Source organism: Vigna unguiculata, chromosome 2 (genome assembly GCF_004118075.2).
Source record: "Vigna unguiculata cultivar IT97K-499-35 chromosome 2, ASM411807v1, whole genome shotgun sequence".
Classification (NCBI taxonomy): Eukaryota; Viridiplantae; Streptophyta; class Magnoliopsida; order Fabales; family Fabaceae; genus Vigna; species Vigna unguiculata.
The window spans coordinates 15,018,649-15,090,737 of record NC_040280.1 but is presented as its reverse complement, the minus strand read 5'-3'; the positions used below and the strand labels follow the sequence as shown (position 1 = coordinate 15,090,737).

The window sequence follows — 72,089 nt, the reverse complement described above, 5'->3', positions numbered from 1 at the left end:
GACCTCGCTCAGGCGAATGTCTCTCGCCTGAGCGAGACAAAGTCGCTCAAAACACCAATACTTCTCACTTGGGAGAGATATCGCGCTCAAAAGCGTCCAAGTTTCCTCGCGACCTCGCTTAGGCGAGCTGTCCCTCGCCTGAGCGAGACTAAGTCGCTCAACACCAAACCAAGGTCGCCTGGGCGAGCAGCGCGACCCAAACCAGACGTGAGGTTCTGCAACTCTCGCCTAGACGAGGTAGACTCGCTTGGGCGAGACTTGCAGAGTCCCCTCATTGTCACACACACATTTTACCCAAAACAAAGTTACATCATGCCCAAAATTGTACCACACACCAGTCAATCGATACCAACGTGATTATAATGGTAATTGCCATTCAGAATCATCCATTCCAACCCACTATACCACCAATTGCGAATATAAGACTAAAAGTATCCAAACCCTCATCCCACAACCTATTCCGCATACATAAACAAACGTCCAAATTCCATATACCTCCATTTTACAATCACAACACATATAATGCGAAAATTGACACCATTCAGAATTCAATCAAGAAGCAATAATCCAGAATCATAACACAAATATCAACTAATACACAACACATAGAGACAGCTCCCCTAACCTGGAGTGTGTGATCAAAATTGTGCAGATAGGATCCCTTGATTCAACAATCTCCTCTTGCTTCAGCTCTTGCCCTCAAACTCAGTTCACTCTCTCAAACTCGTGCTCCTCTCAAAAGCAAATTCCCAGCACTGCCAAAACCCTTCCATTTACCTAATATTTGGCTTTTATAAGTGCCTTTAAGGTGGGTATTAAAAATAAAACGAATTTGGCCTTTTAATTCCTCTTCAATGTTACTTAATTGGTAAATTCCCAACCCCCTTGGCTACCCCGTTCTGCTAGGCTTTTCTTTACCTCTTCACACTCATACCACAACTATTAGTTAACAAAAATAAAGCTTATTCTTTGCCCACAAAGGTTTAAACCCGTGACCTTCCACTCATAAGGCCAAAGCATAACCACCATGCCAAATCACATTTGATGATACTCACAAATCAACAATATCTTACAATACTAATCACATACTCATTCAGATCCTTAAAAATCAATAACAAAACAATCACACATAATTGACATACATCGGACTCGAACCCAACTCCTCTCACACAATCAAAGTACTCTCAACTACTTGAGCTAGCACTTTTCCACGTCACATTAAACAACAATTAATGCCATAAAGGCGGCTTCTACCCACATTTATTAATTAATTAATTTTCCCGGGTCTTACATTACCCCCACCTTTTAAAGTTTTCGTCCACGAAAATAAGACTTACCAGTAAAGAGATGAGGATAAGACTTCCTCATGAGGTCCTCCATCTCCCATGTCATCTCTTGAGTTGTCTCGTCCCAGAGAACCTTCACAGTCTGAATCTCCTTCCCTCTGAGCTGTTTGACTTGAGAATCTAGAATCCTCACTGGTCCAACTCCAAGAGTTAGGTTCTCACGTACCTGAACATCATCTTGCTCTAGCACATGAGTAGGATTTGCCACGTACTTCCTCAATTGTGATACGTGGAAAACATTGTGCAGGTTTCCCAAGTGAGGTGGCAATGCAATCTCATACGCCACCGGTCCAATTTGCCTCGTAATTTGATATGGACCGATGATTCAAGGGGTCAACTTCCTCGACTTCAATGCTCTCCCAATACCTGTTGTAGGTGTAACTCTGAGAAATACGTGGTCACCAGCCTCAAACTCGAGTGGCCTCCTTCTCTTATCTACGTAGGATTTCTGCCGACTTTAAGTTGCACGCATATGTTCCTGTATTACCCTTACCTTCTCAGTGCTTTGTTGTAAGAACTCTGGACCAAGTACCACAGCTTCCCCATCATGCTGCCAACACAAAGGTGTTCGACACCTCCTGCCATACAAGGCCTCGTACGGTGCCATCCCGATGCTGGAATGGTAGCTATTATTATAAGTGAACTCCACTAGTGGTAGCACATCACTCCAAGTCCCGAGGTGATCCAGAACACACGTTCTCAATAAGTCCTCCAAAGACTGTATGGTTCTCTCAGACTGGCCATCCGTCTGAGGATGATATGCCAAGCTCATCTTCAACTGAGTACCCAAAGTGTTCTGCAACGACTGCCAGAACCTCGAAGTAAACCTCAGATCTCTATCCGATATGATACTCTCAGGCACACCATGTAATCGGACTATCTCCCTGACGTACAACTCTGCCAGCTTATCTAGGGACATCTTCTGATTAATAGGTAGAAAGTGAGCGCACTTCGTCAGTTGATCCACTATTACCCATATAGAATCATGCCCCCTCACTGACCTCGGTAGATGAGTAACAAAATCCATGGAAATGCTGTCCCATTTCCACTGGGGAATCTCAAGAGGCTCCAACGTACCACCTGGTCTCTGATGCTCTATTTTCACTTTCTGACACACTAGACAATATGCCACATAGTCTGCCACATCAGTTTTCATACCAGTCCACCAAAAAGTCGCCTTCAAGTCCTTGTACATCTTAGTCATACCTGGGTGTATGCTAAGACGACTCTTATGCCCTTCATCCAAGAACATTTTCCTCAGTACCCGACTGCTGGGTATACACACCCTCTCTTTGAATCGCAGGATGCCATCTCTACCCATCCTGAAGTCTTTCCTCTTTTCTGTGCCCAACTCACTAATGATATGCTGCAATTCATGGTCCTTGCCCTGTTCCACCCGAACCTCATCCAAGAATTCATTAGTGATCCTCAACATGCTGCACCGTATGTGATCTGTCTCCATATCCAATCCCAGATTCATATGATGAAGGATTATGTTGTTCCTTTTTAAGATTATTGAATATGGTGTGAGTTGATTAAGAAAGCTAAGTGAAATCCCCACTGGACATTAAGATAGCAAGCTATCTAGATGTGAAGGTTCCTTTCACAAAGCTCAAGAGAAGAAGATGATGGGTTGATTCAAAACAAAAAGGAAATGGAAAGCACATAAACCATATAAAACCAAGAACAATTAAAGGAAGAAAAAAACATAAAATGGAAAGGAAAGAAATGGTAAAAATGTGAGAAGCACGCCACTACAAGGCTAGGCTAGAATCCATGGCATCCTTGAAGATGAGTGGATGTGTGCCGTCACTTGCTCTGCAAGATAAGGCTTAAAAGTATTCACTCCCAAGGGAGGAAACTCTCACAAATGGTTGAGACACAAGAGTGTTTTAACTTCAAAATGTTCAACCCTTTTACATGTCTAGGAGCACCCTTCATATAGAAGAGTTTAGGGGCCTTTAAGCAAATAAAAGATACCTAAGGATGTCTCTACAAAAACCTAACCCTAGCTTCTAGAAACTAGGTCAAATAAGGTTACAAAAAATGAGAGACAAAAGAGCTAATTATGGTGGTGCAAGGCTAATTTCGTTCTAGCACAAACGGAGACAAAGAATGTGTCTCATATGTCTCCAAAAAGTGGCCAAAGTGTGCTAAAAACAAAGGAGACCAAAGGTACATAGGTACACTTGCTTCATGCCTTTTACTTTATGCTTTATGCCTTTGCTTTACTCTCTCCTCCACATCATTTATGCTCCCCAATCACCATGCACCACCTAGCATTGCTTTCTTACTCCTAATTAACCTACAAAGCAAATAAACATAGATTAACATGTTGGCTTAAGTCAAGTCAACTATAGTCAACAAGTCAAACCTAGTCAAAGATCAACAAGTCAACTAAAGTTGATTCAACTAAGTCAACTTAGGGAATCAAAAATAACAAACACAAATGAAAGGGATGAAGGATTAGTGAACTTCCTTTCTAAACATGCTTAGTCTTCTTAAGCATGTGCCTCCATCCTTGGTTGGGGTCAATCCTTCATCATCCTCCTCTCCTTGGAGAGAATTTGACCACAAATTCTTTAAGCCTTTGTAGATGGAGCTTGACTTGATTTGGGGGAGGATTTGCGCCTCCCTTTTATGAGCTCTTATTCCATCCTTTCTAAGGGTATTACCCCTAGCCTTGGTTAGGCCATTTTTGTTTTCTAGACTACTCTTCCTCTCTTACTTGTGCTTTGGGCCTTCCTTTTTGGCTTGGGAAGAGAAGGAAGGGTGATGCACATCTTGCTTTGGAAGAATTTTTTTGTAGGCAAGTAACACCTTAGTGAAAGCTTACCCCTTTTGTTTTTCTTCTTTATCTTTTCTTATTATATTTCTATCCTTATTAACTTCTTGAGGTGATAGAGGTAGTAAAGTTGCTTTTTTTCCATTTTTGAAGAAAATGTATTGGTTGGTATGGCCATCATGTAAAGTTTGTTTATCAAATTGCCATGGCCTACCTAGTAAGATATGTGTGACTTCCATGGGAACAACATCACATAGCACCTCATCTTTGTAGCTTCCTATAGAGAAGTTAATTAGGACTTGTTTATTGACATCTATTTCTCCCTTTTTACTTATCCAAGCAAGCTTGTAGGGCTTAGCATGAGGAATGGTCTCTAAGCTAAGCTTTTCCACCAACCTTGTGCTAGCTACATTGGTACTACTTCCTCCATCAATAATTAGAGAGCAAACACATTTGTTAATTTTGCATCTAGATTGAAAAAATGTTTTCTCTTTGAGTTGGCTCAAGCTCACTTTGATCTTTACCTATCATGCGCCTTAATAACATAGGGTCTTTCTTAAAAATTTTAGTTTTACTAGAGGAAGAAGATTCTTTTGAAAGAGAATGGGGAGATGAATGTTCACTTTCAACATCATTACTCTTCTTTAAGATCATGGTCCTCTTGGTTGGGCAATTTAAAACAATGTGATTATAACCCAAACATTTAAAACATTTAATGGAACTTGATCTTGAAGAAGTGGAATGGTGAATGTGATCACTTGGAGACTTAGTTTTACTTGGTAGTTCTTGATGAGAGTTAGAAGGAAACTTATCATGTTTCTTTTTATCCTTTCCCTTCCATGAGTGACTAAAGTAGTGGTTGGGTGAGTAACACTTCTTTGTCCTTCTTTTTCTTTTCAATTGAATTTCAATCCCAAGGGCAAGTGTTAAAACATTTTCAAGAGTGGAGTACTCATACAACTCTACTTGGTCTTTTATGTCTCTCCTAAGACCACTCACAAATCTTTTTATTTTCTCTTTGTTAGTTTCTTTTATTTCAACCCTACGCATTTGACACTGTAATTCTTTAAAGTATTCACTCACACTCATAGGACCTTGGTGAAGCCTTTGGAGCTTCATAATAAGTTCCTTCCTATAGGAGGGAGGAACAAATCTAGCGCGCATAAGAGTTTTAATGTCCATCCAAGAAGCCGCGGGTGGCCCTTGGTCATAATTCTTACAAACTTTATGCCACCAAGAATTGGCATACTCCAAAGTCCTAAAACTACTAGATCAACTTGTGCTTGATCCTTTACATGATTTTTAATGAAAATTTGATCAACTTTAGCTTCCCAATCAAGGAAGATTTTGGGATCACTTCCACCATAGAACTTAGGAATCTTTGGATTTTGCTTATCTTGTGATGGGTTGCACCTAGAATGCCCTCTTTTCCTAGGATCTCTTTCTTTCTCCCTAGCTTCAAGCCTTTGAATGTGCTCTTGGATTCTTAGGTCACTTTGCTCCTTGTCTTTTCTCAATTGTTTAAAGGCCTCCTTCCTAGACAACTCCAAATCCCGAAGCAATCTCATCAATGTATTGTTTTTGTTTGGTGTAGGTGCATTTGATGAACTTGCCATGATTCCTACAACAAAAACACTCAAATCTGAGATAGAATAAATGGATTAGAGGTTAGACAACATGAAAACCGAGACCAAATCCAACCAAAATTGTAACCCAAGTGTTTAGATCACTCTCCCAAAGTAACAAGGCAAGGCAAGCACTCAAAATCCACCAAAGGAGTGAAGCAAACACTTTTAAAAACTTGTTCAAAACCTTTCAAATGCAAGACAAGTGATTCGGCCACAACATCCCAAGAGTTTCAAGAAAAAAAAACTACTAAGACATAACAAAGAACACCTAGTGACAAGCAAGAAAAACACAAAAACAAGAAAGTTTAACTTCTAAGGAAATTTTGTTTTAAAGACAAAACTTGAACAATACTAAAGCAATGAAAAACACTTTTAAAGACTCTATGGAAAGCATTTGAACAAGCCAAGATTATACCTCAAATTATGCATACACCAAGAAAGATCATAACCAAGTTAAAGCATGGAACTAATTTGCCAATATCACCCAAAATCCAAGTATAAAATTTGGTAGCATAACACCTAGTAAAAATGGCCAAATGGATTCACTAAGCAACACATTAGCTCTCGACCAAACTGTTTTTGGTCATGAAAATAATTTTTCTTTTCAAAACTAGGTACTTAAGATGATGAGAAGGATATTTTAGGGTGTCTTGAACACTTAGTTCCTTAAAAATTAGGTCAAAATCAATTTCAAGGAGCATGCTACAACAAAAGGCATAGATCTCATGCAATAGCTCAAATACTTAGAAACAAGAATAAGAAAACTCAAAGAAGCATATGACATATGACTCAAGCAAAAGTTAGACACATTTAAAGACTCAACATGACATACACAAAGACACAAACATGTAGCTATCATGCATTTAAACTCATGGATTTAAGGCTCAAAGACTAAGCATCCAAAGACATGTTATCCAACCACATTTAGGAGTAAGAAGAGTAACAAAAATAGTAGCCAAAATTGCCCAACATAACCTGAAAAACGTTGATTCGCGGTGATCTCGGCAGCTCTGACATTTGCAAGAAATAAAAAAATGAAGTATGAATATAACAAGAGAGCGGGGAGTTTTGTAAATCTATATACAAATAATCTACACCCCCTTTTTGATTTCATTAATTGAATTTCGTTTGTTGATTCGAGCTAAGTTCTATAAAAACACCTGCCTTTTTTGAAATATGCTGAACAGTTCCTGTAGGTTAAGCGCCCCTTGTCAAGGAAATGAAAGAATAACAGGAATATTGAAATAGGTTTAATTCTTTATAGGATCCACTTTCTGAAGATATCTTCCCTCTCTTTGGGGTCGAACATCCCTTAAATGCATTGGTTCTTTTTTTTGTTAGAAACTAGACTAACAAAGATTTCTTTTGACATCAAGAACGTAATTTTTGGATCACTGAGCAGGTGCAGTTTAATCTTTTAAAATCGTGAACAGTTTCTGCCAGCATTGTTTTTGTATGCAATGGAAGTGGATTTGAACCATACAAAGATAGTTACAACAAGACAAGGTTAGCACATGAAAAACACCATATTCAAGATAACCTAGGCTCTAGATACCAAATGATGAAGGATTATGTTGTTCCTTTTTAAGATTATTGAATATGGTGTGAGTTGATTAAGAAAGCTAAGTGAAATCCCCACTGGACATTAAGATAGCAAGCTATCTAGATGTGAAGGTTCCTTTCGCAAAGCTCAAGAGAAGAAGATGATGGGTTAATTCAAAACAAAAAGGAAATGGAAAGCACATAAACCATATAAAACCAAGAACAATTAAAGGAAGAAGAAAACATAAAATGGAAAGGAAAGAAATGGTAAAAATGTGAGAAGCACGCCACTACAAGGCTAGGCTAGAAGCCATGGCATCCTTGAAGATGAATGGATGTGTGCCGCCACTTGCTATGCAAGATAAGGCTTAAAAGTATTCACTCCCAAGGGAGGAAACTCTCACAAATGGTTAAGACACAAGAGTGTTTTAACTTCAAAATGTTCAACCCTTTACATGTCTAGGAACACCCTTTATATAGAAGAGTTTAGGGGCCTTTAAGCAAATAAAAGATACCTAAGGATGTCTCTACAAAAACCTAACCCTAGCTTCTAGAAACTAGGTCAAATAAGGTTACAAAAAATGAGAGACAAAAGAGCTAATTATGGTGGTGCAAGGCTACTTTCGTTCTAGCACAAAAAGAGACAAAAAATGTGTTTCATATGTCTCCAAAAAGTGGCCAAAGTGTGCTAAAAACAAAGGAGACCAAAGGTACATAGGTACACTTGCTTCATGCCTTTTACTTTATGTTTTATGCCTTTGCTTTACTCTCTCCTCCACATCATTTATGCTCCCCAATCACCATGCGCCACCTAGCATTGCTTTCTTACTCCTAATTAACCTACAAAGCAAATAAACATAGATTAGCATGTTGGCTTAAGTCAAGTCAACTATAGTCAACAAGTCAAACCTAATCAAAGGTCAACAAGTCAACTAAAGTTGATTCAACTAAGTCAACTTAGAGAATCAAAAATAACAAACACAAATGAAAGGGATGAAGGATTAGTGAACTTCCTTTCTAAACATGCTTAGTCTTCTTAAGCATGTGCCTCCATCCTTGGTTGGGGTCAATCCTTCATCATCATATCTCGCAGCTTCTCGATTAACTCCAACTCCTTAATCATCATGGCCGACACATGAGATTTCTTCCTGCTCAAAGCGTCTCCTACAACATTAGCCTTACCAGGGTGGTATAATAACTCAAAGTCGTAGTCCTTCAGGTATTCCATCCACCACCTCTACCTCATATTCAATTCCTTCTGATCAAACAAGTATTTCAAGCTCTTGTGATCACTGAATACATGAAATTGTGCCCCATACAAGTAGTGTCTCCATGTTTTGAGGGCAAAAACTCATCGCCGCCAATTCTAAATCATGTGCAGGATAGTTTTTCTCATGCACCTTCAGCTGACGAGATGCATAAGCAATGGGTCGTTTCTCCTGCATCAACACACAACCCAGACCCTGGTTTGAAGCATCACAGTATACCTCAAACGTCTTGGCAGGGTCAGGAATAGCTAATATGGGTGCAGTGGTCAATCTCCTCTTCATATCCTCGAAACAGACCTCACACTCGTTTGTCCAAGAGAAAGGCTGGTCCTTCTTAGTGAGTTGAGTTAAGGAACTCACCAGCTTGGAGAACCCCTCCACAAACCGTCTATAATAACCTGCCAAGCCCAAGAAACTCCTCACCTCAGTCACAATCTGTGGCCTTTCCCACTTCACCACTGTTTCAATCTTTGCTAGATCCACTGCTATACCTTGGGCTGAGATGACATGACCCAAAAACTGTACCTCATCCAGCCAAAACTCACACTTTGACAGCTTCCCACAAAGTTTATACTCTCTAAGAATTCCCAGCACCACTCTCAGATGATCTGCATGTACATCCCAACTTTCAGAGTATATCAGTATGTCATCAATGAACATGACAACAAACTGATCCAGGTACGGCCAGAATATCCTGTTCATGTAGTCCATAAAGATAGCAGGAGCATTTGTCACCCTGAATGACATCACTACATACTCGTAATGCCCGTAGCGTGATCTGAACGCCGTCTTCTGCACATCCTCCGGTTTGACTAAGATCTGATGGTATCCAGACCTTAAGTCAATCTTAGAGAACACTGCGGCTCCCCTCAGTTGATCCAACAGATCATCTATCCTCAGCAGCGGATACTTATTCTTTATGGTCAGCTTATTCAGCTGACGGTAGTCAACACACAACCTCGAACTGCCATCCTTTTTCTTTACTAGCAGTACCGGTGCTCCCCAAGGTGATGCGCTCGGCCGAATGAACTTCTTCTCAAGCAAATCTTCTATTTGCTTCTTCAACTCTGCCAACTCTGCGGGTGCCATTCTATAAGGCGCCATGGATACTGGGCCAGCCCCAGGGATGAGGTCAATGGAGAAATCCACATCCCTACTCGGTGGCAACTCAGGTATTTCATCTGGCAATACGTCGGCATACTCCTCCACGACTGGAATCACACTGATCTTCTCGGTGGTACTATTCTTTTCTGCATGAGCCACTATCATAAAGCAGGTGGCTCCGGCTTCTGCTTCATTTATCGCCCTCTGAGCCGAGATTAACTTCAGTCCTTCATGTTCTGGGAATACCAAACTGCACCGTCCACAATCAATTATGACGTTATTGTTAGATAGTCAGTCCATCCCCAAGATTACGTCCAGTTCCTCCAAAGGCAAGCACACCAAGTTCACCTTGAATCTGCGACCTGCCACCTTCATAGAACACCCAACGCAGACTGAACTGGTAGCCACTTGACCTGAGGAGGAAGTTGAAACAAGCAACTCACATCCCAAATCACGTGTCACCAATTGCAATCTCCCCACGCACACATTAGAAATAAAAGAATGGGTTGCCCCGGAATCAAACAACACCAACACTAAGTTACCAAACAATACACAAGGTTCAAGTATAAGATTACCCGACTGTGTAGCCTCTGTGGTGGTCAGGGCAAAGACTCTGTCCGCTGCTCTCGCTCGCTCTGCTGGCAATGCGGCTGGTTTCTTCGTGCTAAGGCTTTTCTTCTCTGGACAATTGTTGGCAAAATGTCCAGGTTTGTCGCATATAAAACACTTGCGACGGTCTCCTGACCCTCCTACTCCACCTGCCAGTTGTGGACAATTTCTCTTCAGGTGGGGTCCGCAACACTGATAGCAGCTGGGACCCTAAGATGTTTGTGGCCGGTTGTACGGCTTTTTCATCTGCCTAGCCTCCGCGACATTCTTCTGATGTCGGCTCACAATAGGACCAGAGCCCTTCTCAAGACTCTCAGCACTCTTGGCCTGCTCCACCAAGATGGGAAATCTCCTCTCTCTCAGAGGGGTTACCACCCTCTTCAGCTCCAGTCTGAGACCTCGCTCAAATTTTAGACACTTCCACTCTTCCGTAATGTTCTGGGAAGAATACCTCGCCAAGTGTTCGAACCTATTCACATATTCCTGCACTGTCATGTCTCCCTGCTGCAGTGCTAGGAATTCAGCCTCTTTGTCCTGTCTCGCCGTATCTGGAAAGTACTTCTCCAGGAAACGAGCTCTAAAGTTGGCCCAAGTCACTGGCTCCTCACTATTCTTCATCTGTTGTTGCATGCCAGCCCATCAGTATTCTGCATCCCCATTCAGCAGGTACGTAGCAAACAACAATTTCTGTTCATCTTCGCAGTTCATCACTTTGAAGATTTTCTCACACTTGCGGAGCCATGCATCCGCTTCATCGGGGGAAGCCTTGCCAGTGAACTCAGCTGGCTTGTGGTGCAAGAAATCTTCCACTGTCGGCACCCTGACTGGTGCAATCGTCGTCCTAGGCTGCGCTGCTACGGGTGGCTGCATCGCATCCACTATGCGGTGAATCGCCTCCGCAATGTCATCAATGCCACTACTCCTCCTCCTCCTGTTAGCAGCCATAGCCTGGATACGCCACATTACAACTGTTAAAAATCAGTCGTTTAGTCAAACAAAACCACACACTTTTCACATTGAACACACAACATGCCACAAACAACACATCGATAAGCTCACTCCCCACCAGCCCCAAAATATTTTAAAATATTTTCAAAACTTTTGCTCTGATACCAATTGTAACATCCCGAAGGAATATTACTGATATTTAATAATTTAAAAATCCAATTTAAAATAAAGAACGCAATTAATAAAAACCATTTCCCAAAAACACGGGAAATTTAAAACTTTCATACATAAGCCATAAGACCAGGAGTCCATGATTCATATAATTGGAATAAAGGTCAACACCACACGCATATACAATCTATCCTTATGGTAAACAACCAAAACACACTCACAAACACATAGAAATACAATAGTTCACATAAACTCGCTTAGACTAGGAACCCCTCGCCCAAGCTAAGCCCTCTGCTTCGCTTAGGCTAGTTCGCCTCGCTTGGGCGAGCTTTAAACAACCACAATTACACGTTATCTCGCTTAGGCGAGATTCCCTCGCTTGGGCGAGTTACGCCATCGCTCAAAGCAACACCCTCCCCTCGCCTAGACGAGGAACCACTTAACCATGTCATTTCACACCGCGACCTCGCTCAAGCGAATGTCTCTCGCCTAAGCGAGACAGAGTCGCTCAAAACACCAATACTTCTCGCCTGGGCGAGATATCGCGCTCAAAAGCGCCCAAGTTTCCTCGTGACCTCGCTTGGGCGAGCTGTCCCTCACCTGAGCGAGACTAAGTCGCTCAACACCAAACCAAGGTCGCTTGGGCGAGCAACGCGACCCAAACCAGACGTGAGGTTCTGCAACTCTCGCCTAGACGAGGTAGACTCGCTTGGGCGAGACTTGCAGAGTCCCCTCATTGTTACACACGCATTTTACCCAAAACAAAGTTACATCATGCCCAAAATTGTACCACACACAGTCAATCGATACCAACGTGATTATAATGGTAATTGCCATTCAGAATCATCCATTCCAACCCACTATACCACCAATTGCGAATATAAGACTAAAAGTATCCAAACCTTCATCCCACAACCTATTCCGCATACATAAACAAACGTCCAAATTCCATGTACCTCCATTTTACAATCACAGCACATATAAAACCCTTCGCTTTACCTAATTTTTTCTTTACCTCTTCACATTCATACCACAACTATTAGTTAACAAAAATAAAGCTTATTCTTTGCCCACCAAGGTTTGAACCCGTGACCTTCCACTCATAAGGTCAAAGCACAACCACCATGCCAAATCACATTTGGTGATACTCACAAATCAACAATATCTTACAATACTAATCACATACTCATTCATATCCTTAAAAATCAATAACAAAACAATCACACATAATTGGCATACATCGGACTCGAACCCAACTCCTCTCACACAATCAAAGTACTCTCAACCACTTGAGCTAGCACTTTTCCAAATCACATTAAACAACAATTAATGCCATAAAGGCGACTTCTACCCACATTTATTAATTAATTAATTATTTAATTAATTAATTTTCCCGGGTCTTACAGTATACATGTTTCAATAAATTTTTCTAATATATACATCAAATCATTTCACTTAAATACTTAAATTATTTTATTTTTTACATTTTTTACCTTTGTAATTTTTTACACATGAAATTTTTTACAATTGTAAAAAATAAAATAATTTGAATATTTAGGTGAAGTGATTTGATGTATAAATTCAAAACAATTATTTTAGCATGTATATATAAGTTATAATTAAACTTAGTTACTAATTTGGTCTCAAATTGGAAATGACGAAATTAGATGATTTTAAAAAATTGGAGTACTAAATTGAACAAAAAATTTAAATAGAGGAGTAAATTGAAAACAACTATTACCACTGCCACGTGGCACGATGGTAAACTGACACGTGGCAGTTTTAAAATTTTTAAAAAAAAATTAAAAATTTCATGGCTTGACACGTGTCTTATACGGACACGATGTTAACTCTAACTTAACAGAGAGGACCAAATTGAATCTTTTTAGATAATTTGGGTATAAATTGAACAAACCAAAAGTATGGGGACCAAATTGAACTTAACCAAAAAATTGGGGTACCAAATCAATAATTATACCTTTATAATTTTTTGAAACTATTTTAGTTGCCAATAATTTTTAGTTTTTAAATTGGTACCTAAATTGATCGCTATATATTGTGACTAATTATTTTTTATCATTAAAATTGGTCATTATTCAAAAAACATTTTGTAGTGTACTACGACTTTATAAATTAGATACTTCATTAATAAGTATCAATAAAGTATCCTGAAGTATGAGACACGGATACGTGACCCCAAGTTAAAGTATCGGTGCATCATAGATGAAACACATTCAATGCTTCTCAACCTCTAAGCTTGACAAATGATGGCAAAAAGAAGTAGAAGGTATTCATTTGAGTTTAAAGCTATTAAATGAGAAAAAAATAGATTACAACGATTGCTTCCTCATTTATTTTTGTATGAGCCTACATAAACACTCTCCTTGAAGAAGAGGATAAGATGAATAACCATTGCTTACAAGTGTCAAAACTCTACTGAATTTCTTCCTTTCCCAAAAATCTTTGTAAGAGCATTCTTTATGTTTGTCCTAGCAAATCAATAGAGAAAGCCTAAACCTTGTACACATCGAATGACAATACCTTCTTTAGTGAATGCCAATTATGATCTTTTGACCACAAAAAGACATTGTATATGTCTTAAGTCTGGAATGACTTGTTAAAAGAACACTTAGTTAAGCCATATGTGACTTGTTAAAAAAAAATACTTGAATTGGATCAACCACGAATGGTTGGGAGTATCTTGAAGTATCAGACATGGATACGTGACCCAAGTTAAAGTATCGGTGCATCATAGATGAAACACATTCAATGCTTCTCAACCTCTAAGCTTGACAAATGATGGCAAAAAGAAGTAGAAGATATTCATTTGAGTTTAAAGCTATTCAATGAGAAAAAAAGAGATTACAACGATTTCTTCCTCATTTATTTTTGTATGAGCCTATATAAACACTCTCCTTGAAGAAGAGGATAAGATGAATAACCATTGCTTACAAGTGTCAAAACTCTACTGAATTTCTTCCTTTCCCAAAAATCTTTGTAAGAGCATTCTTTATGTTTGTCCTAGCAAATCAATAGAGAAAGCCTAAACCTTGTACACATCGAATGATAATACCTTCTTTAGTGAGTGCCAATTATGATCTTTTGACCACAAAAAGACATTGTATATGTCTTAAGTCTGGAATGACTTGTTAAAAGAACACTTAGTTAAGCCATATGTGACTTGTGGAAAAAAAATACTTGAATTGGATCAACCACGAATGGTTAGGAGTCGAAAGAATACTCAAGTTGAGTTAAAAATGACTTGCTAAAAGAATATTTGAACAAGATAACCTAAAAGTGGTTGGGAGCTAAAAGAAGTCTTTATTTTACTTCGGAACGATAGTCTCCTTACTAGAACTTGATTAGTTGGTCAAGAACTAAATGACTAGATCAACTATAGGATGTCAACGGGGTGGGTAGGGTACGAGTAGTAGTTGCCCAATACCCTACTCGCTGGATAAATATCTGTAACATCCCATTTAACAGTCTAAACCATTAAATAAAATATTGCATATCTAATAGTTCACAACATAGAACCCAAAATATAAATAGTATATTACAATTATCCCATAGAAACTAGATAAACTGCTATACAATTTATATACACAACTGCACTAGAGTTTTCAACAGGAAAACACAAGTCTATACCAAAGCGCTAGAATTCTAACTCTACTCTGCAACAGATCCTCCTCTTCCTTGCACAGGGCTAGCTGCAAGATCTTCAACTGCTCACACCAATCAGGTGATCATGGCAAGCAATAACAGACACCAAAACAAAAGAGACAAAGAATGGGCAAGCTAATGATTTTTAAAAACATAAATCGATTCTATAGTTAATAACACGCATCAGGTAAAATAATCAATTAGTTTCACACAATTTATAATCTAAGACTCAATTAATCTGAATACACGCATTGAGGTTGGATCCAGGTAGTTGTGCACTTGTAGTGGCATCTCATACTCTGCAGAGCAACAAATAAAGAGTAAAACTCTACCACATACAAGGTTAGTCCATTAACACGTAGTCAAGGAAAAATCTCTAGGCTAGGACCTCCTGCTCCTCTCACCACATACATCATTCCTCTCTATTTGAGAACTTAAATGGTTATTAGAGCATCAGGATAACTGCCAAGACAATCCCCATTTCAATGCATACATTACTACAATATATAGCTAATTCTCCTTGAATTAGTACTAATATATATATATATATATATATATATATATATATATATTCAGTTATCAATCATCATCCCAAATAACTTCTAAAATAATAAAATAGCATTCAAATAACTCAAGAATACAAGTTTCAGGTCTTGCCCTACTAGCCTAACGAACCCATTTTCTCAATAGGCGAGAGGAGGAGTTTTCCCTTTTCGACTAGCAACCAAATGGCTCACCCAACGAATTTGTCCCTGGAGTTGTAATGGAAAAATCTTCCCATAAATCGCCTAGCAAGAATTACTCGCCCAGCGACTGCCCAAGTCTAAAAGTCTAAAACTTGGAAATTCGCCCAACGAGCAATGACTCGCCTAACAAATCTATGAATCAACATAATTCAACAGATCAATATTCTACATAATTCTACACACTAACTCACTCGCCCAGTGAGTAAGCAAATCTGCATAATTCTGTAGTAACTGATCTAAACAAAATTATACATATTCAACCAATCCACACAACTCCAAACCTCTATAGAGACCATTCGAGTATCAAACATTAATTCTATCAAAATATTCACACCAATTGCACCCATAACATATAGTTATTCTCAAACGATAAAACCTAATTCTTTATCGTTTTCAAACATCACAAACCAGTCCACATATCAGATACATTAGTCAATTATAGAATAATCATATAATAAACATTCCTAACAGGTTTATGAGACATGATAAAGAGATTAGCTTCCCTTAGTTGAGATAATATACAGATAGTTCACAGAGAGTTCCAATTCTCCTTAAAACCCTCCAAAATCCCTAATTCCCCCTAAGAACAACAAGAACATGATCAGAGTACATCAATAAAACCACTGATCAGGGGAAAAACATAAGGAGAACTCAGAAGACACATGTGGTCTAAAATCTTCCGCATGCAAAGAGATTTAAACTGAACCAAAGAGACTGTTGGCAAAAGCAAAAGACAAGTCAAATGTTGAAGCAAGATTTTGATAATGATAAAAGAAGCCTAAAAGCCATCTGGAAGTTAATATGAAGAACATGTGTTTTTATGTTTAAAGTTATCTTGTAAATTGTACTTAGAATAGTTTAGAATCAAAAAACAAGATCAAAATTCTGGTATTTCTCAAAAAACCAATGTGATAATCGATTATCACTTAGGATAATCAATTATCCTGAGCTGAGTCCAATTTTTCAGAAAAGCACTGGAATAATCGATTATCACCTCTAATAATCGATTATTTGCTCAAAGTTTTGTTTTCAGAAAATACACTGGAATAATCGATTATCACTAGTGATAATGATAATCGATTATCTCTGTCAGTTTGAACATGATTGTTCAGTTTTTTACCTAATTTTTGGAACCCCTATTTAAGAAACTGCAGCTCAACTTCGAAAATACCTTTTTGAGAAGCTAGAGTGCTAAGTGATGTGACTGCAAAGAGAGTTCTCTGAGTGTTCTCAAAAGAAGATTTGAAAAACATAGTGTGGGTAGAGCGATAACTTTTCTTGAGAGGTTTTCTAGGAGATTGAGTGCTGCTGTTGTTGCTAGGAAAGCTAAGGTCAAGATTTTCTGTGTGATTCAGAGAAAGGTGCTCATCTCTTGTGTGTTCAAGATAGGTGTTTTCTTTCCTTACTCATTTGTTATTTGATTGTATTCTGATATTGTTAGTGATTGAGTTAATCTCTTTATTTGAAGAGATTAACAACTGGACGTATGATCTTTTGATCTGAACCAGTATAAATACTTGTGTTCAATCTTCTTCTCTATCTCTTTATTTCTTTTGCTATTGCTTTTAAAGGAATTGATATTTAATTTAATCGGTAAAATTTCGAAAAAATTTTAAAGTATTAAGTATATTAATTAAAACCAATTCACCCCCCTCTTGGTTTTGTCCAAACGCTAAAACATTTCGCTGCGCAATACCAACAGAGAAGAGTAGAAAATCAACTTACTCTATTTGAGAAATTGATCGGACAAAAATAGAGAGCGTGTCTCAGGGATCCCCTAGTGGTCTCTAATCGTTGAACAAATGAATACAGGAGTCAGAATATTTTAGAGAGAAGGTATAGAGAACTTTAGAAACATTTTTTAGAGAGATAGAGTGTTTATAACTAATGAAACTCGTTTATTATATTTCTATTTATATTTAAGAATTTTAATAATAAATAATAATTGAGTTTCATTATTTTCTAGGTTCTCACAATATCCGCCTCGTACCCACACTCGTACCCATACCTGTAATGGTATCTTTTATGCGGGTACTTGTATATTTTTTAATATCCATGGATATCCACGGATACCCACAAATATTTACAAAAGAAAACTTTAATATGTAACAACATATTTTATCCATAAATTTAAATAAAAATATAATGCATAACATTCATAAATTTCAAACAAAGTGCAAATAACCCATTTAAATAGTGTTGAATGACAGTTTACAAAGAAATAGAGATTTTTTTTAAAACCAATTGATAAAAAATAACTCATTCAAAATAAATGTATTAATATTTTTAATCATGTTTTTTTAATTTCTTTTAATTTAAATTAGAGTATAGTGAGTACGAGTATCCGCAGGTACGAATACTATGATATTCATACACGTTCCATTAAAATGCTGGTATAAAAAATATTTATACTCGTTATCTACGGATATCCATTTACGATATTCATTTCCTACGCGTTGGAGGTGGTTTACTTCCTATACTAACTCATATAAAAGTTTCCTTAATTTGTTATATTGCATGTGATAATTATTAAACTAAGAAAAATGATGAATAATTGCATTTTCTCGTCTTAATCCCCCCAGACTGAGAACTTCAACCATTCTTAGAGGATTTACAATGAAGGCTCCATTATAAGAATGAGTGAAGGATATTAAAAGGTGTCTTCCAAAAGCTTAGAAAAACTAAAGACCAAGAATCGACTCGTATACTTTTCCTAAGGAGAATTGTAATTGTGTTTAGGATGTGTTCTTTGCATTCATCTTCATTTGGGAATAGAATAGTTGTAAAATAAGCTAAATCTCGGTATTATTGAGTAATTTTGATATTATTTCCTTTTAATATGTGTAAAATTACTATAATTAACTTTATTATTCTGCCTTTCATCTACATATGAAAATTCGCATTTCTATTTTTCATGTGCTCAGTATAAAATTAGGAAAAAAATATATTAAATAATATCACATATAATATACGATATTATATTTTAGCGTAGTGTGATAGAAACTCTTATCGTTTTAGATATATTGTTTCTATATATTATATAAATGATCTAGACCCATATATAAAAGATACTCCATTTTGGTACTATATTTTTATTTTCAATTTTGTCCGTTAATAAATAACTATTTTATTAAATTAAAACAATTATTTCACCACTTTTACTTTTTAAGTAACCGTTCTGTTTAACAATTTGATCCATTTAATATTTCTTTTAAATTAATTATTTTAAAACTAAAATAAGTATTTTTAATAAAACAAATTATCTACAAAATAAATAAAAAATTATTTATAATTAAATTTAAAAAATTATTTATATTTATTTTTAAAATTAAAAAAGTGAAAACACATAAATAATTTCATTAAATAAAGTAATATGATTACAGTTGAGAATTGATTTTATAAATAGAAATAAGATTAATTGTGTTGCAAGATTCTTTTATGTATATCTAATATGATATTGTAATATGAAATAGTCATTTTAATTATCAGTTATATTTCTTTCTTTAAAAAAAAAATTAGCAAAATGATCGTCTAGTATCCCCATATTGTTGTGCAATTGGACCTTGAAGTCTTAATCAATTTTTAGTATTCAAAATAGATAACTTCATATTAGAATTGTTAATATGGGTTTTATTAGCAGGTTAGCTTAAAAAAATAGATAAAAAAAATCATAACTTATATTGAGATTGGACCATTATTATTTTATTCATTTATATAACATGCATATTAGATGAACATAGATCGATCTTACATCCGAGGATAAAATTGACTTATTTTATAAAATAATAATTCAGCTTTAAAAGTAAAAGTAAAAGTAAACTCTTTTTTTATTAAAATTTATATATTGAATCATTATATTTAAAATTAGAAATAATTTTAATTTTAAAATATGCAATTCATTTATAATAATGTGGCATAAGAAGTTCGAACAACTCAAAGTAGAGAACAATGACGATGATATGATGATGGATTCTTATTAGTTCGAAGTTGATGCTACTAAAGATGAAATTGTGAATTTTTTAAGATACTTGTTCCATGAGTGCCATAATAGAACAAGAGATAATGATGGATGAACTGAATAAGTCTTATAATTAAAGTGACTACTAGTTCTCTTCAACATCTACAAATTTGTAAAGGGGTTAAAAATATTTTATTTTCTTATGTTAATATAGTTATTCTAAGAATAATTCATACAAATCATGAATTAATTTATCTTCTTCAATTTGTATATAAGTTATATTTCTAGGTCTATAATTATGAGTATTAATTATTTATAAATATGTTGTGATAATTTTTTGTAAAATGAATAATGTTCTATACCTAAGTTAAAGCGTTTAATGCATATATTTGTAAGTTTAAGGAATGTAAAAACTCTTATTTATATTCATTCTATCATAATTATGGATCTTACCACTATTTTATGCCCTTTAATAACTAAACTTGGGTCATATTTGTTTCTCTGCTAAAGTGATTGTGTAAATAAGATCTCATTGATAATTTAGGTTCTTTTATTATTTATTAGCAAAAAAATACATTTTCTTTATTGAAGTAATTGTTAGATGAGTATAGTAATATAAGTAAAAAATATTAGATTTGAGAATTCTTTGTACTGAAAGCCTTCATAACAAGAGTTTCAAGCAAGGGTATTTCATTATAGTGTAACCATGGTACAACAATGTGAGTTTAAGTCCCACATTAGGTAGATATATGAGAAAATTGAGCATCTTATAAGAAAAAAAGACTAATAAACTTGTTACCTTAAGGTTTTTAGTTAAAAATTATGTCAATATTTTATGTAGGTTGAGTTCATCTCTAATTGATATTTTATCTTTTCGATAAGTACCCTCAAAGGTAGGAATGACAATGCAGGACAGTCCATGTGGACCGACTCACGGGCCTGCAAGAAAAAGTACGGGACATATTGAGTATTTTAGCCTTCTGGTATGTTTAGGCCCGCATCCCATAACTCAGATAAATGACGGATTGGCCCGCATGATCCACATTAACTTAACTCTCTAAAATGAAACAACATAAGCACAACAAGTTGTGTGCTTTTCTTCTAAGCAACTTGTTTAAAGTCATTTCTATTTTCAATAAACTTACTTAAAAGTTATAAATTATAAAATTAAATATTACTTCTTTTAAGAAATGGACTTATAAAAAATATTAATTATTTCTACTAATTTATGCAAATAAAAATAAAGTTATTACAAATTTTATGCAAGTTGTAGGCTGACCTGCAACACAGGCCAGAAATTATGCAGGACGGGTTAACAAAATTAGCCCACATTTCTTATGTTAGACTGACTTGCTCCATCAACTTTTTACGACCCAAATGTGGGACGAGTCAAAATAGAGGTGGACTGTCCACATTGTCATCTCTACTAAAAAGACCTATTAAGGAATAAAAAATATACCTATTACAAAAAGTAACTATGAACAAAGAATATTAAACTTTTTTTTTTCGTTAAGATGGTATCAAAAACGTATAGTTTATTCTAGTGATTGTCTATTTTAGTTGGTTCGCAAGCTGTGATAGTCACCTATGAAAGAAAAATGTGAAGAAGTTTCACATGGTATGTCTCAAGTATCAGTGAGTTTTATTAATTTGATAAATAAGTTCGGTTAATTTTGTTGGTCAAGTTAAATTCGTTGACATTCTCACTAATGTCGCAATAAGGAATATAGAAAAATGAAATTTTAATATGGAAACAATTATAAAAAAATTTGACTAAAAACATATTTTATAATTAAAAATATCAGTAAATTTTTTATTCCACAATTGTGGGCTTTACCATTTATAAAAGAAAATAGGCATATCATAACTGAATCATCATTTTTTAAAAACACAATAGTAAAGTATTATGCATATATAAAATAAACAACGCTTATTTTCAATATTTTGTTTCTAATTGATCGAAACCAGATATACTATATATGTAACTAGTTAATGAAACGAAATGAACTATTTAAAAATATTCAATCATATTCGACTATATTATTGTGTATGTCCTTCGAATCTTTTCAAAATTGGTTCTAATAGTTATTAATTTGAGATTGTTTTGGCTGGCTTATTATAAAGGATTTCATCAATCTCTACTTTTCTGATTTGAATAATTAGTGAAAGACAAGCTTCATAGGTTGTTCCTTACTTTATTATTAAGTATTTGTTTTCACTTTAAAAGCTATAATTATTATACAATAAGCATAGATGTGGGAGCATATTTATGACATGTTCTCAAGAATTTTGATGCATAGAGTCTCAAAAGCTAAACAGATTAAAGAAAAGTTGTGAAGATTTGATGCGATGTTGATGTTAATTTGGGTGGTTCTCAAAGAAGAATAAAGGATCCTTCCTTCTTTGTTCATTTGAGTTGGATTGTTCTCAAAGTATATGATTCTTATGCTTTCTTAATTTCATATAAACAATCATTCTACTTTCATACATCCACTCATTGCTAATTTTACACCATTCTCACATTTTCATTTGCCCTAATTAAGATATATAAATGCATTTTTTCATCTATTCATCCAAGCTCATTTTTATCCATTCAAATCGACTTGAATATGTTTTTGGCTATAATACACCCATTTTTGTTTTGGATCATTAATGAAAAAAATTATTTTTAGTCCATAAGTTTATCTAAATAAAACTTTAAGCAAATAAAGTAATTTAGATACCACTTTAGAACAAAATAGAATAAAAATTTATTAGATACGAAGATAAAAAAAAATAAAAAAATCTCTTGTTTTAATTTTTCATTTGTCATCATTGCTCGCCCGAAAAGAAAGAGCAACGTGTTCACTTGTGAAGGAACAGGAATCCGTACTTTAATCTCCACTATCATTATTCTCTTCTTTTATTGTAGTTTAATATATATTACAAATATTAAGTGATTGGATATTTTAATTTTAAGAAACGTAATTAAATTAATAATATTGCTAATTTCAGTTACCGCGCACGTAAATTAAATGACAAGATATTATTTTAATATAATTTATATTCTTAAATTTGAAATATAATATTCATCCTCTCTTCTAGACTTAAAATACCCATAGTATAAAAAAAATATAAACAAATTATCAATTTAATTCACAATTCATCATTCTCCTATCAATATGTGAATCTAAGAAATACTCAAATATTCAAATAATTTTTTAATTTGCTATTTATATCTAAATTTGAAGCTTCTGATTTTGGTCACATCTTCAATAAGGACCAAATTGGTTAATGTTAACAAAAATTGGGACCTAATTGAACAAAAATAACAAATATAGGGACCAAATTGAATATAAAATATTGACTTTGACACGTGGCACACTACTGGATTGACACATGGAGATTTAAAAAAAATAAAAAACAATTCAAAAAAAAAATAAAATAAAAAATTCAAAAAAACCATGAAGTGACACGTGGCATGCTCCTTGGTTGACACATGTACATTTAAAAAAAAATTAAAACTTTTAAATTTAAAAAAATATATAAAAAATATAAAAAAAATTCAAAAAAACCACGAAGTGACACGTGACAGACACTATTCATGGCCGTTAATGATTTAAACGGTGTTAGCAAAAAAGGACCCAATTGAACAAATTGATGAAAATTGGAACTTATTTGAACACAAAATCAAAATTAGGACTTATTTGAAAAAACTTGACGAAAATTAGGACTAAAAAGATATTTTAACCAATAAAGAATGTCGGTTAAAAGTTTTAAATTAGTAAAAGCAACTAATTATAAAGGTGAAAAAAATGATTTACTGAAGTATTATGAAATAAAATATAAATATTTTTTATTAAAAGTTTTAATTTAAATCCGAAAGTACAACAAATCGCAATTGTTTATCCTAATTTTTGGTTTGTTTATCGTAACTATTTTTCATTTTTTTACTATAGATCTTACTATAGTTCCTTTAAGAGTGAACTTTTACCCTAACATTCATATTCTAGTATTTGGGAACCGTCACAGGTGCAAGCCACCAAGAGATCTGATGTCGCTTACATAATCCGGATATTGAGTCTAGAGTCATGTATATGTGCTGTGGTGGTCTATATGATTCTAGTGATAATGAGAAAGATTGCATGGTTTCTGTTTATAATTGAACTGCATGATTCCTTAATCAGATTAGCTTACCCTTGCTTTTTGTGTTCCTGTCTTGTGTTGTATGTTTCCTTTTGCGATGATCACCTATTCGGTGGGAGCAGATGTGGTTGTAGTGTCAAAGGCGCTTCTGGAGGATGAAGAGCCATCGTTTCTCTCGTTGAGGAGGAGGTTTCCAGTGGGAGGTTTAGCCGTGGTCAGTTTAAGTATAAAGTTTATTAGATTAGTTTAAGTGTATAAGTGATATATTTTTATAGTCATATCTTTTGTAAGACTGTATTAATATATTGTGTACACTGGATTATCTGTTTTGGAACCATGATGAAACTCCCTATTTTTATTAGTTTTAAGCTGCTAAAATTGGGATGTTACATTTATGGTATCAGAGTAGTTCGTCCTTAGGATGACCTGAAGGTTGTGGGTTTGTCATGTCTTGTTTGTGTTAGAGTTCAAGTTTAGTAGAGTTTGTCTCCAAAACCGAAAGTATTAAGAACAGAAAACGTCTTGATAAAGTAATGAGGGTGTACACTCATGACTAGATCAAAGATTTTTTTCCTTTCTTAATTTTACTAGTTTGAGAAAATAAGAGAGATAGACAAAAGTTTTGGCTATCAATAGATGTTAGAGTTTTGCTTTCTGTGTCCATGTTTGTTTTGTTGCACCTCTATGGTTTGCATATTTAGTGTTTATAGTGATAGAGGAATGCAGATTGAACGTCAACTTGACCTGCTTACCTTTGTGAGGGTTGGATATAGCTTTTGAGATAACTTTTTGTCTCAAGGATATAGGTTTGTTGTATGAAGTAGATCGATGAGCAAGGAAAGTTAAGCTTTGGGTTAGTAGACTGGATAAAGAGGTTAAAATTTAGCATCAACGTCTAGACTAAGGAAGCTTCAAGTGCAGGCTCACGAGATCAAATATCACAAGTTTTCCAAAAGGAGTTGAGTTCAGAGGTTAGAAATATGGAAAATATCAGTGTATGCCAGCGCAACAATGTTTGGGGAAAATCAACTTGGTTCTACATCCCGACAATTATGAGGTTCAGAGTTATCTAGATACATGCAATGTTAGGAGAAGTGTCATTAGATATAGTCGTAAGACCATATCTAGTGCTTTATTGGATTGGTGGAAAAGAAATAATTGGTAGATCCTAGGTTACAGAAAATAATGAGATTGTTTGGCATCGAGCAAGCTAAGAAAGATAAAGATCGTGAAGTGTAAAAAGACGACAAATCCCTAGTGGGAGGTTAAGACATATCAGAGTTTGCGGATCAGTTAAGTAAGATGATGTTTCCTAAGTAGAAAGAGAAATAATATGTGGATAAGAATGAAGTGGCATAAAGGTTTCATATTAGGTTCAATAATCAGAAGGAGATGCTTGGATCTTTTCAGTAAACAGCAGGATGTTTCAAGGAAAAGTAATTCATGAGCATAAGCATTGACTTTGGGCTGAGGTAGAGAAATTCAAATGTGGGAAGAAGAAGTGAACCGTTAAGTTCGATCTTGTGGAAACGATAAAGCTAGAGAAGGCAAAGTACCGTAAATAATGAAAGGAGAAGAAAAATCCTAAATAGTTGGAATTGTGTCTACGATAGTTGGTGCTAAGCTATTAATGCAAATTATCATATTCAGAAGGTGGTGTTTGGGATATGAGTTTTGGTTTCGTTCGTGATCATAAAACCTTGGTGTCGTCAATATGGTAAATGAGTCATGGTTAACTGCAAGGAGGAGTTAGAGTTTGAGCTGGTAGTTTTTCTTCTATGGCGAACAAGTAAAGATTTCTTGGACATGTGGTATGTTTCAGGGTGATCAAAGGATTCAGATTCAAAGTTAACTTAAATTGTTTCCTTTACAAGGTTTGGGAGCATAAATCTCAAGGGTGACTTGGTTGTTTTCCAATCTCATTCTGGTGGAATGTGGTATCATAGGAAGTGATGTTCCTTGTTTCAAGAAGGTGAGTAAATGGTTGTGCATCAATGTATGGAACAAGTTGAAAAGTGAAGACAGAGTGTTACCGGTATGAGTGTTTGTCTAGTAAAGGCCGCGAAGAACATATGCAAGGGATCTCAGTGGTGAAGCGATTTTAGTTATGTTATGAAGCAGATGTTAGAACAATCACCAACAAACGGTGGGATTCATTATGGCATTGATATCTGAAACGTAACCAGTATCAATAGTTTTTCATTGAATGGTTCTACTAAAAGTGTGAAGTCAAGAGAACAGGTAGAGGAGTCCTTAGAAAAGCAATGGTTTAATCGTAGTGTGTCATCGTGAGTAATCCAGTCTAACAAAGTTTGGAAAGAGAAGTAATTATATGTTAATATCAACGACCATAAGTGGTTAAGATGATTGGGAAACATGTTAAGGGAAAGGAAGTTCTAAGAGTGACTTTAAGTAAGGTTTTACAAGCAAGTTGTTATCAAGGTTTTCTGGCAAGTTTCTCAAGTGTAAAGAAAGTTGTCAAGACGTTGAAGAAGAACATGATCGGCGCTTCAATGATTGATTATTCTTTGCGGTCTATTGTGGCTAAACACATCAGATGTGAAAATGGTTGTTGATCAGAGTGACGCAACGGAATAATGGTGGGATATACTTATCAATAGTGGGAATACAGGAGACGAGGAAGTATCTTACTCATGACCTGGTGGTTGGTGTGGTAATGAGTTCTCTAAAACAACAGAGGTGTCAGTGTTATGAAGATTTGTTAAGGATGTCTAGTGATCATCAACAACTATAAGTATGGAGTTGCATAGAGGGAGATGGATAGGAAACAAGAGAGATGAATTGAGCTATGGTTTTGAGTTGTGCTATCACCTTAGAAGCGGAAAAGTACTAGTATGTGTTTTAAGCAGAAAGAGAATTGCAGTGGTTGGTTCGATAATGAAGGGAAAGAATTGGTGGAGGGATGGTTACAGGTTAGTGGTTTAATAAATGCTGAGGAAGTATCAGAATTTGGTGTTGTTGTTGCTGCAAGTGAAGGGTCTAGTCTGGAAGTGTTATAGCATTGTTATAGACTTTGTTGCTCTAGTCAAAGTCAGTATGAGAAGCATGATTTCATGCGAATGGTGGTGGATAGGGTGGTCAAGAATGTTATGAAGTTGTGTGTGATCAAGTCAGATGAGTGGTACCTCAAGGAAGACACTAGATAATGGGAAGTGATAACAATCATGTTTTAGGTTGAGATCGGTTGAAAATCTTTAAATTTTGGTAAAAACCTACCATAAGTAGTGGAGAACATATGGAAGGTGAGTCGACATATTAGACATAAGTGGGTTAGTTAGGTGTAAAGGATCGTTCAAGTTTTAAGGTAGAAGGTGGAGAGTTGCTTTAAGAGTAGTGACTAATCCAATCTACACTGTTAAACATATATCGCTTAGCACAGAGGCAGAGTTTTCAGTAAGTTTAGGTGTTGTAATCGTTAAGTTAGTCATGTCTAGGTGGTTGTTGTAGAGAACATGATGAGAGCATGGTTTTCTTTCTATCTAACGAGTGAATTTTCGAGGATGAAAATTTTTCTTGTTAGGGAGAATGTGAGACCCTAGAAAATGGCGTTTTAAAAGTGATAGTGGTTTAAAAATAGTGAGACTCGATTATGTTAATATTAAAAGGTTTTAGTATAAATAGAATTGTTATAAACGAGTTTCATTATTTTAAAACACATCATCTCTCTAGAAACCACTTTTCTAGAGTTCTCTGACTTCTCTCTAGAGGTTCTATCTCTCTAGTCGTCTGATTGAATAACCGAGACCATAGGATTGATCCTCTCGGCGAGCTCTTCAAATTGGATCGATCAGTTTCTCCGTTAGTGTAAGTTGAGTTTCCGCTCTCTTTTTTTAGTCTTTTTCTGTTTTCTGTTGCATGCGAGCCTTCTTCTGCTTGCATGCGACGTTTTAATCATCAGTATGAGTCTCTGTTGATCAGTGATCATAACGGTATATCCTGATCGTTCTTGTGATGTTTCTATGTGTAGATAGAGCATCCTGTGGAGTTAGAGGTGTTGACATTTTTAAGGCGTTGACGTTTATAAAGTTGTCTAAACAAGATAACAGGTAAGGGAAGCTAACTATTTTACTTGAATTTCGTATAGAAATCATTCTAATGACTTTGAATTGCATGATTGATTATTGTATGAGTGCTTGAATTGTGTAATTGAGTGTATGCTTGGATTGTGCTAGATTTCTTTACTGTTGCATGTGAGAACAGATTGGGAATCTGGTATTTTTACCTAAGCGAGCAGCTCTCGCCTGAGCGAAAACACCAAAAACTCATCCCCTGTTTTTGCGCGAGATCTCGCCTAGGCGCGCCAGTCTCGCTTGAGCGAGAGTCACTCTCGTCTAAGTGAGACAGCTTAGCCTGAGCGAGAATTCGCCCAGAGTTTGGGTTGCTCTCTATTTCGAGCCTCGCTTAAGCGAGAATGACTCGCCTAAGCGAGAGAGCCCTTTCGCCTGGGCGACACCTTCCAGCTTGGGCGATAACCTTTGCAACTGAATGTTATTTCTCTGTTTCTAATGGATGAAGCTATGTTTAAATGTTAAAATGTGTACTTAGTTACGATATGCATGAATTGTTATGACTAGTAATATGTGTGGTGAAATTGCATGAAGTTGGAATATGAGAAGTGGTTGAACTAGGATTTCAAGGGAAATTCTAAGAGGAATGTTTTAGTGTATGTAAGGACATAAGGACTCAGTTTTGGTTGGTATCCTGACGCTCCTATAACCATTAAGGCTCATGTAGAGCATAATGGATTATGTCGGGAGGAGTAGCAGGAGGTCCTAGTCTGTGGACCCAATTCAGTCACAGACGCGAAGGGGACTTACCTTGGGAGTGGTTGGGTGATAACCCCTTGTGTTCAAACTCTGTAGAGTTTGGGAACCGTCACAGGAGCAAGCCACCAAGAGATCCGATGTCGCTTACATAATCCGGATATTGAGTCTAGAGTCATGTATATGTGCTGTGGTGGTCTATATGATTCTAGTGATAATGAGAAAGATTGCATGGTTTTTGTTTATAATTGAACTGCATGATTCCTTAATCAGATTAGCTTACCCTTATTTTTTGTGTTCCTGTCTTGTGTTGTATGTTTCCTTTTGCTATGATCACCTATTCGGTGGGAGCAGATGTGGTTGTAGTGTCAAAGGCGCTTCTGGAGGATGAAGAGCCATCGTTTCTCTCGTTAAGGAGGAGGTTTCCAGTGGGAGGTTTAACCGTGGTCAGTTTAAGTATAAAGTTTATTAGATTAGTTTAAGTGTATAAGTGATATATTTTTATAGTCATATCTTTTGTAAGACTGTATTAATATATTGTGTACACTGGATTATCTGTTTTGGAACCATGATGAAACTCCCTATTTTTATTAGTTTTAAGCTGCTAAAATTGGGATGTTACATTTATGGTATCAGAGTAGTTCGTCCTTAGGATGACCTGAAGGTTGTGGGTTTGTCATGTCTTGTTTGTGTTAGAGTTCGAGTTTAGTAGAGTTTGTCTCCAAAACCGAAAGTATTAAGAATACAGAAAACGTCTTGATAAAGTAATGAGGGTGTACACTCATGACTAGATCAAAGATTGTTTTCCTTTCTTAATTTTACTGGTTTGAGAAGATAAGAGAGATAGACAAAAGTTTTGGCTATCAATAGATGTTAGAGTTTTGCTTTCTGTGTCCATGTTTGTTTTGTTGCACCTCTGTGGTTTGCGTTTAGTGTTTATAGTGATAGAGGAATGCAGATTGAACGTCAACTTGACCTGCTTACCTTTGTGAGGGTTGGATATAGCTTTTGAGATAACTTTCTGTCTCAAGGATATAGGTTTGTTGTATGAAGTTTATATTGTTTTGTCTCACTTGTGAAGGAACAGGAATCCGTACTTTAATCTCCACTATCATTATTCTCTTCTTTTATTGTAGTTTAATATATATTACAAATATTAAGTGATTGGATATTTTAATTTTAAGAAACGTAATTAAATTAATAATATTGCTAATTTCAGTTACCGCGCACGTAAATTAAATGACAAGATATTATTTTAATATAATTTATATTCTTAAATTTGAAATATAATATTCATCCTCTCTTCTAGACTTAAAATACCCATAGTATAAAAAAAAATATAAACAAATTATCAATTTAATTCACAATTCATCATTCTCCTATCAATATGTGAATCTAAGAAATACTCAAATATTCAAATAATTTTTTAATTTGCTATTTATATCTAAATTTGAAGCTTCTGATTTTGGTCACATCTTCAATAAGGACCAAATTGGTTAATGTTAACAAAAATTGGGACCTAATTGAACAAAAATAACAAATATAGGGACCAAATTGAATATAAAATATTGACTTTGACACGTGGCACACTACTGGATTGACACATGGAGATTTAAAAACAATAAAAAACAATTCAAAAAAAAAATAAAATAAAAAATTCAAAAAAACCATGAAGTGACACGTGGCATGCTCCTTGGTTGACACATGTACATTTAAAAAAAAATTAAAACTTTTAAATTTAAAAAAATATATAAAAAATATAAAAAAAATTCAAAAAAACCACGAAGTGACACGTGACAGACACTATTCATGGCCGTTAATGATTTAAACGGTGTTAGCAAAAAAGGACCCAATTGAACAAAATTGATGAAAATTGGAACTTATTTGAACACAAAATCAAAATTAGGACTTATTTGAAAAAACTTGACGAAAATTAGGACTAAAAAGATATTTTAACCAATAAAGAATGTCGGTTAAAAGTTTTAAATTAGTAAAAGCAACTAATTATAAAGGTGAAAAAATGATTTACTGAAGTATTATGAAATAAAATATAAATATTTTTTATTAAAAGTTTTAATTTAAATCCGAAAGTACAACAAATCGCAATTGTTTATCCTAATTTTTGGTTTGTTTATCGTAACTATTTTTCATTTTTTTACTATAGATCTTACTATAGTTCCTTTAAGAGTGAACTTTTACCCTAACATTCATATTCTAGTATTTGGGAACCGTCACAGGTGCAAGCCACCAAGAGATCTGATGTCGCTTACATAATCCGGATATTGAGTCTAGAGTCATGTATATGTGCTGTGGTGGTCTATATGATTCTAGTGATAATGAGAAAGATTGCATGGTTTCTGTTTATAATTGAACTGCATGATTCCTTAATCAGATTAGCTTACCCTTGCTTTTTGTGTTCCTGTCTTGTGTTGTATGTTTCCTTTTGCGATGATCACCTATTCGGTGGGAGCAGATGTGGTTGTAGTGTCAAAGGCGCTTCTGGAGGATGAAGAGCCATCGTTTCTCTCGTTGAGGAGGAGGTTTCCAGTGGGAGGTTTAGCCGTGGTCAGTTTAAGTATAAAGTTTATTAGATTAGTTTAAGTGTATAAGTGATATATTTTTATAGTCATATCTTTTGTAAGACTGTATTAATATATTGTGTACACTGGATTATCTGTTTTGGAACCATGATGAAACTCCCTATTTTTATTAGTTTTAAGCTGCTAAAATTGGGATGTTACATTTATGGTATCAGAGTAGTTCGTCCTTAGGATGACCTGAAGGTTGTGGGTTTGTCATGTCTTGTTTGTGTTAGAGTTCAAGTTTAGTAGAGTTTGTCTCCAAAACCGAAAGTATTAAGAACAGAAAACGTCTTGATAAAGTAATGAGGGTGTACACTCATGACTAGATCAAAGATTTTTTTCCTTTCTTAATTTTACTAGTTTGAGAAAATAAGAGAGATAGACAAAAGTTTTGGCTATCAATAGATGTTAGAGTTTTGCTTTCTGTGTCCATGTTTGTTTTGTTGCACCTCTATGGTTTGCATATTTAGTGTTTATAGTGATAGAGGAATGCAGATTGAACGTCAACTTGACCTGCTTACCTTTGTGAGGGTTGGATATAGCTTTTGAGATAACTTTTTGTCTCAAGGATATAGGTTTGTTGTATGAAGTAGATCGATGAGCAAGGAAAGTTAAGCTTTGGGTTAGTAGACTGGATAAAGAGGTTAAAGTTTAGCATCAACGTTTAGACTAAGGAAGCTTCAGGGGCAGGCTCACGAGATCAAATATCACAAGTTTTCCAAAAAGAGTTGAGTTCAAAGGTTAGAAATATGGAAAATATCAGTGTATGCCAGTGCAACAATGTTTGGGGAAAATCAACTTGGTTCTACATCCCGACAATTATGAGGTAAGAATGTATTAATATATTGTGTACACTGGATTATCTGTTTTGGAACCATGATGAAACTCCCTATTTTTATTAGTTTTAAGCTGCTAAAATTGAGATGTTACACTTTCCATCTATAAATATTTTTTTTCTATGTTTTTTACTTACGTGGACAACATTAAAAAATTTAAAAATTTAAAAAAATAAAGAAAAAACGAAAGATGAAAAGTACATGGATAAAAGTGAAGGTAGAAACCAAAAAATAAGATGAAAAAAAAATCAATTGAATAAACAGAGATAAAAGAGAGTAAAATTGAAAAGTAAAAGTAAAATAAGTTATCATATTATTAAAAGTAAAATAGGAAAAGTAAAAGTAAACAGCAAAGTTATCATATTTAGGATAATATATATATATATATATATATATATATATATATATATATATATATATATAAATAAAGATGATTACCATCTTTAGTTTAATTATTGATATGATTCAACTCAAATTGAAGGTCGATATAAGTCAAAAAAAAATTTGAATTTGTGGATTTTTTATTTTATTTTGACCAATGAAAAATTTCACGTCTTGTGAAATTTTAATTTTTTTGAGTGAATTTCAAATTCTATTATTTTATTTATTTGAAATATTATTTTAAAATTTTTTAATTTCAATTTTCTTTTAATATTTTCATCCAAATAAGTCAATTTTATTTCAAAAATTTTAAATTTTTTAAATAAATGAATTATCATTATATTACTTCATCCAAACACAACAACTTGATGGCTCTAAATGGTTTATTGGATAGGATATGACATAGTGGTCAAACTAGAAAAGTTCCATTTTACTTAATTATTGTTTTTTATTTTACTTAATCGATATACAAAATAATAAAAATAACATTATTATACATATTTTGTGCTTAAACAAATATAAAGATAATTTATTAATATAAAATATTAAGTGATATGTTAATTACTTTATATATAACTCGATATAAGAGGTGATATAAGTAAGGATTTGTTTCAAATTTAATTTTGAAAGTCAGTAATAGATATAGTCACAAAATAATTTGTATATATATTGGAAGATTCTTAGTCAATAGGTTGAATCTAAATATATTTGGTTACCTTCATCCTTCCACCCCAAATTCATTGTTTTTTTTTTTTGTTTTTTTATGTTTCTCTTAGGAATAGAAATATTAACCAGTGTCTTTGGTGATTAAAAAAAAGTATTATTTTTATATATTATTTGTTTATATGTAAGATGAGAATGGTACAATATTTACATTATGCATGTGAAGTCCCAAAACCTACAACTTCTGATAACATTGCATTCGATGCTCATATCGTGGTTGCTCAACATTATCGAGCCATCGCTACACTCTACCCTTTCTTATCATGATGATGCACAGTCCTTATGGATACATCTCAAACAATTGTTTATGTGTTGTAAACAAAACTCGTATCTTCCAATTAAAGACATCTTTGGGAGAATGCAAAAAACGCAAGAGTGAAGAGGTGTCAACTTTATCTCGTTTATGGGATGAACTTTGCATATGTTGAAAAAGTACATGAGATATAGCCAAACAAGTGGCATCATTTCAAGCGGAAGATTATTTGTTGATAATTGACTTTATTATGTTTTTATTTGTGTTTTTATTTTTAATTTACCATTATCTTTATCTTTTGGATATTTTAGGTTTTATTTAATAGGTTAAAATATTTTTTTTCCAATTTTCGTCAAATTTTGTCAAATAAGTCTTAATTTTGGTTTTGTGTTCAAATAGGTCCTAATTTTTGTCAATTTTGTTCAATTCGGTTCTTTTTTGCTAACACCGTGTAAATCATTAATGGGCATGAAAAGTAACTGTCACGTGTCATTTTGTGGTTTTTTTTTGAATTTTTATTTTTATTTTTTGTATTTTTTTGTATTTTTTTAAATGTCCACGTGTCAATCTAGTAGCGTGTCATATGTCAAAGTTAATGTTTTATATTCAATTTGGTTCCTATATTTGTTATTTTTGTTCAATTTAGTCCCAATTTTGTTTAAAATTAACCAATTTTGTTCCTATCGAAGATGTGACCAAATTTAATTTTTATATCAAAGTTATAATGATGTGAATTTTAATATATTATATAAAAATATTTAATAAAAATGTGAATTTTAATATAAAAATTAAATTTGGTTTCAATTTGGAGAGGGATCAAATTGGTTCATGTTAACAAAAATTGGAACTAAATTAAATAAAAATAACAAATATATGGACCAATTTGAATATAGAACATTGACTTTGACATGTGGCACGCTATTGGGTTGACACGTGGACATTCAAAAAAATCCAAAAAAATTCAAAAAAACCACAAAGTGACACGTGGCAGTCAATGTTCATGGTTGTTAATGATTTAAACGGTGTTAGAAAAAAAAGACCTAATTAAAAAAAATTGACGAAAATTGGGACCTATTTGAATATAAAACCAAAATTAGGACTTATTTGACAAAACTTGAAGAATTGGGACCAAAAAGGTATTTTAACCTATTTAATAAATTTGGAAAAGATAAATATTTTGTTTATCAAATAAGTGGAAATCTCAAATATATAGGAAGATTATCAACAAAATCAGTGGAGTACTGAATATTAAAAGAATATCAACAAAATCAATTATCCACCAAGTTAGTTACTTCAATTATCGGACATAATATTTGAAGAATATCTCAAAATATTAAGCTTTAGAAGATTAAAAGATATATATTCAAGATATTCCAATACAAAATCAAGTACAAAGTTGTAGGCCTAGTCCAATTCAAAAAATCTATAAAGAAGGGGTTTAATAAAGGTGAAAAATAACATCCCATTGTGGGGAAGAACACCCCTTTTGGAGGAGAGACATATTTGGAGAGAAAGAAACTTGATATCTCTACACTTAAAGGTAAAAAGGCATTTTGAAGGCTATAGACATTCAATTTCTACATCAGTCTTATGTTCAATATGTTTAGGAGTGGCTAAAATCCCTTATTCTTGGGAGTTGGGTGTAATGTATTTTTAATTCTCTGTGAATTCTTCATCCAATATAATCGTTTTCCACAATCTCTTATGTATTATTCTTGTTTTAACTACATAATCTATGAATTTTGCAAATGCGGGAGTCCATACTGATCCAAAAGATAGTTTAGAAACCCAAGTTATGATCCTTAATTGCATGTTCTAGATATGATGTATATGTGGGAATACTGGCTAATCCGAAAGATAATTTGGGAAACCTGAGTAGGATAAAATAACTATTGATTTCACATGCTAGACATAGATGTGGTTAGTAGTCATTCTTAAGCATCAACATATTGGCCACTAATGCAAACATAATAGTAAAAATTGCTAGACATAGAGTTTTTATTATTTTAGCTTAGGCTTGTCTGCAAAGAAATTGAGGCACGTTACAAATGATGTGAGTGTGAGAGACTGAAATAAGAATATATTATTTGTTGTTTTTACTTTGAATAGAATCGTGAAACCCAATCCTAGTGAAGTTTTGATCTTTAATTTTTCTTAACCAAGTTATTTGTTTCAATTGTGTCAATTTCTGTTTATATTTTACAATTTAATTATACATTAAAATTTCCTTTAAACCATATATGTTTTGTTATTCTCACCCTTTATCAATAACAAATCAATTAATTTAAACCACGTTAGTCCTTGTGGGCTACGATATATAGACTTGTCCAATGTATTACTTGTACGATTTGGTACACTTGCCAAACACGTAACACTTGTATCATTTTCTTTTTGGTCTAGATGGGCTTTATGCCATCATTCGTTCAAATTTTCTTTCTCAATATTTGTTACCAACCATTGATCAAGCATATCAGCGTGACATACATGATGAACGACTATTGCAGGAACAATCATTCACTCGATTGCATGACAAAAATGTCATAACATTTAGAATTACATCTGATGCATGAGGTAATTTTGTACTCATTACAACAGAGGTGGACATGATGCAAGCTTGTGTTTTTAGCTCATGTGTTCCCCGACTAATAGGGGTATTGACCTCGGGGTGATCGAGGATTCGGCTGTTCTAGAGGGCGTGTGGATAATTCTGACAAGTTTTGTACTCACTACAATAAAGGGGGACATGATGCAAGTTTGTGTTTTTAGCTTCATGGCTTCTCAAACTGGTGGGGGGACCGACCTCGGGTTGATTGAAGATTAGGCCATTCTGGAGGGCGTGGTAGGCGCACAAACAATGTATCTGTGTATGCCAACAAAGCCACAATAGGAAGTAGTAGCAATGGTGATAAAGGTGGGAAGTCTCGGGTCCTATCAAACCCAAGTAAGTCAGCAGAAATATTTGGCATCACTCAAGCACACTAGCAACAACTTCTTGCCATTTTAAATGTTCCTGAAACCAAGGATCTCATTGTTGTTAAGCTTGCCATTCCTTGGATTATTGACAACGGAGCCTCACATCATGGGATAGGAAATTTATCTTGTCTGATAAATGTGAAAAAAAATACAACACACTAGTGGATTGCCAAATGGGAAGGATGTCATTGTTATGAAGGAGTGTATTGTGATTTTGGATGGTGGTTTATAGCTTGATAATGTTTTGTTTATGTCTCAATTAACTTGCAACTTAATTTTGGTGTCACAATTAATTGGTGCTTCCAATTGTATTATTCATTTTACTAATGCATTGTGTGTATAATGCAAGACCGCCCAACGAGGACGTTGATTGGAACAAGTGGATGGACTGATGGACTTTTTTTTTAGGTATACGGAAGGTGCATGCATCACATTGGAAAAGGATTTATTAACTGATATATGGCATAAGTGTTTTAGTCACCCATCAGAAAATGGGGTGTATCTGTGGCTTTACAAGGAGAAGAACAATCACAACTTCAAGTAGAATTGTGTGGAGACTATAAGGAAAATAAGAGAGACAATATAAGTGGTGTGGATGGTGAAGTAGTGTCTCCACATGGAGTTGATATGTTGGTGCAATAAAAAAAATGGAGACAAATATGAGAAGGGGATGAGAAACAAAATTCCACCGAGGATTTTGACACTCATATTATTAGTCTCTTTTGCACAAATTAGACATTCAAGATCTTCATGCTTCAACTTGAGAGGATATCGAGATAATTGAGATACTATCATTATAGTTATTTATTTTATTAGAAAATATATTCTTATCCTAAACATTATGGATATCTTTAATAGTGATATTTTAACTTTATATATATATATATATATGACGATTTCTTCCTTTAAAAGATTAAAAATTTGAAAAATATTATATTGATATTAGAAGTTATTGATCAAGACTTAATGAGCATGCTCTCTTCTTCAAAGAATATGATATTATAATATAAAGACAAAAGGAAAATGTTAATTTTCAAAAGCTTAATATATTAGTCAATTTCATTTGTATTCCACACACTATTATTTAAATATAGTGTGTTAATTTTGTTATTTATCATTGGCTTAGAGTACAAGTGTGAATTCAGTACTCCAAACCAGTATTTTAAAATTTTTTAAAATTAAAATCTTCAAATAGGATAGAACAATAATTTAATCAACGTTTAATTTGTACATTATAATAAAAATATTTTTTTTATTGCAAGTGTATAATAAAGATCATATGCTCATGCAATTTTAAAATTTTGAGGTGAGAAAATATCCAATTTTTTTATCCATTCAAAATTTATTTTATTAAAAATTTAATCTATTTAAAATTTATTTTATTAAATTTGAATTTCAAATTGATCTACATTTTAAAAATTTTTATTGGATATACTTTGTTTGAATCCATATTTTTAAATATGAAAAATCTGAAATATCAAATCAAAATTTTTAATCTACATTTTTAATTGGATCAGGCTGAAGATAAAGATGGACTGGTCCAAACTAAAAGTCAAGACGAGTTGGCCTGGTCGTAAGGTCGAACTAGGATGACTCTAGACGAAAGTTGAGTTGGGTCAGCCCAAGCTCAAGGACGAGGCGAGCCGACCCTGGCAGAAGCTCGACTGAAATGCGACCAAGTTAGGCCCGACCATATTCAGCCCAAACTAAAATTCGGTTGAGTTGTCTTGGCTGAATTCGATTGAGTTGTCTCGGCTGAATTCGGTTGAGTTGGCCCCAACCGAAATATAGCTGACTTCGGTCTAGTTAGCCTTGGCTGAAAAATGATCGAGTCAGCCTCGCCCAAAATTTGGTTAAGTCGACCATGATAGAGATTCAGATGAGTCGTGCTGACCGAATTCGGCCGAATTTGACCGAGTTGATCCGACTAAAATTTGGTCGAATCGAGCCTGATCGAAATTCAGCTGAATCGACACTGACTGGAATTCAACAAAATTCGGTGGAGTCGACCTCAATCGAAATTCAGCCAAATTCGTCCAAGGCTACTCTAATCGAAACTTGGCCAAGTCGGCACCAGTCGAATTCAGCTTAGTCTGCTACAGTCAAAACTCTGTTGAAACTCGGCCAAGTTGGCCCTGACCGAAATTCGACTGAGTTGGTCCCTGTCGAATTTAGCTCAGTTAGTCTTTGCCAAAATTCGATCAGTGAGTTGGTCCCTCGGATATCTAGGAATGGAACTTGTTAGTTGTCTTAAACCCTAGTTCATGAAGCGGGTTTACTTATTTAGGGATTCAAGGGATTGACTCTTAATAAGGAAATCTAGGCTCATTCAACTAAGGGATCAGGGCTTGAGTAAACTTGTGGGTTGACATTAGTAATTTAATGGAAAAGAGTTGAGTGTTTTATATGCTTGAGAGTGAAATCTGTAAAATCAAACCCCAACAATATTAATTCGTTGCATTTCTAGTCTTTTCCATATTCTAAGAGTTTTAAATATCTAAGTTCACTTTTTACTTGTTTTATGCAATATTTACTTTCATGCTTAAAAACTCAAATTATGAATTCATTCTTTAGTTTAAATTAGTTATTAATTGCATGATTAATTAGTATTACACGAATCTCTTAAAAAATGATATATCGATCTTACCGGTTACTATTTGCATAATCTTATACATTTATCGGAGTCTTAACAAAACACACCCAAAAGGATAAAGATCTAACCTAAACCATTCACATTCTCTCCCTTTCCATTAATATCAGTGGGGGTATAGTAGAAATTTTAGAAATATGGGTGCAGGAAGAAATGCCCCTCTATAATTAGGAATGATGGTTATGCTAAAAGGTTAGTTTTTTAGTATTGGTAGATTATTTTTTTGAAAATCAACTTTAAACATTAAAGTGTTTTCTACACGTACTTTTCCTTTTTTGGAACTGAAACCGAAAGCCCAAGTAATTGGATATCATCTGATCAAAGACACACAAATTGTTCTGAGAGGAAGAGTTTCATAGACTAGGAATAGGATCAAGTGATCTTCTGTGATTATCCCAATCCAATAAAAACAATTATATTAACTTGTATCTAAAAAGAATAAAATCAAATAAAAATATAAAAATAGTTATAAGAAATTAGAAAAATTATCATAATTACATAAAATAGCTATCAAACCTGTTTATTAACCTGTGTTACTAGAAAAAAAAATCATAATATGTGAGTAATAGTTTTTGGAAATTCCTCTTTTCGAAAGAAAGATAAAAAAACAAAGTTAAATCATAAAAAGGAACTTAGATGTGTGACAGATGTGATGTGAACGAATGGATCCTCCAACCAAACATCTGCATCACCAACTAATAAGACTCAATTACTTTAGCATATATTATTTTCAGTTTTATGAATAATATTCTTCGAATAATTAACATATGTTTCCAAAAATGATTCGTGATTAATTTAAGAACAAAAAGTAAAATATTTTTTACATGTTGGCGTAAATGAAGAATTTTGAAAACTATATCAAATATTTTTTACAAATAATTTTGATTAAGAAAGAAAGTCATATAGTTTTTTTATCTTATTTTTTATTGAAAATCTTATGAAAAAAAAATTTATTCAACGTGTCTTTGATAAAAAGTATCAATGTATGTGGTACGTATTTAATAAAAGTTATCAAAATATAAATAACGGCGACAACAATACAAATAACATGTTGTGAAGTAATTAAAAAAACATTTCAGCTTTAATACAGTAATGACTTTTAATTTGGGTGGAAAAGGAATGAAATTAAGCGATTGAAACTTCTTTAATTGGCTCACTTATTAAATTATTTATTGAAGTTCTCCTTAAAATATTTTCAATTTGTTAATTTGGAATTTAATAAATATTTGTATATCGAAAAAGAAGTAAAAATAAAAGAAATCCTGACATAAACTTTAATTGTAATTATAATTCTCAGTTTAGAGTTCCAATTTCCGAAATAAAGAAAACATATAAATTACTTTTATTATCATTTCTATCACTTTTTATATTTCCTGCTTTAAGTTATTTTTTTAAACGAGTTAAAATCATCATTTTGATCAAATTAATAATAACAACATTAATAAATCAAAAGTTAACTTCTCAACGAAAACGAATATTCAATAAAATATAATTTGTTATTTTAAACCATACAAGAAAAGATAACTTCTCAACGAAAGTAATCTTTAATATGAAAAATAAGTATCATGTATTAATATAGTAGCACTTGTCATTATAAATTTGATGAAACAAATTAGATTAACTTATTTGATGAAATAAGATTGAATTGGAAACAAAATTAGAGAAATCATCTTCTTTTAGTAGCAGCTCCAACAATGGAATCTCCACCAACTTTGCCTTAAACTTTAATCATTAACCAGAAATTAAAAAGCATTATTTTCTTTTCATAAAATTATTAGTCAAGATGGGTAATGATGAAATTTTGCATCCCTTTCACTCACCGGAAACATGTTTCCATCACTGGTCAATTCCAAAATTAAACAACATTTTAGAGGTCCTTAGCATCAGGGGAAAATGCACATTTCAATTTGATTATGTATCATCCACTAGGAAGGACCATTACATTGCACCTATATGTAATTCTCTACCAATTTTCTTAACCCACTAAAAAAAAATTAACAAGTTTGTGGCTGTCTCCTAACTGCACCAAAGAGTGATTAAATTATGTTCCTGATTCCAGGTGTTACCCTTTAGCAAAAGTAATCCATAAAAGAATACCCCGATGTTTTAATGCAGTAAAAGGTCAAACTTTTAAAGAAAACTCAAGTTCAAAATGTTATTATTTTTGTTACTTGTAACATATATAATTGTGATGTTAATGGTTTCATATCACTTAAAAGTCCAGATCTAAAACCTAAAACGATTCAAATATTTATTTCTTTTTATCGTGTATCTCTTGTGAGGTCAATAATGATTCTACGGTGAGTTTATGTTTACTTATTATTTTTTTAGAATGTTTTACATGATTTTTTTTAAAGTGTAAAAACAAAATGTGTATATAATTTAATTTAAAAATAAAACAATTTTTTAAAAATAATTTGAGGATGGAATATTTATATAATCCTTAATTTTAGGAAAATATATGATTTTTATGCTAATATTTGAGAAATTTATTTAAGGTGATCTTTCAATTTTTTTCCTTAATTTAGTTATCATTTTATTTAAAAGGAGTCTATATGATTTTTTTCACATGTGAGTAACTATGAATTTCTAACCTTTCAGACTTATCAATTCTACTCCTAGAATAAGAAAAGGAAAAAAAATTCTTTAACACTGTACCTATCATTTCACAACCTACTATAAGAGTAAAATATTCTAATAAAAGTGAATTTTTTGTATTCGTAATGAAAAAGATAGAGTAAAAGTAATCAAAGGTAATTTTTTAGGTGCCAAAACATGATGGTCTAAAAAAACTTAAGGGATGTATTGAGCGAAAAAACTTATTAAGCCAAAATATGTATCACTTGTACTATGAAAAAAGTTATAAACCAAGCATTTTGAACAGAGAGATTACGAAAGTTTCAATGATGTAGGTGGCCAGGAATTGAACTAGGTACACACAAAAATGGGTGTGAATTGATGTTAGTGGATTACCAAAACGGTTCCACAAATGCTCCTCCATAGTGACTATTGTTGACCACTGTAAAACCATGTACCGCAGAAGGTAGGGAGCATGATCTGTTCACCATTAATGCATAAACTTTGGAACAGTTTATATAGCATCAACCGCTTCACATCAAATTCAGACACATTTCACCACAAGTCCTAAACTCAAGAGGGTCCTCTATCTCTGCTCTAATTTTTCAACTGAGGCAAAATGGTCTCAGCTTCTTCTCCCCCTTCCAAGGAAATGGTACTAAACCGTTATCAACGTAGTTTACACAATGATTTCTGTCTAAACAACACTCTTCTGTTATATCAGTTTTTTTTTTCTTATTCATTGCATGATCCACACTTGTAGGAAGTTAAATCAGATCAGAAATGGGTGGAGAATGGTCCCTCTCGCAATGCCAAATGGTGGTACTCAACTTTTCACACTGTCACAGCCATGATTGGTGCTGGTGTTCTCAGCCTGCCCTATGCCATGGCATATCTAGGATGGTAAACTTCAACTTATGGCTTCAAGTCTTTGAAATGGCATAAAGGTGGCAACTTGAGCAAAATATATTGCGTAAAACTGAGTTTTTTCTTTTATGCTTATCTTTGAAGGGTGCCAGGGACCTTGATTCTGTTTCTAACTTGGTGCCTGACCTTAAACTCAATGTGGCAAATGATCCAACTCCACGAGTGTGTTCCGGGAACCCGGTTTGATCGTTACATTGATCTTGGGAGACATGCTTTTGGACCAAAGTTAGGACCGTGGATTGTGCTGCCCCAGCAACTGATTGTGCAAGTTGGGTGTAATATTGTGTATATGGTCACCGGAGGGAAGTGCCTCAAGAAGTTCATGGAGATTGCTTGCACCAATTGTACTCAACTCAAGCAATCTTGGTGGATTGTCATTTTTGGTGCCATCCATTTCCTCTTGTCTCAGCTTCCCAATTTCAACTCTGTTGCAGGAGTTTCTTTAGCAGCTGCAGTGATGTCACTGAGGTACTTCTTAATTTCCACATGTCTACGGGAGTTTCCATAATGGTCCCAAAATACAATTTAGTCATATCTTCGTGTTTGTGTCTATCCATATCTGTGGGTCTATGAGCTTCATAGGTATTATTGAGTGTTTATCTTTCTGATTACTATGAATGGATGTTCTGATGCAAGGATCTATTTTGGCCTTAATAAATGTTGGGACCATTGGAAAAGCCACCCATGTCTTCACTTTTCTGGCACTAGCTTTCCATCATGATCACTATCATTCAATATTTAGCAGATTTGGGGGTTACTGAGCTGGCTTGGCATTTTGCACACATGTAAGGAAGATTCCAGGGAAAAATATTGTTTGGATTCTTCCCAGGATGAGTTATCCATGTGAAAAATGGAAAGCATAAATATTTGACATGAAGCCTAAATATTTTGTAGAAAGATATCAGCAAATTTACCCTTTTGGCTATGCTTGTGAACAAGCAGAGCCACATGGTTGGATTAGTTGAAATAAAATAGTGTTTTGAAAAGCAGTAACTTACTCTTTCGGTGCTTTGATTGCAGCTATTCAACTATATCTTGGGTGGCATGTTTGGCCAGAGGCCGTGTAGACAACGTTAGCTATGCATACAAGGAAACCAGTTCTACGGACTTAATGTTCAGAATCTTCAATGCACTTGGTCAGATTTCATTTGCATTTGCTGGGCATGCAGTGACCCTTGAAATTCAGGCCACAATTCCTTCAACCCCTGAGAAGCCCTCAAAGATACCAATGTGGAGAGGTGCTATAGGTGCATATTTCATCAATGCTATATGCTATTTCCCACTGGCACTGGTAGGATATTGGACCTTTGGAAGAGATGTTGAGGACAATGTGCTTATGGAATTTGAAAAACCTGCATGGCTCATAGCCTCAGCTAACTTGATGGTCTTCATTCATGTTGTTGGTAGCTACCAGGTACAAACACAACACAACCATGTGCTTAAACTACTCTGGCGTATTACCTTATTAATGTCCAAACATTGGATTCCAGGTTTATGCTATGCCTGTTTTTGACTTGATCGAGAGGTTGATGGTCAAAAGACTGAACTTCCCTCCAGGATTATCTCTCAGACTTGTTGCTAGATCAGCTTTTGTTGGTGAGATTTTTAAAACCATCTACTTTTGGGTTTAAGAACATACGTATCTTCGAGTTCAGATTCATTACTAGATTTTTTTAATGTTTTTAATGTCATAATCTGTTGAACATTAAAACTCAAGAGAGAATCCAAAATCGTTATCTTCCACCTAAAACAATTTGTTAAATGTTACAGCTTTTACATTATTTGTTGGGGTCACATTCCCTTTCTTTGGTGATCTTCTTGGGTTCTTCGGTGGCTTTGGTTTTGCTCCTACTTCATACTTTGTAAGTCTCTCTTACCTTCTTATTTCCTCATCCTTATATCAAACTACCAAATTTACAAGAGTTAATTTAGAACATAGAAGATTAATGTTGGTGTGTCGGTTGTTCAGCTTCCTAGTGTGATGTGGCTAATCATCAAGAAACCAAAGAGATTTAGCATCAACTGGTTCATCAATTGGGTAATGATTAATTTATTTCAACATTTCTAAGAGAATGCAAAATTAGATTATCACAGTTCAGTGTTGTTTTCTTTTGGCACTGACCCTCTTTTTTTTTGTGCTTCTCAGGGTTCAATATATGTTGGAGTGTGCATTATGTTGGTATCTACTATTGGTGGCTTAAGGAATATTGTTGCTGATTCTTCTACTTATAAGTTTTACACCTAAAATATTTTGTTATTGAAAAAATATGTAAGCATAAGCAATTAATCTAGTTGATTAGACTGAAGTTGGTGATTATCCAATTTGTGGGGTGTGTGCTCCTTCAAGCAGCAAGCCTAGTGTTCTTTCTATAAATTAGTTTATTGTCTGATTGAGATGTTAACGTATTGATAGAACAGATAGATTTTAATATAGAATTTACAATATCTGAATAATAAAGTGAATTAAGACTTTATGTGTGCAATACTTTCTTTATGAGTTTAATTTCCCCATCAGAACCAAACATGATCCATGTAAATTTATCAAAATGATATAAAAGGCACATGCCAATTAAATTATATTTTTGTTTTCTAATAAACACTTTTGCGAGTTGGTTTAAAATAATTGTTTTCGTCAAAAAAAATCATTATTAAACAGACATTATAAGATTTGAACCCCCAAAGTAATTGGTTAAAAGATACATACTGTTACTTTTATAAATCAATACTTCGTACTTCTTCTACTAATTAAAGATTACAATTTAATTGTATTATGTACGATGTCTGATATACGCAGAAATAATTTATATATTTTATAAGAAGTTATTATCAACGTATCAAATAATCAGCAAACATTACTCAATAAAGTATTTAAGCCTAATCTTATAATAACGCGGTTACAAAGAACAAATCAGCAAATATTACTCAATTATATTATTTATGATGATTATATTGAGGGAGGATAGAAAACTTATATTAGGATATCTATGACGGGAACAAAATCAAATTTCAAGATTTGTTCTTACTATTTTCCTTTTTTTTGTTAAATCTACATTTTCAAATACTTTTACCAACTTGAATGTAGTATTTTTCTAAATGAACATGATTAAGTGTTTTTAAAGTAATAAAATTTAAAGTATGAATGTTATAATGGTAAGATACAAAGATTATAAAACATTTTATAAAAAAAGATATGCTTATGTTTTATCTAACCAGCAAAAAACTACATTTAACTGCACGCATTAAAGTAATTTCTCAAGCTAACATTGTAATTTACAAGGAAAATGATCGTTTAACAAAATCTTTTTTAACAAACTTTTGAGAAATTATCTATTTAGGTAAAAAAAGTTACTTCTTTATTTCATTTTAGTTAAAAAATAAAAAATTAATCTATTGTAATTTTATTTATGGAAACTTTGTCAAATTTATAAAAAAAATTGTCAAAACATAATTTTTTAATTGACAAACATTTATACACGTATATAGAGAAAATGTGTTATTATTTTCAGGTCCACCAAAAACTCTCACAAAGCTCAAGTTAATATAAGATTTCTTGAAAGACATGCTAAAACTACTTCATGACAAGAACATTCTAAACCTCCCTATGATAACTCTAGATGAATATTTGCTTTGTACCAACATATGCTCTTTCCTTATTTTGGATAAAAGATTTCTAACCAATGTGTAATAAGTCAAGCTAGTTATCAAAACGTTGTTTGAAAGGATATTAACATTTAATGTTGGATGTAATACATTTAATGTATCCCTATGTTTATGGGTGAATAGACATGTCGAAGTGAGTCGCAACGTGTGAGTCTACTCGACTTACCACAAGTTCGACCTGGATCGAGTTGAAAAAATAAAATTTTTGTGAGTTATGGATTAAAATGGGTTCAAAACTCACTTAATCCACAAGTTATATAGGTTCGAGCCTATTAAATCAGATACGTCTAATATATGCCAACTAAGAGGGAGTGTGAATTGATTCTGTCAGATTTTTATTGATTTAAAAGAATCTTGATTTATTTTCAATCTTTACAGACCCATTAATCAATTTTCAAGTTTTGTGTTAATGGATTAGTTCAACCAATTAGGAATAGCATAGGTGATGAAAGAAATAAGAGAACACAATGATTTTTATACTAGTTCGATTGAAAATGAATCTACACCCAGTCTTCTTCTAAGCAATCCATGCTTAGAAGGATTCTACTAAATCAATAGAGTTCCAAGAATTACAAGATCACCTATATAATTCAAGACCCTAAAGGCCTAAGAACTTTATCTACAAATCAAAAACTCCCCCTAAATGCATTGCCTCCACATAATTGCAGCTAGACCTTCACCCACACAGTGGATAACAATGAAAAGAAATGTAATTCAAAAAGAACAAGGAACGAATACACCTAATTGTTGTGCATATATGACAATTGATCCTAGTACCAAGCGTGACCTCCCAAGATAGGCTTCATCATCAATCTCCTTGAATACCCAGCAGAATAATCTCTCAAGAATGCAAGAACTTAGTGTTTCTCAATCTCTCATAAATTCGCTTTTTGATTTAGTGTTGTGTCTTTCAATCTGAGTTGAGATTTGTTTTAAAAAAGAATTTTGCTTATTAGATTAGTGGATTAGGGAATTTACCTAATCGATTATCATGGTTGAATTTTGACTGCATTAGTGCAATGCATTTTGATAATCCATTAGTTAAATAGCTAATCCATTCATATGGTCTACATTGCACATATTCAAGAATTTGATAGTTGATCTATTCAGTTCAAGCTTGGCTTACATTTAATCGTAGGTATAGATCACCTACCCAAATGAAAATTTGAAGACTAGGCCTAAAACAATGGTACATGGTGTTTGCATGACTTTGGACATCATCAAAACTAGCTTCGTTTGATTAAGCAATGTCCCCCTTTCAACAAAGTCGGGTTATAGTGAGTTGACCCATAAACCCACTTAAATTTAAAAAAAAAGTTAATAAAAGTAATTAATTTAATAACTAGTTTTAGTAACTTGAAAACTCAAATCCCTAATTTTACTTTCTTCTCTTCTTCGCTTGCTTTATTTGTTGTACACAAACAGAATACCCCCCAAGTTACACGGCTTGGAGGCTGATGGGATTACCCAATCAAAAGAGCTCACCTTGAACACGGCCTAATCGAGTACATATCGACCTTATAGGACGACATGTATGTGGATTGGCCGACTCGCCAAGTCAATATAATAACCCCAAATGAGGTAAACCCAAGGTGAAGTATCTTATTGTAATTAGCAGGTAGTTAAGTCAACTAAACCAAAACCCCACCAGGTAAGGCCATCAACCCTTGTATAAAAGACACATTTTACAAAGTACATGATTACATTTTGACTTTGACATCTGACTCCCATATCTCGAACTAACTTTAGCATCAAAGTGTCTTTTGTAGGCACTTCCCCTTATAATTGGCATTATCATGTTTTTATTCTATTTATTTTCATGTTTAATTGTTATTTTATTTTTGGATTTTATATGATAATTTAGGTTTTATTCAATAAAAGTGGAAAAGATAAATGATGGGGATATATTTTGCAAATAAGTGGAAAACATAAAGATTTGGGAAGATTATCAATAGAATGAGTAGAATATTGAATTATCAACAATATGGATTATCTATAAAGTTGGTTACTCAAGCTCTAGTCAGAAGAATTGAAGATAATTCAAAAATATGGAGTTCCATAAGATGAAAAAGATAAATCCATGAGGAAATTCCAGTACAAAATCAAGTACAAAGTTGTAGGCCCAAATCATATTCGAGCAATTCGCCTAACGAAGAACAGTTTGCTTAGCGAATCATGTTGTTTTTGCCCAGCGAGTCCGTTCGCCTAGCGAACTACCAAAGTTGAAAAATCTATAAATTAAGGGTCTAACAAGGTCAAAAACACACTGGGAGAGAAAGAAACTTGATATCTCACTTGAAGGTAGAATGACATTCTCAAGGATGAAGGCATCCAATTTTAACATCATTTTTATGTTCTAAGAGTAGTTAACTCCCTCATTCATAGAGGTTGGGTGTAATGTTTTCTTAATTGTCTATGAATTCTTCATTCAATATAATCCTTTTCCATAATATCTTATGTTTTAGTATATGAATTTTTATCCTTTTCCATAATTTTTCACTTCATTCATTATAATTTACTTCATTTTGACTACAATTATCATTATTGTCGATCATCATTCATAAATTTATCACAAACATATCTCCAATTTTCCAATATTTTCTCTTCAAATCTATCTTTTTAAACTCCATAAACTTCTCTTCTAATTCAAACAAAACCTATTTTTCCTTCAACCTACCATTTTATTGAGGTGTTTTTATTAACATTCACATATCATAAGGTTGAAATCCACCTAATTGAAACAATGTTTTGACTAAATTCTACTTTCTTTTTTTTTTTTTCATGATAAATGTAAATGTAAGGAATTCCTAAATTCTACCTTTTTTTTTTTTTTTTCCGTTAACAACTAATCTTCCAATTTTTTTTTCTCTGTGGGAACGAGTGCCAAAGATCGCCTTTGATATACACGTGTCATTTTCTCGGTCCACCAATATTCAATCCTAATTTTTCCATTTTTCTTTCTTGATCCTCCTCTTTATTTATTGCAATGAGAAAACCAACAAAACCCAAAGAAAAAAGAAACGAAAAATCAAGAACTCCAACAAGGAAGAAGTAGAGCAAAATGAAGAGTGCGATTTGCGGGAGAATTCTCTCTCCCAACCATGTCTTCAAACCAGGTTCATCTTCTTTCTTCTCTCTGATTTCGATTTCCTTGGCACTTCGACCCTGTGGTTTCTTCAACTTTCTGATGTGTATTGTTTTCTTTCTTTCCAAAATATTTTGAGTGTTCTTGAGTTTCTGTTGCTCAAGGGAATTGGGGTTTGGTTATTATTTTGTGGGATTTTCATTTTCTTCTTTTCCTTACAAAAGAAACATCTTTTTGCTTGTTGAATATGTTCGCTAGTGTGAATGTTTTAGTAATTGGAAGTAGTTCTGAAGCTGGAATTCTTTGATAAAGGGATAGAGTTCAATCTTTGGGAATTGGGTTTAGCATAGCGTGATTGATTTTCATACCTGTTCTTCCCTTGCTAGAATTACGATTGTGCTTACTTTATCCAAGACTCTTGGTTAAACAGAGTAAAAACTTCTGTGCAAGATTGGTTTTGACTTCCCCTGATGCACTGAACGTGACCCGTGTGATTGTCTTAACAGTTGCACCTGCTAGAGTGGAAATTATCATTGCTTCTCTTTATTGTACTGAGGGAACTAAAATGTAGTCCCAGATGAGTGTGTTCCTATGTAGTCTAAAAAATTAGGAATATCTATGAAAAGAAAATTGATGTGTAATCATCAAGTTGATGTTATTCTCATAAGTGCGAGTGCCTTAGGTTGAGGTTTCACTTAGATAAACTCTTCCAAGCAAAAGAGTAATGTTATTGTTATGGTTCACGTAAATTGATTGACATTGGGGTTTCGTAATTTTCTTTTTTGGGTATGATGTTTTTATCCTTACATTTGCAATGATGAAGTAATGGACAGTAATGGCGTTTTTTTGTGATAGATCTTGTGGATGATTGTTCAATCTTTATGTTTAATATTTTACTGTTGCGTGCTTCTTTTTTATAGAACAGAGGAATGACTATAACACCCTTAGGTGGTTTGTTCACCTTTATAAAGCTCAATTATTCAGCCAGGTTATGATTATATGAAGGATTAGTGACAATGTTATCCAGTAGGACTAAAGATTTGTAACCTTGTGTTTTTGTCAATCGCAACTTGGAAGAAGAACATATCATTAGAAGATAGTAAACATCATTACTTAAATTTGAGTCTTGGACATGTGAGTTCAAAGAGAAAGTGACATTGATCAAATAGTGGATTAGGTAGGGATTGAATTCTTTGAAAATTATGTAATGTTATTGAACTAGCCCTGCTTATTCAACACTGGTGTTATCATGTTTGGTTTCAATTTTCTCCCTCCCATCTAATATGTATTGATCATTGTCTAAGGGAAAAATAAAAACACCCTCACTAAATATTAGTAGTAGTCACCATGAACTACTTTTAGTGACTAACATCATTTTGTTTGTTAGTTTAACAAATTTTGTTTATCATGCAATAATCATGTTTTACTTACATAATTCATTCATGTTGATTTTCACATATTTTTAGGTGTGAAGTATAAAATAGTTCCTGAAACATTGGTCTTTTTATAAATTCCTATCTCATGATATGTTTTTAGTGATAAGTTGATTAATAGGAATTGTTAAATCTGCCTACAAGCTTTGTAAGATTTTGGTGTAATGTTGAACTCAGACGTTCAATTGTCCACCATGCTGACTACCGTTCTTGCCAATCAAATACTTTCAGCTCATATGCAGTTAACATATAAATTCTTAGATCCGGATGAAATTTTTCTTTGGTACATTTTGCAAAATTGGAGAGAATAGTTGAAAGATTTCAAAGTTCATGGGTGTATGCCTTCACTTTTTCTCAGAGTCTTTGTTTTCATTTCTTTTTCTAAGTTCAATGCTTATGTGTACTGTGTTTCCCTCTCCATGTGTATGGAAGATCATGTACATTTTCTTATCTAAACATATTTTGATATTTTGTGATGCCTTCAGAATCTATGCCTGATAAATTATTTAAGTCTGGACAGCTTTTTGTTTTCTTTCTAAACCATACTATATCTCATTTGTTTCGCTATCTACTTTGTGATTGAAATTTTTAGCATCCATGAAACAATGTTGTATCTTATTTATATGGTTAAGTGCTTCAACTGTACATATTGAAGATTTGCATTACAGGGGAGGCACCTTCGTTTTGTAAAGGACCATACTCCAATATTTGTGTACCCGTGGCCGTATTGGTAACAGGAGCTGGTAAAGGAGCAGGGTTGCTTGAAAAGCCAGTTATTGAGAAAGTCACCCCTGGCCGTGAGTCTGAATTTGATTTGAAGTAAGCAGAAGTTTTGTATACTTCAAATTAAGATTTTATAGTTGGACAAATTTTGTTTAGCAACTTAGTTTTTCTGCATCTGCTAATAAGGAAATTTTCATTTCAATGAGTGAAAATATAAATCATTTTATATTTGAAGTGATTTTATCAATAAACAATGGGAAAGTGGAGGTATTTAGTAGTAGCGGATTCATTTTTCAAAGGTGTTATGTTGTCATTTTCATTAAAAGCCAGCCTAAAACAGGTGAAAGATCTTGTGTAAGAACAATGGTAATAGATTTGCAGATTTGCATCAAATTAGTATTTCTCATTTTGAAATATGAAATATGTTTATGCCTTAACCTGCTCCCTAACAAAAAGGAACTTAGCAACCCATTATAGTGCCCTAGATGCTGAGTTGTTCATTCATGCTTTTTGCTGAATTTTCTGTGATATCATGTATGGACATGTAACTATCTCATTCCTTGCAGAATAAAATGTAAGAACATATTTGATTCTGGTTTTTCTAAGATGTGCAGGAAATCACGGAAAACAGCACCACCATATCGTGTAATATTGCACAATGACAACTTTAATAAACGGGAATATGTTGTTCAAGTACTGATGAAGGTCATCCCTGGAATGACCCTTGATAATGCAGTTAACATCATGCAAGAAGCGCACTACAATGGATTGTCAGTAGTGATTATCTGTGCACAATCTGATGCTGAAGATCATTGCATGCAGCTGAGAGGCAATGGGTTGCTCAGTTCCATTGAACCTGCAGATGGTGGCTGCTGATGAACAGTTTCACTTTAAATTTCCCTGAGTTTGATGCTATTGAAAGGTTAGATGGAACTATTAGCAGATGTACATAAGTTCCCATGTTGAAGGCTTAGAGAAACCAGAAAAAAAAAAAAAAAAAAGACATCTTTTGTAAAACATGGCCTCATGATTAAATGACCGAACCTATGATTAAGACATGTGATAGTTGTGATTTTGAATAAAGATTTGCACAACATATGAAAACTAATAGCTGATGAATGATTGGTGTATATCTGGAAAACATAGATTTAGATCCTCTAATGTTAGCTTTTTGTTTAACACAACCTTGTCATGTTACTTGCTCTAATAATAAGATCTAAATATGTTGTTTAGAGGAATCAATAAAATAATTCAAAAACCTTGGTGTCTTTTACAATCATGGGTTTTAAAGTGATACTGTAGTATATCCCTTGATGTAGGACTATACTATTTTTGCGAAGTTACTTATTTGACTATGATTGATAATCATGCTACAAGTTGTGCTCATAATTTTAATGATTCAAACATAACCTCAATTAATATCCTTCAGGCCCTGTCAGAAAATTAAATTGTTCTATTCTCTTAAGAAAGAAACTATCATTTCTTCTCTAGTGGACAGTAATGTATGTAAGGTCTGTTGCTAGTTAATGTTTATCAAACATGTTTTTCTAATTAAAAATTAAGCTTTTCTTGCTCAACACGAATGAAGTGGTAATAGTCTGCTAAGAGTTGAAATTTAAAGTTTAAATTACTTTTTCAGTTCCTTTATTTATGGTTGGATTAGTATTTTTCTTCCTTTGCTTATTTATGAACTTCAATTTAGTTAATTTATTTTTATATGGTTCAGTTTGATTCATTTCTTTTCTGTAATTAAGCTACTCTTATAATTTCAGACCATTTAAAAATATAGATAAAGTTGAAATTCATGAATAATTTTTATATATTACAACCTTTTTTAAAAATATAAAAAATTTAAATTTTCACCAGCGGTGTTCAATTTAGCGGTTTTCATTAATATTTTTTTTTAAACAATATGAAATATATACTTTTTTATTTATAATATACTTATTAATACTAATAACAGTAAAAATATTATAAAATGAAAATGATTAACTAATTATATTAGTAAGTATACGAATAGTTATTATCCTTTAAGTATAATTATTTCATTAATATTAATTTAATACAATATACTCATTAATATGATGTAGCTATTTAGTATAACATCAAATAAATATTAATACAATTTTATTTACGTTTTTGAACAATTATCATGTAATTATATAATTTAATTAAAATATTTATATATATCTAAGAAGAAATATGCTCTCTAGGAAAGTTAAAGGCTGAATGTTGCTTCCAAAATAGATATTAAAAATGCTTTTGACACCCTTAATTAGAATTTTTGCTGAAGGTTTTGGAAAAAATTGATTTTCATAATATTTTCATTAATTGATTTGATTTTTAAATCTGCAATGCTTTGTTTCAAATGCAATGGCAATGTTGGTTATTTTTAGTGTAGTAGAGGTGTTAGACAGGGAATCCTTTATCTTCTGTGTTGTTTTATTTTCCTGAAGAAGTCTTGAGTAGTGATATTTCTTCTTTGGTTAATCATCACAAAATTCTACCAATTGCTAGTTCGAAAGGATGTACGTTTCCTTCTCATGTTTTGTATGCAAATGATTTATTTGTCTTTCGTAAAGCTGATAGAAAATCTTAATGCAATTTCTTAACTTATATGTCTCTATTCTGGTCGACTCCTCTTCTATGTTTATCACACCAATTAAATTTGTTTTACTTTGAGACGGAAGTTCAATTCCTTTTATTTATTTTGGTGTTCCCATTTTTTTTTCTCCTAGTGTCTATTTTTGCAATCGTTAGCAGATAAAGTGAAATCCAAATTAGTCTCTTGAAAAGAAAAAAGTTCTAAGTACAGTAGAAAGGATATGGTTGTTAATTTTGTTATTTCAGATTTTCTTTTATACGATTTTTTCAAGTTTACAAATCACCTATTAGCTTATTTAGAGAGATTGATAAATGGGTGAAGAATTTCATTTGGACTAGAGATATTGTATGTATGGACTAGTGACGGTAAATTAGTCCAAAGTTTGCTCTCCTAAAACTATGGTGGCAATCTGGGCGACCAAACCTTTTTAGTTCGTTCCACAATTGGCTCACAAAATGTCGGTCGAGTTAGTCTATTCTACTTTACAAATGTGGGCTCAATTTGCTAACTCACCCTGCATAAATCTTAGTCTACATCACAACCCGCTTTAGTCATGAAGTTGCACCTTCTTGCAGTTAAGGATGTCAACTGGGCGAGTAGGGTACCGATAGTGGCTCTCCCGTATGCTACCTGCTGGATAAATATTTGCTCCGTACCCATATCCATATTCGTGCGGTTATTCGTTATGCGGATACCTACATATTTTTTTAATATCCACGGATATCCACAGGTACCCGTAGGTATTTACAAAAAAAAACTTTAATATTTAACAATATATTTTAACAATAAATTGAAATAAAAATACAATGCATAACATTTATAAATTTCAACCAAAAGTGCAAATAACTCATTTAAATAGTGTTGAATGACAGTTTACAAAGAAATTGAGATGTTTTAAAACTAATTGATAAAAAATAACTCATTTAATTTTAATGTGTTAATGTTTTAATCATGTTTTTTTTTAATTTTTTTAATTTAAATTAAAATATAGCAGGTACGGATATCCACGGGTACAAATACTATGATCCCTGTACCCGCCCCGTTAATATGCGGGTATAAAAAAATATCTGTACCCGTTACCTATGGGTATCCATTTACAATATTCATTTCCTACTCGTTGTGAGTTTTATCAGTTAATATCCGTGGGTACAGATTTTTTTGACATCCCTACTAGAGTGCGCCATAATAATAGAGCATGCACCAGTGGAAACACAAGATCATGCAACTTAATTTTTTTCTTGCATGAGTTATCCAAACTTATATGAACTCAAAATCCTTATTTTCATTTGGATGATATTCAAAATAATTAGAGATTTATGATCTAGTTGGAATTTAGCTAAGAATGTGATGTGAAAATGATTTTGACACCAATCATAGTCAAAACAAAAGACAATTATTGTTAATTAATGAACTAGTTAATTAAATTGTAAGTGACATATAAGAATTAGACAAATTTAAAAAATAAAAAAGAATACCTTCCAGTAGGGCACTCACCATTTTAGTGACGAAAGTGATTTTGATAACAACAATCATCTAAACAAATGGCCACCACACTCCCTAAACAAAGGAAGAGAACTCCACACAAGCAGAAGTGGCACCACCAACAGATTGGAAAAACAACATAATAGTGAAATTTACAGTGCCAACAAACGGGAAATACACCTCCCTAAAGCGAAACTACATTGCCGATAAACCACAATGCAATGACACGAGTGAGAACAAACCAAAAATATCACAAGATCCCTATCGTCGCCAGTTAGGATGGAACACGAAAATCCTTGTCGTTGCAAGTGAGGATGGAACAAACACTCACATGAGAGTAGTTGTTGCTCACAAGAGAATAGTTATTGCACACACTCAAATATCAGTTTAGGGATTGCATTTATATCTAACAAAATAAAGAGCATGTGGGCTGCGGACTGACCCACCCCAACTCGTGTTGCGGGTAATGCTGGCCGAATCTTTGTGGGCTACCGGGTTTAAATACTCAGCCAGCTCGAATTTGTAGTGTGGGTTAGTGGGCTAGCCTGTGTTGCTCACACCGCTTAGCCACCATTACCTAAAGATGAGGGAGGATTACAATTATTAATTTAAAGGCTGGAAAATATAGTCTATCTCTTACGATTAGCTTGGGAGTTTTCTTATAGTAATAGGCCTTGGTCTTTGTCAATGCAATGTAGATTTCTAAAGCCAAAACATCAAATAATCTCTTACTTTCAACATTAATTTGTTTGGTATGAAAAATACTTCTTGAATTGTTCGAAATAGGGATAGGATAAATTTTTGGAATGAATTGTGGTGTTATTGGTATTCCATTTGGTGATAAGTTGTCTCTAGTTTCAAAATTTTCACAAGTTGCCTTTTTTTTACATGATAATGTCAAATTACAAAATATGCAAAATTTGATACTCACTCTTGAGGATGATAGTCCAAATTGGATGTTTAAATAAACTAGAATGTTAACCCTTAAAGTTGCTAGAAAGTTTTTTGTTGCATACCTTGTTGTTAAAGTCTAGGGAAAATTAATTTGGTCTATTCCATTACTCCAACAAAACATTAGTTTTATGGAAAGTCATGGTAGAATTGTTGTTGGTACTGAAATTCCATGAAGAGGTATCATTTTTTGCTCCATGTGTTCTTTATGCAGAGGAAATGAGGAATTTATTCAACACATTTTCTTTGAATGTACTACAACAGTTTACTTGTCGTCTTGGTGGAAGGGAATTTTCATTGAGTTCAGTTATATGTCTATTGATTCCATTTTATCATTGATTACATCACCTATGAGTCTTTTTGTTGAAAAATATTAGACTTGTAGCTGTGATTTACACAATTTAGGTGATTTGGAAGATGAAAAATTATGTTAGGTTCCAAGAAAATGTCAATATAGTTAGTTGTCCAAACCATTAAAGGAATATTTGGTTGATTGGTAATGCTTCCACAAAAATAACAAGCAATGATATTAGTAGTTTTCCAAGTTTTTAGGAATTCAAATTTCTTTTTATGCAAAACTAATGGGGGTAGTTTTGGCCATTGATCATGCTTGGTTTGTTGGATATTCACGGGTTTGGTTAGAGAGTGACTCTTCTTTGATATGCGAGACGTTTTCTTCGGTACAATTTGTTCCTTGGACTCTTACAGGTAGATGGAGGAAATGCATGAATTTATGTCATGATATGAAAATTAAGTGTGCTCATATTTTTAGATAAGAGAATCATTGTATGGATATATTGGTTGCAATTGGTTTTGAATATAAAATAACTTATAAAAGGTACTATTCTATGTCATCTAGAATTTCTCTTGATTATTTTTAATAGGCACCAATTAGCTACATTTAGAGTTGTTTAATTTTTCTTTGGAGGTTTTTCTTGTATTTTTTCTATATGGGTTTGGTTTGTCCCCCTATTTTTTATTTATTTTTATTAATAAATTTAAATAGGGGTGACAATGTGGGCTTGGGCCGACGACCAACCCTCGGGCTTGTAAAAAAAATGTGGATAGGGCGACATATTGAGCTTGTTGGCCCGAAAAAGCCTGACCCGCATAATTCGCAGCCTGCGCGGGCCAAAGGCAGGGCGGGATAAGTTGGTCCACGACCCGTAGAAAAAAACTTCCACTTGTGTATGTTGGTTAATTTCCTTATGTATTTCTGCATGGACATTTCAAATTCTTGTATGAGTGGAAAAGACAAGTATTATATGTTTATGAATGTACTAAAATTTGAATAATTCATCATGCATCTCAAAGTACAAATATGGATATGATGAAAATGTTAGATTATCAATTTATCCTTCAACTTCCTAAAGTCTTTGTTTAATTTTGTGAACTTGTTAAAATTTTCTAATTTGTTAAAGTTTTATCACAATAATTTAAAAAAGAAAAAACAGGTTGGTCTACGGGTCTGCACATATGCGGGGCAAGCTAAACTTTTATGCTTGCATTTTTAATGCGGGGTAGGCCAAGCCAACCCGCGTTGTCACCCCTAAATTAATGATGTAAGGAGTCATGTGTAACATGATTTGAAACAAGAAAAACTAACCATGTACATGAGTTCTACTTATTGTTTGAAAAAGATGAAAGACGAAGAAACTCTAATTGCTCTTGATTGACACCACGATCAACATAAATCGATGAGAAAAGAAACATCTACCATTATGAATTAAAAGGCAAAATGTATGGATAAAAATGTCTGATGAACAACTAAGATAGAATTCTCGTTTCAAGAAAATGATTCTAATTCCACAATGAGCAATTTTGAACACAAAAAGTCTACAAAAATATTTATATACTATGGACTTTATAGTCATGAGCCCAAATAGTAGTGAGGTTCATCCAACAAGCTTCTTACAACTAGAGTAGAAAATCTATAATTACTAGAAAAACAAAATTATATATAATGCCCAACATAAATAAATACGAAAAAAAAAACAATTATAAGGCTCGATAAAATCCCACAACAAGAAAATTACATAAAAATACAAAAAAAAATAAAATCATATTTTAGTTCCAAGTCTACTTCATATTAAGAATCTCTATATAAGTTCTAGTACTTAATACACCATTTCAAACTATTAATACTAAATTGAAAAATACATAAAACAATGTCAAAATAAATATTTTATTTGCAAGCACATAAAAAGGAAGAACATCCTAGGAAGCAACAGGTATACAGAAGAAATGTCCATTAACATTCATAAATTAAATGAAAAGCAAGAGGACAAATTAAAAATCTAATTGTTTATCTCTATTCTAGCAAAATTTGAAACAATGCCTAAGCTAGAAACATTTAATGATGCACATTTTTCTATAATGATGGTGTACATCTATATTTATAAATATGGAAACATTTAACATCCACCCTATTATTTAAGAATAGTGGAGAGTGGGTATTGTAGAGTGAAATGGAAAAAAATAGGATTTCTTCCTCTAAGTGAGCCTCAATCCCAATTTCAAACTTCTTGTATTCACTCTAAGAGTGAGACTCACTATCTCAAATGGAACAATTTCCAATATTTTTTCTTCTTTTTTTTTCCTTTCTTCTCCAAATTGCTTTTACCATTGCTCCTTGATATGAAAGTTTTTCCTAGGCAATAAAACAAAAAGAGAAAAATTATTTTTTTTTCATTGAAAAGTTATAATCATTATTTAAATAAAAAGAGTTCAAAGTTTTGCGGTCCCTCTTGAAGGATATTTTTTTTTTCAATTATGCTTGTGGAGTTGTTACTAGAGACTCTTTCTATTTTGGATTTCTCTAACATTTTTCTTTATTCTTTGTCTTTTCTTTCTTTCCCCTTTTTCTTTATTTTTTTTCTTCTCTCTTTCTTTTTCTTTTCCTTTCTCATCTATTTTTCTATTTAACTTTTTCAGTTGTTTTGTTCTCTCCATCTTCTCTAGTTTTTGCAATTTCTTTTTTTTTTCCTATCTTTTTCAACTATTTACAATTATGTAGGTCTTGATCAATCACCGACATTTGGAGCATCTATAAAACTTGTTTTGATTTTTCTTTATGCTTGTGCTCCTTTCTACGATAATATATTTTGTTGTTCAACTTTATTATTCTTGAAACAATTGTTCTTCTAAAGTCAAACCAATGCCTAAATTGAAAGCTAGAAAAGCAAGAATTAATACAAAACAAAAGAAACAATTAGCACAAGTAATATAGAAAAATAAGATGGACCTTACAACTCACAATGTTTCCAATCAATTCACTTGTGTGTATCACTTTTGAAAGGTTATACACTTTTTTTCAAATTCCTATTTAGTTCTTAAAAAAAAAAAATCTTCAATCAATCCATTTACATTCAAAATGAAAGATGTAATAAATCTAAGCTTAATTAAGAAGATAAACAAAAATGAAAACTATGAGACAAAAAACAATAGAATTTAGACAAACTAAAAAGCACAAAATCAAGAAATAAGTTAAACTAATAAGAGGAAAAATATAAAAAACTAGGAATGTGACAAAAAAAAATCACTTTAAAAGATTTGTTTAGATCGCTTTAAAATCACAATAACAATCTAAAAATAATTTATATTAAAATATAAAACAATGTAATCTAAACAATTAAGAAAATTCAATCTCCAACAAGTAAAATTTCCCCCACAATTCAACTAAATACTAAGTCTCAAAACTAAAGAGGAAAGAAAATAAGAACTAAAAAAAATCAATACTCAAATAAAAATAAGCTAAACAAATGACAAAATAACAAGAATAAAGAAACCTTGCACCAAAGATTATTATCTGAACCAAAATAACACTAGACCAAAACACCAACCAATAGTACTAAACCAACAAACCGACCACTTATACACTGCACTTCAATTCAATTAGAATTAGATGCAAATATACTTCATGTAACGTCCCATTTAAATAATAACATAATTAAATGAAACATCACACAATATAATATAAAGAGCAAAGTTACAGAGTATTAATGGCACATCACGATGTCATTAACAAGACAAAACAATAGTGATGAAGATGTGACCACCTCATCAAGTTCCAAGGAGGCCAACTCTAGGAGGATCACTAGGAGCATGACAAAAGGGAAGACATTATCCTCTCTATCTTTATTTTGCATTTCTTTAATTTCAATTTCTTGAAGTTGGTTGTGGTTGACTATTTTGAGTTGACTTGTTGACCTTGACTTAAGGGTGGACTTGTTGACCCAAGATTAGCTTAACCTTAAACCAACATGCTAATAAATTCCTTAATTTGCTATTTGTAGGAATAAGAAAGGAGGAGGACCACATGAGAGACACTTGGCGTCCTAAGGAAGAGAGATAAGGAACAAGACTTTCTAGAAGCATCTAGAAAGGGGAGGCCCACATGCCTTGGACAACAAGTCTTCTAGAATGTTCTAGAACCCTCCTTTGGGAGCCTTGGCCATGAAGACTTGCCACCTAGGAGGCTTGGACGAAATTTCACCCATGTGCACCCTATGTTGACCTACTTTCTAGAACATGCTAGGTTTCTTTTGGAACCTTCTACTTTGTTGTTTTTCTAAGGGGCCCCTAGACTTGTCTATTTAAGGAGACCTCTAACACTTGTACAAGGGTTGAACATTTTGGAGAAATTATACACTTTGTGTTTCAACCTTTTGTGAGAGCATTCCTCCTTAGGGAGTGGAGTTCTTTCAAGCCTTATCTTGCCTTGGCAAGTGGCAGCATACACCACTCATCTTCAAGGTTGCCATGGCTTCCTCTAGCCTAGCCTTGTAGTGGCGTGAATCCATCATTCCTCCCCTTTTCCCTTGCTTTTCATTTTATGTTTCTTTACTCTTCTTGGTTTATATTGTTTCTATTATATGTTTTTCCTTTTGGTTTCTTACTCTCCATCAATCCATTCTCCTCCTCTCTAGAACCTTGGAAAGGAACCTTAATATCTAGATAGCTTGCTATCTTAATGTCCAGTAGGGATTTCCTTGGTTTTCTTAATCAATCATCGCCATATTCATTAATCTTCTAAAAGGAATAAGATAATCCTACATCATTTGGTATCTAGAGCTTTGGTTGTCCTTGAATATGGTGTTTTCATGTTCTAACCTTGTGTTTTGTAGCTATCTTTGAATGGTCCACATAAAAATAGTGTTGGCAGCAACGTGTGCGTTTTTGAAAACAATATTGCCGCTAGCTCAGTGGTCCAAAAGTAATGTTCTTTATATCAAAAGAAAGATCTGTGAATCGAGTTTCAAACAAAAAAAGAGTGAACACATTTGGAGTTTTGTGGAGAGAGTTATGATCAAATGAGTGAGCAAAGGTCAGAGTTGTCGAGAATACAAAAAACAACGTTTTCAGGTTATGTTATGGCAATTTTGGCTTCGGTTTTGTGACTCTTTTTGCTCCTAAATATGGTTGGATAACATGTCTTTGGATGCTTAGTCATTCAACTTCAAATTTATGAGTTTAAATGCATCATAACTACATGTTTGTGTCTTTGTGTATGTCATGTTGAGTCTTTAAATGTGCCTAACTTTTCCTTGAGTCATATGTTATATGCTAGTTGAAGTTTTCTCTTGTTGTATTCAAAGTGCTTGAACTTTTGCATGAACCATATATCTTGCTTGGTGTATTCACCTTGAAATGGATTTTGACCTGAAAAGAAAGGACTGAGTGTTCAAGACACCACAATCTCTTGCCTTAAAACCTTTGGGAAACTAGTTTAAAGAAGAAAGAAAACAAAATTAATTTGAACATTTGGCGTCCTAAAGCCGAGACCAAACTTTATATTTGGTGAAGCATAGTGCAATTTTCTTTAAAGGGTTATGCTACTAGTTTCTTGATTTGAATGTGGGTGAAATTGGCTTATTAGTCCAAATTCGTTTTAAAGGTTATTGTCTTTCTTGGTATATGATTGAGTGAGAAATGATGATGCATAGTTCAAGTATTTTTCCAATAGTCTTTTCATGTGCTTTTCTTGCTTGTTTTGATTTAAAGTTTTGTCACCTTGATATCCTTTCCTTAGAGTTTAGCTTTCTTTGCTTTAAGTACTTTTATTGCTTGTCTTTAGGTTCTTTTTTTTTGTCTTAGTAGTTTTCTTCCTTTACTTTCCTTTGAGTGTAGTGGCTGAGCCACTTGAACTTGTCTTTAAAAGGTTTCCAAAAACTTTGAAAGTATTTCACTCCTTTTTGGTGGAATTTGAGTGCAACCTTGCCGTGTGGGGGTGGGAGTGTGACCAAAACACTTAGGTTGTTTATTTTGACCACACTTGGTCACGGGTTTCTTATCATTTGCTAACCAACTTCTTTACTTGTCTCGGATTTTTGGAGTTGTTTTGTAGGAAAGCATGGATTTGAGTCCGGTTTTGGAGGATGAAAGAGAGGGAGAAGGTTTGGCTTCTCTATACTCACCTCAAGCGGTGACTCCTGTGGCACATCAAGGGACCATCATTGATGTCATTATCCTCCTCCAACAAATGGAACTTAAAAGGCAAGAAGATAGGGAACAACAAAAGAAAGCCTTTCAAATGTACATGCAACAACAAATGCAACAAATACAACAAGTGTAACAACAAATTCAACAAGTGTAACAACATCAACAAATCCAACCAAGAGAGGAAAGAAGGGCAAGGAGGCGATCTCCTTTCGTGGACTCCTATGGAAGTGAGGAAAGAAGAAGAAGGCCCGGAGGGGGTGGAGAAAGAAGGCACCAAGTGCAACATCAAAGGCAACCTCCCCCCATCAAAATCCCAAAGTTCAAAGGAGAACATGACCCCAATGCTTACATGGAGTGGGAATAAAAAGTGGATCAAATTTTTAGCATTCATAGAGTTAGTGATCAAGAACAAGTAGACTTGGTAGTTTTAGAGTTTGAAGAGTATGCCATGACTTGGTGGCATCAAATTTGTATAGACAATTATAACCAAGAGCCACCCGCGACTTCTTGGATGGACATTAAAGTTAAAATGCGCGAACGTTTTATACCTTCCTATCATAGGAGAGAGACTATTTTGAAGCTCCAAAGGCTTCAACAAGGGTTTATATGTGTTGAAGAATATTTGAAATTGATGGAGTCCATGCTCTTAAAGGTAGGACTCCATGATGAGCATGAAGAAGAGAAAGTCAGTAGGTTTGTGAGTGGTCTAAAAGGAGGGAAATTCAAAATGTAGTTGACTTGTATGAGTACTCTACTCTTAGCAAAGTTTTGCACTTGGCCTTGAAAGTTGAAAACCAATTGAAAAGAAAACAAGAGGCCAAGAAGAGTACTTCATACAATGACTACTACTCTAAACCTTGGAAAGGTAAGGAGAAAAAGGATTTTAAAAAACCTTCCAAATCCTCCCAAGACCCCACACCTAAACCCAATTCGACTAGGACTATGCATGATAAACGAACTTCTTTTCAAGAGCCAATAACTAGTTCTATCAAATGTTTTAAATGCTTAGGCTTTGGACATATAGCCTCCAATTGTCCTTCAAAGAGGAACATGTTCTTGAACTCTAAAGGAGAAGTTGAAAGTGAACATTTCCCCCTCTTCCCATAAGAGTAGTTCATCACACACTTCTTCCCCTTCTAGTGAAGATGAGATCAAACCTCATGAAGGAGGTCTTTTAGTTGTGAGGTGCATGTTGGGCCAAGTCCCAAAGGAATTTGAATCTCAAAGGGAAAATATTTTTCATACAAGATGCCTCATCAACAAAAAGACTTGCTCCCTTATTATTGATGGTGGAAGTTGTGTCAATGTGGCTAGCACAAGGATAGTGGACAAGCTTGGCTTGGACACCATCCCTTATGCCAAGCCCTATAAACTATCTTGGTTAAGTGAAAATGGTGAAATAAATGTGGATAAACAAGGTCTCATCACTTTCTCCATTGGGAATTACAAGGATAATGTTTTGTGTGACTCAATGCCCATGGAAGTAACTCACATACTTCTTGGAAGGCCATGGCAGTTTGACAGAAAAGCTTTCCATGATGGCCATTCCAATAAATTTTCTTTTAACTTCTAAGGCAAAAGGATCACATTACTACCTTTATCCCCCAAAGAAGTAGGTGATGACCAAAAACAAATGTTTGAGAAAAGAAAGGAAGAGAAGGCGCAACTAATGGCGCACACCAAGGAAACAAGGAAGAGCTTGATCTCCTTCAAAGGAGCTAAAAAGGTAATGCTTTCTCAAAAACAAGTTTTTCTTGCTTATCCAAGTGAGTCTTCTCCTTCCTTTCGAAACCCTCCTCCTAAGTGTCCTCAAGACTTGTTTATAATCTTAGATGAATTCAAGGATGTGTTCCAAGATCCCCCAAAGGGACTTCCACCTTTAAGAGGTATAGAACATCAAATTGACTTCATCCAAGGATCATCTTTGCCCAATAGGCCAGCTTATAGGACCAATCCCGAGGAGGCCAGAGAAATTCAAAAACAAGTCAATGATTGTTAGAAAAGGAATGGGTGCAACATAGTATGAGTCCTTGTGCTATGCCCGTGATCCTAGTTCCAAAGAAGGATGGAACATGGAGAATGTGTATAGATTGTAGGGCCATCAATAATATCACCATCAAATATAGGCATCCTATCCCTAGGTTAGATGACTTGCTTGATAAGCTTCATGGTGCAACCATCTTTTCAAAGATAGATTTGAAGAGTGGTTACAACCAAATAAGAATCAAGGAAGGAGATGAGTGGAAAACCTCCTTCAAAACCAAGTTTGGATTGTATGAATGGATAGTCATGCCGTTTGGGTTGACTAATGCACCAAGCACTTTCATGAGGCTCATGCATCATGTGCTTAGACCATACTTGGGAAAATTTGTTGTGGTCTATTTTGATGACAAACTCATCTATAGTATGTCTAGAGAAGACCATCTTCAACACTTAAGGGATGTGCTAAGTACCCTAAGGAAGCAATCTTTATTTGCTAACATGGAGAAATGCGTTTTTGGCATGGATTACGTGATCTTCCTTGGGTTCAAAATTAGCAAACATGGGGTCCATGTGGATCAAGAGAAAGTCATGGCCATCAAAGATTGGCCCACACCCAGGAATGTTAGTGAACTAAGGTCCTTTCATGGGTTGGCTAGCTTTTATAGGAGATTTGTGCCTAATTTTAGCACTGTAGCCGCACCCTTAAATGAGTTGGTAAAGAAGGAAGTTGACTTCAAGTGGGGTATTGATCAAACAAAGGCCTTTGAAACATTAAATGAGAAATTGATCAAAGCACCACTCCTAGTCCTCCCCAACTTTTCTAAGATCTTTGAAATAGAGTGTGATGCCTCCAATGTGGGCATTAGGGCCGTGCTCCTCCAAGAGGGCCACCCCATAGCCTACTTTTGTGAAAAACTCAAAAGAAGTCATCTAAACTATTCTACCTATGATAAAGAGCTTTATGCTCTTGTGAGGACCTTGCAAACTTGGCAACATTATCTTCTATCTAAAGAATTCGTGATCCATAGTGATCATGAAGCTTTTAAGTTTTTGAAAAGCCAAGGAAAACTCAACAAAATGCAAGGTGGGTAGAATTCCTAGAGCAATTTCCATATATGATCAAACAAAAACAAGGAAAGGCCAATATTGTGGCAGATGGCCTTTCAAGAAGGCATACTCTCCTTTCCATGCTTGAAACCAAATTTCTTAGCTTTGATCATATTAAGGAGTTGTATGAAAAGGATGATGATTTCGCTTTTGTATATGGTAAATGCCACCAAGGGGAAGCAAAGACTTTTATCTTTCCAACCAATATCTCTTTAAGGGTAAAAAGCTTTACATTCCCCTAGGGTCTCTAAGAGCATCACTCATAAGAGAAGCACATGAGGGAGGCTTAATGGGTCACTTTGGGACTAACAAAACTCTTGAAGTCCTCAAAGAACACTTCTATTGGCCTCAAATACGCAAGCATGTTGATAGGAATTGCAATTATTGTCCAGCATGTCTAAGAGCCAAATCCAAGGTTTAACCTCATGGTCTCTACATTCCCTTACCCATCCCTTCCAAGCCTTGGATAGAAATTTCAATGGATTTTGTTCTAGGGCTCCCAAGGACTAGAAATGGTAGGGATTCAATTTTTGTGGTAGTGGATAGATTTTCTCTTCTTCAAGGAAGTAGTGAGACTTCATGGCCAATCTCTTCTTCAAGGAAGTAGTGAGACTTCATGGCCTACCTAGGACCATTGTAAGTGATAGAGACACAAAGTTCATGAGTCATTTTTGGAGGACTTTGTGGGGGAAACTTGGAACCAAACTCCTCTTTTCCACCACTTGTCACCATCAAAGTGATGGTCAAACCGAGGTGGTCAATAGGACTTTGGGTCAACTATTAAGGTGCATGATAGTTCACAACACTAGGGAATGGGAGGCGGTTCTTCCCCATGTAGAGTTTGCATACAATAAGGTTGTGCACTCTGCCACCTCCCACTCTCCCTTTGAAATAGTGTATGGTTTTAACCCTTTAACTCCTTTTGATCTTCTTCCACTTCCCACTCAAGAGGCATGGACTTGCCAAGATTGGGATGCAAAGGCTAAAATGATCTAAGACTTGCACACACAAGTCAAGGAAGCCATTGAAAGGAAGGTGAAAAAGTATCAAGAATTAGGCAACAAGGGAAGGAAGGAAGTCCTTTTCAAGGAAGGGGATTGGGTATGGCTTCATTTGAGGAAGGAAAGATTTCCTACCCAAAGAAAGTCCAAACTTCTTCCAAGAGGGGATGGACCTTTCCAAATCCTCAAGAGGATCAACAATAATGCCTATGAGTTGGATTTGCCTTCAAGTTACAATGTAAGCAACTCTTTCAATGTAAGTGACCTCTCTCCTTTTGATATAGGGCTTAAGAATTCGTGGTCGAATTCTCTCCAAGAGGGGGAGGATGATGAAGATGTGACCACCTCATCAAGTTCCAAGGAGGCCAACCCTAGAAGGATCACTAGGAGCATGACAAAAGGGAAGACATTATCCTCTCTATCTTTATTTTGCATTTCTTTAGTTTCAATTTCCTGAAGTTGGTTGTGGTTGACTATTTTGAGTTGACTTGTTGACCTTAACTTAAGGGTGGACTTGTTGACCCAAGATTAGCTTAACCTTAAACCAACATGCTAATAAATTCCTTAATTTGCTATTTGTAGGAATAAGAAAGGAGGAGGACCACATGGGAGACACTTGACGTCCTAAGGAAGAGAGATAAGGAACAAGACTTTCTAGAAGCATCTAGAAAGGGGAGGCCCACATGCCTTGGACACCAAGTCTTCTAGAATGTTCTAGAACCCTCCTTTGGGAGCCTTGGCCATGAAGACTTGCCACCTAGGAGGCTTGGACGAAATTTCACCCATGTGCACCCTATGTTGACCTACTTTCTAGAACATGCTAGGTTTCTTTTGTAACCTTATACTTTGTTGTTTTGCTAAGGGGCCCGTAGACTTGTCTATTTAAGGGGACCTCTAACACTTGTACAAGAGTTGAACATTTTGGAGAAATTATACACTTTGTGTTTCAACTTTTTGTGAGAGCATTCCTCCTGAAGGAGTGGAGTTCTTTCAAGCCTTATCTTGCCTTGGCAAGTGGCAGCATACACCATTCATCTTCAAGGTTGCCATGGCTTCTTCTATCCTAGCCTTGTAGTGGTGTGAATCCTCCGTTCCTCCCCTTTCCCTTGCTTTTCATGTTATGTTTCTTTACTCTTCTTGGTTTATATTGTTTCTATTATATGTTTTTCCTTTTGGTTTCTTACTCTCCATCAATCCATTCTCCTCCTCTCTAGAACCTTGGAAAGGAACCTTCACATCTAGATAGCTTGCTATCTTAATGTCTAGTGGAGATTTCCTTTGTTTTCTTAATCAATCATCACCATATTCATTAATCTTCTAAAAGGAACAAGATAATCCTACATCAAATAGTTCAACAGTATTTAAAATAAATGCTCAAAGAGCCAAGCAATACATGGGCTACAGCCCTAAAAGAGAACTCGGAAAGGTATGATCCGACCCAAGACAAGTTAAGCAGCGGAATCTCCATCACCTTGATGACCACGAGGAGTTCTCGCATCTGCTCACATCAATAAATTGATGATCATCGCAAAAAGAGAAAAACCACGCATAGAACATACAAACAAGCAGAAGGGTAAGCTAGAATGGAAAAAATGTTTTATCATACATTTGCATACAATTTTATAGCCAAAGATACATACATCAACCAAGCATATGATGACCAGCAAACAAGACACTAAGACTCAATTATCCAGATACATATAATCAGTCGGATTCACTAGATGCTTGCACTTGTGGTGGCCTCTACTGCTCTGCAGAGCCAATTTCCAATGGGTTTTACCCTACCACACACAAGGTTAACCTTCTAATATCGCTGTCGTTAGGCGATTAAATTACCACTACTTTAGCAACTTCAGTATTGCTAGTTTGTAGTGAACAAAATAGTTAGGGTTAAGATAACCCTGAGTCGTCTCACAACGAATACGGAATTGATCTCAAATATTTGATTCTTAAAAATGCAATTAAAACTAGCAACTATAAAAATAGGAGGATTTTGATATGCAAAGAAAATGACACGGAAGATTGTAAACACAATAATAGTTAATAGGTCAATTCCACTGCTTTTTCTAAATAAGATTCTTCATTGGTTATCTAGAGATTATTGTTAAATTAATTATTGTTGTTGTTTTACAAATCAATCAATGTAAAGACTCAATTCATTTGTTGGCATTCTCACTTTTAATCAAAGTACAGTCTCAATTAAAAGTGAGAATTGTTAGATTATCCATAGTAAATTCAATCAAAGTACAGTCTCAATTAATTTTACTATGCCTAATCATGTCTATTCCTTTGTTTCTTTACCAAATAGAAAACTTAATTAATCAAAGTAAAGTCTTGACTAATTTTAGTTAAAGTAATTACCTCTAATCAAATTAAAGTCTCAATTATTGGCAAAAACTTATTTAATCAAATGAAAGTTTCTAAATAAAATCAAAGTAAAGTCTCAATTTAATTTAAAAACCTTTTAGCTCATATGATTAGCATGCATGTAGATTTAAAATCATTATTTTCTATTCGATTAAGAAGCAAAGGACATAGATAAACAAAAACCACAACAAAAATCAAAATAACAAAACATATAAATTCATCTAACCTCAGAATCCAGTTAAGAAATTACAGTGGAATCAACCCTAAAAGCTTAGCCCTCCATGGCTTTGATGGAATACATGATAATATGATGAAGGAAAGAAAATAAAAGAAAGAATGAGAGATGTGGTGGAGACGGTATTTGCCAAAACCAGAGAGTTCTAAGTGTCTAAGCTGTAAGTTGTAAGTCGTCCCGCTTCTGCTCCCTTAAGTCTCTTTATATAGGCTTCCACTGGACTTTGGGCTTTATCTGTCAGTTGCTAAAATCTTTTATTTTTATTTAATTAATTAGCAACTTAATTGCTGTCCAATTTCCAATTCTGCCCCTCTCATTTAACCATATTTGTAGTTTTGACCAAAGTTGACTGCTGACTTTGACCAGTTGACCAGAGTTGACCAGTTTGATTGTCCTATCAGATGCCGACACGTGGCGTAGAGTACTCTCTCTCCAGAATTAGGGTTTGCTGCTCCTTCCTCCTTCCTCCCTTGGCTGCGCAGGTGCAATGACGGCGGCTGCTGCCATTTTCCGGCGAGGACGCGGTGGTGGAGGCGTGAACACTGTTGCTGTTTCGCGTTTTTAGATCTGTGGAGGTTCAGTGGCTGTTCATCTCCTTCCCGGTGCTGTGTTTTTCTTCCTTAACGATCTGCAACAGTGCGGAGACGATGGTGGCTGCTGGTGGTGGCGCGATTCGCTGGCGCAGATGGATGGTGTGTCGCGGTCGGAAAACAAGCTGACGGAGATGGCGTGATGGTGATGCGCGTTGCAAGTGCAGTAGTGGTGTTGCGGTGCTGTTTCCAGCGTGAACGAAGAGGTGCAACGCAGGGGCTGATGCGCGGTGGCTGACGGAGATGGCGCCGCTGGTGCGTTGCAGGTGAAGGTGGCGTGAAGGAGGAAGATGGTGGTGGTGGAAGCGCGAGGTTGTTGCTGTTTCCGGCGAGTTTCAGTGGTGGCCGGCGAGGAGATGGCGGCGGCGGTTGCCATGGTGGGTGGAAGGGAAATTAGGTGAGTGGAGGAGATGATGACGTGGCAAGATCTGAGTGGTCAATTTGGTGAGTGGAGGATTACGACACGTGGCAGCTTATGGTTGGCTAATTTTAAAAGGTGGGGATTGCCACATGGCATGATCTGGTTGAGTGGAGTTTAAGTGGTAGGAGGGGGGCAACTTAGTGAAAACTGGGGGTGCAGAACAGGTTTTTGTGGTCCACTTGAGGGAGGAGTGTGCAAATAAAATCTGGGGGTGCATTTAGCTCCTGATTTATTCTTTTTCCAGAATTTCTTGATTTTGGACTTATTTTGTAACTTTAAATATTTCAAAATCACACTATTAATTGACCAAAAATAAATTCCAGCTGCATTAACAAACGTTAGAATATCCAATAATATTTTATACAACTAAAATCAATTTTTACGCCACTTTTACCAAACTTACTCAATAAATCCAATAATCACAAATCCTAATTAAATCAATCTTTAAGCACAGAAAATTCAATTAAATCCCCAAATTTAAATATTAAATGAGGGCAAAAATTTGAACTCATCACCTTCAAACATCTAAGGCCATTATCCTGCCAAAGACTAGGACCTCCTGCCACTCTTACCACTTGAGTCAGTACGCTTTACATGAGACTAACTGGCTCTTTCGAGTGTTAGGATGCCATCCTTACTTGAATCCTTACTATATTATATAATCAGGCACCACCACGAACCTTCATGGAATTACGTCCTAATCATGAGGCACCACCATGAGGTCCCACTAATAGGGGTCATGGAATTACATCTTGACCATGAGGCACCACCATGAAACCATCGTGGAATTACGTCCTGACCAATGAGGCACCACCATGAGATCTCACCTAGAGATTCATGGAATTACGTCCTAAACCACAACAAAATCATATCTCACCAACCAATCATAAAGTAATCATGCATATCAATTCCATGCCAACATTTATAACCAACCATCCAATCCGGTTCCATACAAAGGTCATACCAAACTCATCAATTCCAGCCCATACAAACAGATATTACATGCATATTCACATACTTCATACTTTAAATAGAGGAAACCAGCCAATCATGCAACCAACAACAATTATGTAGGAAATCAACACGACTTGCGTCAGGTCTTGCTCAAGCTAGGAGCCCTCGCTCAAGCGATAGGAGTAGTCTCGCTCAAGCTGTAGGCTCTCGCTTAGGCGAGACTGCGAACAAAGGCCCTGTAAGGTTTTGCGAACTCTCGCTTAGGTGAGGCCATCTCACCTGAGCGAGTTGCTCAAAAACTCAGTTTTCCATCTAAGCGAGTGCTCGAGAAAAAACCCCTGGGCGAGCTTTTGCTACTCTCGCCTAGGAGAGACGAGCTCGCTTGGGCGAAAATAGCAATTCTCCCTCACTGTTCCACGCCTGCAAAGCTAGAGATTCATCCAAAACAGCGAACAAGGCATATTCATTTCAT

General features: G+C 34.3%; 2 protein-coding genes across 2 annotated transcripts; both read left to right on the top strand.

Annotated features, from left to right (window-relative positions):
* Nucleotides 1-41,969: 41,969 nt before the first annotated feature.
* LOC114167894 (lysine histidine transporter-like 6) lies at nt 41,970-45,059 on the top strand. The gene is made up of 8 exons (XM_028052822.1): nt 41,970-42,307; nt 42,416-42,555; nt 42,664-43,047; nt 43,600-43,993; nt 44,070-44,175; nt 44,350-44,441; nt 44,549-44,617; nt 44,726-45,059. The coding sequence occupies exons 1-8, from the start codon at nt 42,272-42,274 to the stop codon at nt 44,822-44,824; spliced, it is 1,320 nt and encodes a 439-aa protein (XP_027908623.1). The 5' UTR covers nt 41,970-42,271; the 3' UTR covers nt 44,825-45,059.
* Nucleotides 45,060-49,212: 4,153 nt separating this feature from the next.
* Nucleotides 49,213-52,588, top strand: LOC114169874 (ATP-dependent Clp protease adapter protein CLPS1, chloroplastic-like). Its single transcript, XM_028055247.1, has 3 exons — nt 49,213-49,355; nt 51,426-51,576; nt 52,095-52,588. The coding sequence occupies exons 1-3, from the start codon at nt 49,301-49,303 to the stop codon at nt 52,354-52,356; spliced, it is 468 nt and encodes a 155-aa protein (XP_027911048.1). The 5' UTR covers nt 49,213-49,300; the 3' UTR covers nt 52,357-52,588.
* The last annotated feature ends 19,501 nt before the right edge of the window (nt 52,589-72,089 follow it).

Excerpts from the sequence above, each read along its gene's own strand:
- LOC114167894 (XM_028052822.1), top strand. The coding sequence starts at position 42,272 with ATGGTCTCAGCTTCTTCTCCCCCTTCCAAGGAAATG. Across the intron at positions 42,556-42,663 it reads GCCATGGCATATCTAGGATG|GGTGCCAGGGACCTTGATTC; the intron begins GTAAACTTCAAC and ends TTATCTTTGAAG. Across the intron at positions 43,048-43,599 it reads GCTGCAGTGATGTCACTGAG|CTATTCAACTATATCTTGGG; the intron begins GTACTTCTTAAT and ends CTTTGATTGCAG.
- LOC114169874 (XM_028055247.1), top strand. The coding sequence starts at position 49,301 with ATGAAGAGTGCGATTTGCGGGAGAATTCTCTCTCCCAACCATGTCTTC. Across the intron at positions 49,356-51,425 it reads CAACCATGTCTTCAAACCAG|GGGAGGCACCTTCGTTTTGT; the intron begins GTTCATCTTCTT and ends TTTGCATTACAG. Across the intron at positions 51,577-52,094 it reads GAGTCTGAATTTGATTTGAA|GAAATCACGGAAAACAGCAC; the intron begins GTAAGCAGAAGT and ends TAAGATGTGCAG.